The 68,871-nt window shown below is 45.5% G+C and overlaps 1 protein-coding gene and 1 pseudogene across 1 annotated transcript; one reads left to right on the top strand and one right to left on the bottom strand.

Moving 5' to 3' along the window:
* Window positions 1–6,337: 6,337 nt before the first annotated feature.
* cxcl13 (C-X-C motif chemokine ligand 13) lies at window positions 6,338–11,551 on the top strand. Its single transcript, XM_036981821.2, has 4 exons — window positions 6,338–6,433; window positions 8,068–8,203; window positions 10,986–11,066; window positions 11,215–11,551. Exons 1-4 carry the CDS (start codon window positions 6,370–6,372, stop codon window positions 11,264–11,266), a joined length of 333 nt encoding a protein of 110 aa, XP_036837716.2. The 5' UTR covers window positions 6,338–6,369; the 3' UTR covers window positions 11,267–11,551.
* Window positions 11,552–21,935: 10,384 nt separating this feature from the next.
* LOC110525066 (CCR4-NOT transcription complex subunit 6-like) lies at window positions 21,936–59,504 on the bottom strand (annotated as a pseudogene).
* Between the last annotated feature and the right edge of the window lie 9,367 nt (window positions 59,505–68,871).

The raw sequence follows: 68,871 nt of genomic DNA, 5'->3' as shown, positions 1-68,871 counted from the left end.
CCTTCACATTGCTTCCACATTCACCTTAATCATGTTCCCCTCGACACAAAGCATATATTTACACAATCTTCTCTTGCTGGGCCTGGCTACTCCACGCTGGCCTGCTGCTCGTGGCACCATCCTCTGCTCGATTTACCACAGTTCTTCTGTGGTGATTTACCACAGTTCTTCTGTGGTGATTTACCACAGTTCTTCTGTGGTGATTTACCACAGTTCTTCTGTGGTGATTTACCACAGTTCTTCTCTCTCCACTCAAGTGTTTGCTAGTGCTATCATGTTTCATCTTACCTCCTGAACCGGAATTGAGATCAGCCTCACCACTTCACCCTAATCTGCTACTGTGAGTCCCTCTGGATAAAATGTCTGCTAAATGACTAAGCTGTAACTACATCGGCCTAACAAACCAGGCAGAAGTATGTCTAACTTGTCCCACCTAGCTATCTTCAGATGAACACACTAAACTGTAAGTCTCTCTGGATAAGAGCGTCTGGTAACAGTCCTTTACTGTGGGAGCCTGCTAACAGTCCTTTAGTGTGGGAGCCTGCTAACAGTCCTTTAGTGTGGGAGTCTGCTAACAGTCCTTTAGTGTGGGAGCCTGCTAACAGTCCTTTAGTGTGGGAGCCTGCTAACAGTCCTTTAGTGTGGGAGTCTGCTAACAGTCCTTTAGTGTGGGAGCCTGCTAACAGTCCTTTAGTGTGGGAGCCTGCTAACAGTCCTTTAGTGTGGGAGCCTGCTAACGGTCCTTTAGTGTGGGAGTCTGCTAACAGTCCTTTAGTGTGGGAGCCTGCTAACAGTCCTTTAGTGTGGGAGCCCGCTAACAGTCCTTTACTGTGGGAGCCTGCTAACAGTCCTTTAGTGTGGGAGCCTGCTAACGGTCCTTTAGTGTGGGAGCCTGCTAACAGTCCTTTAGTGTGGGAGCCTGCTAACAGTCCTTTAGTGTGGGAGTCTGCTAACAGTCCTTTAGTGCGGGAGTCTGCTAACAGTCCTTCAGTGATGAGGTTAGGTGCACACTCATCATTTCCAATGGAAACTACTGGGACCAACATGCATGATAGTTACAGTATGAGCTGCAATAGTTTCCACTGAATGAAACAGTGTGATTCTCACAGTTAGTGTTATAATGTCTATATAACAGTGTTATAATGTCTATACAACAGTGTTATGAGGTCTATATAACAGTGTTATGAGGTCTATATAACAGTGTTATAATGTCTATATAACAGTGTTATAATGTCTATATAACAGTGTTATAATGTCTATATAGCAGTGTTATAATGTCTATATAACAGTGTTATAATGTCTATATAACAGTGTTATAATGTCTATATACCAGTGTTATAATGTCTATATAACAGTGTTATGTCTATATAACAGTGTTATAATGTCTATATAGCAGTGTTATAATGTCTATATAACAGTGTTATGAGGTCTATATAACAGTGTTATCAGGTCTATATAACAGTTAGTGTTATAATGTCTATATAACAGTGTTATAATGTCTATATAACAGTGTTATAATGTCTATATAACAGTGTTATAATGTATATATAACAGTGTTATAATGTCTATATAACAGTGTTATAATGTCTATATAACAGTGTTATCAGGTCTATATAACAGTTAGTGCTGTTTGCACGAGCACTCAGACTTGATTCAACTAATCAAGTCATCATCAAACCTTTGATTTGAATCAGGGTTGTGCGTGCTCCCCTTTGGGTTTCCAGAACCAGGATTGGGAGACACTGGTCTTAACACCCGGAGGTCTGTTCATTCAGAACAAAACCGTAACAAACAGTTTGTAACGGAAACCATTAACTTTGAACAAAAACATGCTTTTCAATAAAAATTCAAGTTTCTTTTGGACAAATTCATGTTGGTCCCTCCCCTTTTCCTTCAGTTTGCTTCTGCTGGTTTCCGTGTGGGTTTGAGGGGTCGTGAACACACCCCAGGTTTCCACTGACACACCATGCTCATCATACTCAGATCATAGAAGGTGGCACAGACATGGGCTGGCTGCATGTGGTTTACCCACACGGTGTTCAGGTTCATTATATTGCCTAACTTTCTATTCTAGTTCAGAGGGGAAAGTGAAATCCAGGAAGTGAAATGCTGTGCTTTCTTCCTCCTTTGGTTCGTTTGGAGTTTTTTGGTTCTGCAAAGCCATAAAAACTGTATTATAATGATGGTACTGATATAATAGGCCTCCTGTCTACTAGACTCACTGTCAGTCTGGGACTATTAAAGTACGGTAATATAGTAATACTAACACAGCTACTATTACATTATTACTTTGTTATAAACTTGTATTAGCCTTCATCTAATCCTATTTTATCTGACCATAATAGCCTTTATTATAAGACATATGTTATTATACCCATGTTATTCTACCCATGTTATTATACCCATGTTATTCTACCCATGTTAATCTACCCATGTTATTCTACCCATGTTATTATACCCATGTTGTTCAACCCATGTTATTCAACCCATGTTATCCTACCCATGTTATTCAACCCATGTTATTATACCCATGTTATTATACCCATGTTATTATACCCATGTTATTCAACCCATGCTATTCAACCCATGTTATTCTACCCATGTTATTATACCATTGATGACATGGCTAGTTGTCACACTAACAATGGGTGTATGTGTGGTGGTGTAGGCTGATTGGTGCTCCTGCTTCCTCTCACTCAGAAGTTAAGTAGCAAGCTAAGATGACGACAATGCCTGCCAGGGATGTTTCCCACATACTTTGAATGTTCAAAATCATAGTGTCAGAACAACTTTAAAGCCTCAAAGCACAAGATGATCCAACTTTCAAAACCAGTCCTTTTTCGGCCACAACAGTCAACTAGCTATCCACAACAGTCAACTAGCTAGCCACAACAGTCAACTAGCTAGTCACAGCAGTCAACTAGCTAGTCACAGCAGTCAACTGGCTATCCACAACAGTCAACTAGCTAGCCACAGCAGTCAACTAGCTAGTCACAGCAGTCAACTAGCTAGCCACAGCAGTCAACTGGCTAGCCACAACAGTCAGCTAGCTAGTCACAGCAGTCAACTAGCTAGCCACACCAGTCAATTAGCTAGCCACAGCAGTCAACTAGCTAGTCACCGCAGTCAATTAGCTAGCCACAGCAGACAATTAGCTAGCCACAGCAGTCAACTAGCTAGTCACACCAGTCAATTAGCTAGCCACAGCAGTCAGCTAGGTAGTCACACCAGTCAATTGGCTAGCCACAGCGTTGTTTAGCTAGCCACAGCAGTCAACTAGCTAGTCACACCAGTCAATTAGCTAGCCACAGCAGTCAGCTAGCTAGTCACACCAGTCAATTAGCTAGTCACACCAGTCAATTAGCTAGCCACAGCAGTCAACTAGCTAGTCACACCAGTCAATTAGCTAGCCACAGCAGTCAGCTAGCTAGCTGTTTACCTTTCTACCACAAGGGCAAACCACTTGAGGGCAAATAAATCAGATTTGACAGTTCAGACACAAGTCACATGGCCAGGAATCAGATTTGTATCTGACTTAAAATCACTTATGAAGGCGGTTTGAAATGTGACTTGAAATGTCCAATTCCATCTGCTTTTTGCTGTTCAGACTGCAGGAAAAATAACAGATTAGAATCGGATATGCAAAAAATGTGGATTTGAGTCATTTCAAACTGCCAATGGGAACAATCCTTATATGTAGGTCGCTCTGGATAAGAGCGTCTGATAAATGACCACAATGTAAAATTAGATGAGGTCATCACCGGGCAGTCCACGGCCAATAGAGAGCTCTTTCCATCAGTCTGCTAATAGAAAAAACATTGTCTGGCATCTTAATGCTTGTTGGAATTTTCAGTTCCTTATTCTGGGTTCCTTGCACCCGATCAAGTGAAATGAATCTATATTGAACACAAGTGATCTGAAGCTATCAGCCTTGATAAATGTGTGGCAGAGTGATTCTGATAGGGAAAAGAACACAAGTGATATGAAGCTATCAGCCTTGATAAATGTGTGGCAGAGTGATTCTGATAGGGAAAAGAGCACAAGTGATATGAAGCTATCAGCATTGATAAATGTGTGGCAGAGTGATTCTGATAGGGAAAAGAACACAAGTGATATGAAGCTATCAGCCTTGATAAATGTGTGGCAGAGTGATTCTGATAGGGAAAAGAACACAAGTGATATGAAGCTATCAGCCTTGATAAATGTGTGGCAGAGTGATTCTGATAGGGAAAAGAACACAAGTGATATGAAGCTATCAGCCTTGATAAATGTGTGGCAGAGTGATTCTGATAGGGAAAAGAACACAAGTGATATGAAGCTATCAGCCTTGATAAATGTGTGGCTGAGTGATTCTGATAGGGAAAAGAACACAAGTGATATGAAGCTATCAGCCTTGATAAATGTGTGGCAGAGTGATTCTGATAGGGAAAAGAACACAAGTGATATGAAGCTATCAGCCTTGATAAATGTGTGGCAGAGTGATTCTGATAGGGAAAAGAACACAAGTGATATGAAGCTATCAGCCTTGATAAATGTGTGGCAGAGTGATTCTGATAGGGAAAAGATACGACAGGGTAATAATAGTACTGTATTAATTCCCAAGGAGGAGATGTTGTTGCACATGCAGTGTATAATGTCAGGTCCACAATTACTGACACCCTTGATAAAGATGAGAAGAACCAAAGTAGCTTTATTTTCATGTCATCTGAACATAGTGCAGGTTCCCATGGCGCCCGTTTCCGTTTGTCAAACTGCAGGTGTTTACATTTGTTGGACGTCATTAAAAAGGAGCCTCATACCGACTGTAAAATATGGTGGAGGATATTTGATGTTATGGGACTATTTTGCTTGTTCTTTTTTTTGTCCACAAAGTCAAAAAACTCTGCCTTTTTCTACCATTTATCTTCTGAAAAATTTGATTTTTAAACCTAACCTTAACCCTAACCTTAAAAGAAGACCAAAAATATAATTTTTGTTTTGTCCTGGGACCGTTGTTACGGTCAAAGGCATCATCAAATTTGCCAAGTACCAGGCCATTTCAGCCAAAAACCTGGTTGCCTCTCCAGGGGTCTGAACCTTGGCCACAAGTGGATCTTCCAGTAAGACAATAACCCCAAGCACTAATCAAAATCAGCAAAGAAATTGTTAAATGACCACAAAATGAACAGTTTGTTAAGGTCCTCTCAGTCTCCAGACTTGAACCCCATTGAAAACCTTTGGTTTGAATTGAAGAGGGCAGTCCATCAGCGCAGACAAAAGATATCAAGGATCTGGAAAGACTCTGTTATAGAGGAAAGGTCAAAGATCCCTCCTGATGTGTTCTGCATTCTCATAACCTAATGTAGCAGGTCTAAGATCCCTCCTGATGTGTTCTGCATTCTCATAACCTAATGTAGCAGGTCTAAGATCCCTCCTGATGTGTTCTGCATTCTCATAACCTAATGTAGCAGGTCTAAGATCCCTCCTGATGTGTTCTTCATTCTCATAACCTAATGTAGCAGGTCTAAGATCCCTCCTGATGTGTTCTTCATTCTCATAACCTAACGTAGCAGGTCTAAGATCCCTCCTGATGTGTTCTTCATTCTCATAACCTAATGTAGCAGGTCTAAGATCCCTCCTGATGTGTTCTTCATTCTCATAACCTAACGTAGCAGGTCTAAGATCCCTCCTGATGTGTTCTTCATTCTCATAACCTAATGTTGGAGGCTTAAAAGAAGATCCTATAAAACATAGTAGAAAAAGACTCAGTGGCCATTATCCTCTCAAGGTGAGGTATTGAAAACAGAAGTGCCATTTTAACCCCTATCTTTTTGAGAGAGAAAAGAAATATGACTTGTGAAACAAAATCACTTTCACTGAGCAATTGTATTAGTATAAAATATAATTTCCCCTTTTTTTTGCATACAACAGTGTTTGTGTTGATTTTCTACAGTCTTTTATTGTTCATCTTTATCAAGGTCAATAATTATGGACCTGTCTGTATGTCTAGGAGAAATACAGTTTTTAAACGCTCTCCAATCTTGACCACTGAATCTCTACTTGTTCTACTCAGCATTTACCAGGTTTTGACTAGATTGCTGAAGTATTATTTGATTATATTATCATTAAAATCCTCTTTACAATGTAACAAGACAGATTCTCGATATGGCATGTTTCATTTCAATAGAATCACTAGGCTAGAAATGAAGGATAAAGTTAAAATAGTGAATATATATATAGACATTTTTATATCCTCCAAAAGTCTGATCTTCATTTTGCGTGAAGACGAGGGATTCCCCCACACTTCCTTTTTTGCAGCAATATAAACCCAGAGACAACATAATTCAGTTTCAGTAGACACCAGCCGACCACAGCCAACACAGACTCAAGATGCCTTTCAAGCCACACTACCTGTTGGTGTCCCTGATTCTCTGCTGGTTCGTGGCTCTTCAAGGTGAGATATTGCATCTTTATCTATATATCTACATATCTATGAATCTGTTCAACTTGACTCTTAAACAATCAACAAACCAAACCTATTATAATTTATTTTTTTAAACAATTTAATTCCAATTATCACAATCAATCCACTGCAATTTTAAGTGTCTCAGAGTAGGGTCTGTATTCAATCCGTATGGCAGAAGTTCTGCGTTGCAGCGTGAGTGAAATTTAAAGGTAATGTTCCTTAGTGGAAACTGCATTCACGGTAAACGCTGCATGTCGGCTCAATCAGATATTATCGTTACATTGCTGTCACGCAATCACTGTCTTTTAACTGGTGTTTTTATTTCTTTACTTACCTATTGTTCACCTAATACCTTTGTTACACTATTGGTTAGAGCCTGTAAGTAAGCATTTCACTGTAAGGTCTACTACACCTGTTGTATTCAGCATTTCACTGTAAGGTCTACTACACCTGTTGTATTCAGCATTTCACTGTAAGGTCTACTACACCTGTTGTATTCAGCATTTCACTGTGAGGTCTACTACACCTGTTGTATTCAGCATTTCACTGTAAGGTCTACTACACCTGTTGTATTCAGCATTTCACTGTAAGGTCTACTACACCTGTTGTATTCAGCATTTCACTGTAAGGTCTACTACACCTGTTGTATTCAGCATTTCACTGTAAGGTCTACAACTGTTGTATTCAGCATTTCACTGTAAGGTCTACTACACCTGTTGTATTCAGTATTTCACTGTAAGGTCTACTACACCTGTTGTATTCAGCATTTCACTGTGAGTTCTACTACACCTGTTGTATTCAGCATTTCACTGTGAGGTCTACTACACCTGTTGTATTCAGCATTTCACTTTAAGGTCTACTACACCTGTTGTATTCAGCATTTCACTGTAAGGTCTACTACACCTGTTGTATTCAGCATTTCACTGTAAGGTCTACTACACCTGTTGTATTCAGCATTTCACTGTAAGATCTACTACACCTGTTGTATTCAGCATTTCACTGTAAGGTCTACTACACCTGTTGTATTCAGCATTTCACTGTAAGGTCTACTACACCTGTTGTATTCAGCAATTCACTGTGAGGTCTACTACACCTGTTGTATTCAGCATTTCACTGTAAGGTCTACTACACCTGTTGTATTCAGCATTTCACTGTAAGGTCTACTACACCTGTTGTATTCAGCATTTTACTGTAAGGTCTACTACACCTGTTGTATTCAGCATTTCACTGTAAGGTCTACTACACCTGTTGTATTCAGCATTTCACTGTAAGGTCTACTACACCTGTTGTATTCAGCATTTCACTGTAAGGTCTACTACACCTGTTGTATTCAGCATTTCCCTGGAAGGTCTACTACACCTGTTGTATTCGGCGCACGAGACAAATAAACTTTGATTTGATTTAATCTGTAACACTTCAGCGATGATACAGACTGAATAGAGCCCTAAGAGTGCTGATCTAGAATCAGTTTTGTCTTTCTAACATTCACATGTTTCAAAGTGCAACTTTTAGTGATGATAAAAAGGTGTTAACTCTATCCCTTAAACCTTAACCTTTAACCCCAAATTCTAACAACACTATATTGTTATTGTATGTAATATTCCCGGTCTTCATCCCTGCAGCATTCCCCATGAACGGCTGTGCTGCATGTCAGAAGTGTCGCTGCATCCGGACGTCCTCTGCTTTCATCTCTCCTCGGCTGTTCCACAGGATAGAGATCCTACCTCCAGGTGCCCACTGTCGTCAAACAGAGATCATGTGAGTCAACTAACACCACCTAGCAACCAGTCAAGAACCCTTTCACAGTCAACAAGCAAACCAACATCTATTTCTGAAATATATATATTTTTTAAACATGACTTAAAAAGTTACATTACTGACTAGAGAGAGGTGAGACTGACTAGAGAGAGGTGAGACTGACCAGAGAGAGGTGAGACTGACCAGAGAAAGGTGAGACTGACCAGAGAGAGGTGAGACTGACCAGAGAGAGGTGAGACTGACCAGAGAGAGGTGAGATTGACCAGAGAGAGGTGAGACTGACCAGAGAGAGGTGAGACTGACTAGAGAGAGATGAGACTGACCAGAGAGAGGTGAGACTGACCAGAGAGAGATGAGACTGACCAGAGAGAGGTGAGACTGACTAGAGAGAGATGAGACTGACCAGAGAGAGGTGAGACTGACCAGAGAGAGATGAGACTGACCAGAGAGAGATGAGACTGACCAGAGAGAGGTGAGACTGACCAGAGAGAGGTGAGACTGACCAGAGAGAGGTGAGACTGACCAGAGAGAGGGGACAACGTCTTCCACCTGATGGCTAAAGTCGAGTCACACCACATCTGCTTTCAGACACAAATTCATGTTGTTCCTCTGACCAGAGAAAGTATAATATCCCTCCCTATTAAAATAGACAGGACGAGATGCTAATAATGATAGAAACACAGCGTTGTCCATACACTTGGCTACTCATTCATTACAGTGTGAGTGGAAGTAGAGAGAAACATGTTTTATATTATGTAATAGTGTTGAATGAAAACAGTGACAGAGCAGAATGAAAACTTAAACATGAACTCACTCATAAAAAACAGCAGCTGTATTCTTTGATCATTTCTCTCTGGTCCTGGTTTTAAAAGTTATGAAATCTTACATAGGCTGGTATCAAACTTTGTGTGGGGGTCGTGGAAGCTGTAGGCACAGTGATTTGAGATATACGATTGGCCAGCGCAGTGAGGCTCACTCGATTTATCCACAGATCTTCCTGTCCGCTGGTTAGGTGGAGTTGGTCTTTCCTGACAAACTAAATGGTTTAAACTGGGAACAGTTTGCCTACCCGGTGCGCAAGGCTTCTGAAGTGCACCTGCCGGTAACAGCGCAACACGAATTTAAAAAAGAAGACCCTCAATCCTTTTTCATATGATTTTCTACAGAAATGTTTGGTGATCGACTAGGAATGCCTTGAAGTCGATCGCGATCGATTGGTTGGTAACCACTGGCCCAGTGGAATCTCCATGCTTTTTGTTGTTGTTGTTGTTCAGGCTTCATCTGTGTCTTGGAAACCGCACCTAAAACCCATGGTGGCTGTCATTGTCTTCACACATAGATCATGTGAGTCAGTCAGCGAGGTCTTGAACGAAGCGCTAAACTGTGGTTTTCTAATGCATAGGGGGAAGAAGCGTGGGGGATCGGTCGTGGTGGAGGGGAAATTAATTAGTCAGTATAGTCACTTTACTGCATGCTATGCAAACCAATCATTAGTCACTGATGATGAGTTCAATGTTCCTATTCGTAACCAAGGCTAAGACATTGTAATAAATGTGGGCATTTGCAGTGGTAGCCTATAGCAATTCCCCCTCGAAACTCAGTATGTGGCAGGGACTCCAGACAATCACAGATTACAAATATGTTTTTCTAGTCAAGGCCATCCTATTCAACTATTGCTGTACATGTACTATTATATGCTCCCTATTCTACAGATGTACTATATATTCTATCCACATACTGTCCACAATGACTCTACATTCAATCACACATGTATACATATACATACAGTGTATTCAGAAAGTATTCAGACCCCTTGACTTTTCCCACATTTTATTATGTTTACAGCCTTTTTCTAAAATGGATTAAATAAAAAATTGTCCTCATCAATTTACACACAATACTCCATAATAACGAAGAGAAAACAGGTTTTTAGACATTTTAGCAAATGTATTAAATATAAGAAACAGAAACACCTTATTTACATAAGTATTCAGACGCTTTGCTATGAGACTCTACATTGAGTTTAGATGCATCCTGTTTCCATTGATCATCCTTGAGATGTTTCTACAACTTGATTGGAGTCCACCTGTGGTAAATTCAATTGATTAGACATGATTTGGAACATCTCACACCTGTCTATATAAAGGTCCTACAGTTGTCAGTGCCTGTCAGAGTAAAAACCAAGCCATGAGGTCAAAGGAATGCCAAGAGTGTGAAAAGCTGTCATCAAGGCAAAGGGTGGCTACTTTGAACAATCTCAAATATAAAATATATTTTGATTTGTTTAACACTTTCTGGGTTACTACATGATTCCATATGTTTTATTTCATAGTTTTGATGTCTTCACTATTATTCTACAATGTAGAAAATAGTAAAAATAAAGAAAAACCCTGAAATGAGTAGGTGTTCTAGAACCCTGGAATGAGTAGGTGTTCTAGAACCCTGGAATGAGTAGGTGTTCTAGAACCCTGGAATGAGTAGGTGTGTCCAAACTTTTGACTCGTACTGTATCTATACATACATTAACATATACAGGACTCTGACTTTGCTCATCCTAATACTTATAGATTTCTTAATTCCGTTCTTCTACTCAGATTTGTGTGTATTGTTAGATATTACTGCACTGTTGGAGCTGGGAACACAACCATTTCACTACAGCCATAATAACATCTGCTAAATATGTGTACGTTCATATTGACGTTTTCTGATAGGTTCAATTCTGCAGTGTATGATATGTAACCATGGCGACGCTGTAATATATATCCCTCCCTTCATTCATCAGCGTTACCAAGAAGGACAAAGCCACCGTCTGTGTGACTCCAGATGCACGATGGATCAACAAAGTCATTGTCAAGTTACAAAGGTAAATACAACACACACACACACACACGCACACACACACACACGCACACACACACACACACACACACACACACACACACACACACACACACACACACACACACACACACACTTCTGTTAACTTTAACACAGACCATCTCTTTCTACAGTACCAACAAGAGGAAGAGAAGTGTAGAACTTCCCCATCTCAACCAGCATTGAGTGAATTGGAACAGGAATGTATCAAGTTGGAGCTAAATGGAAATGTGATACCAATGTAATACCAATGTGATACCAATGTAATACCAATGTGATACCAATGTAATACCAATGTGATGCCAATGTGATACCAATGGATTCTATTCAAATATGATTCTAATACCAAGTGAATTAGTTTATTTTAAATGATTTCAGTATGTATTGAATGTGATTATTTCATGTTTTTTTTTAATCATATATTGGGTCTACCCTCGAAAAATAAACACAACCTATACAAAATGTACAAAACATGAGCATTTTATTGCCTGAGGAGGAGGAAGGGTGAAATGCCTTGTTTACCAACTTGTTGATGTGAGCATCATTATCCCATAAAGTCAGTCAGCACGTCTACCTCTGATGGGTTGACTTAATATTCCACTCCCAGCAGGGGCGGGACCGGGGCGGGACTGGGGCGTCCGTAGTTTGCCTGCTCTTTGGGGATCATAGGTCCTTTTCAAACTTCCTGGTGGTAGTTAAGGCCTTGTGTCTTACCCACAAAGATAGAGGAATGTAGATGGATATAACCTGGTTTTACCATGGACATTGCCATTGAGGACTTCCACCATTTTAAAGTAGTCAACTGGGAGGGAATTCCTATGGTTTGGGAGCGATCCGCCAATGAACAGAGCATTGTCTTCTTCTTCATATTGGGTTGGCGATGGTTAGTAAACGCTATATCACCGCCATCTAGTGGTTACAATAAATAAAGGACAAGATGTTGTTCTGGACTCCAGCACTGCAGGCAGCACTTAAATCACACATTTTTTTTTTTCAAACACAAAAGAAGAAAATTGACTACTTTTAAAATGGAGACAGCATCAATGGCACTGCTCATGCTCTCACAGACGCCATATAATGGCATTGATACAAAAGATGAGTCCTCTGTATAATGGTCTTACCCAAACACAGATGAAAGAACATGAATGAACCAATAAAAAACACAACTACTTTGAAATCAGATCAACATGACTTCTGACTTCCACATTCAGAAAACAGACCTGTGCAGTTGATTAAACATTAATTGTGTCCCAAATGGCATCCTATTCCCTATTTAGTGCTCTACTATTGAACAAAGAGCTCTACAGGGTAATAGCAAGGTCTCTGAGGAGGAGGAGCTATCTATCTATGACCACTCTCAATATGGCTGACGCAAGCCACTGAATGATTGTTCCAACTGTCATGACTGGCCTGTTCGGGTCAAGTTACCGTGGATCACAGTCCTACAGAGTCATCTCTCTCTTTTGACCCGAGAGTATAAAACATGCGAGTTAAGAATTTACATAACAGACTAAATTGACCTGCAGCCGAGGTCCATGACTAGTCGTGACCCCAAAATGCAACACGAGGTTGAAGAAGACAAATGAACCTCTTAACAATCAATGCTCCGGTCGAGTAGCTGTATCTAAGAAGGTGAATTGAAGAAGGACCACCCGGTTCTTCTCTCCAAGGAATCGTGTGTCTACACTGCTTTCATTCCCACGCTGGAACTATCTACACGGCTGATTAGCCGTCCTCAGAAGACGCCTCTTCCAGAACAAAAGCAAGGTAACAGACAACTAGAAAAGAGGACATTGTAACAGCTGGTGGACAATCAGAGACTTACACTCGCAAACAAAGTAGATGACCAGCCAGAGAACGGGACGTCGGCTGAACATCTCTCACTAAGCGGAGCTCGGCCCACGAAGCCCTGGGCCCAACAGAGATACCCAACAGAGATACCCGGCAGGGTAGCCTAGTGGTTAGAGCGTTGGACTAGTAACCAGAAGGTTGCAAGTTCAAATCCCTGAGCTGACAAGGTACAAATCTGTCGTTCTGCCTCTGAACAGGCAATTAAACCCACTGTTCCTAGGCTGTCATTGAAAATAAGAATTTGATCTTAACTGACTTGCCTAGTTAAATAAAGGTCAAATTAAAAAAATACCCAACAGAGATACCAAATGAAGACCTTCAACAAGTAATTACATCATTATAATTCTGACCCATAAGAGTGGCAGTTTAGGGCCAAACTAAGCATAGCTTACAAAATGTACCCAAGAGTGCTCGCTCTCTCTCAATCCCCATCTTATGTAACACGTGTCATATTGTGTTGGTCCACTAGGGACCTGTTTCATCGTACTAAGTTCTAATCAATAGCCTAGACTGTGTGTTTGAGGATGTGTATCTTATATTATCATTTAGCTTGTTAGTAAATAAATAATCAACTCAATTGGTGTGGTACGGCATGATTTAGTGAGACCTGGGTTTATGCAGATTTACGAATTATGCAACGTTCAGGATGAGACTGTAGAGGAAATGAATTAATTAGGGACTGCTGTAAAATCGATATTCTGATATTATTTGAGTTAATTAGGGAAACGGAAATTCATTAAACAAACTTTTCCCATGGTGCCCCAGGTTACTGGGTTAATGATTACCCGATTCATTTAAATCACGTAATTATAAACATAGTTAATATTCGATAAACAACAGTGGTCACATTAGTGATACCAACGTTACGACACTACATGTTAGCCTAGAAGCTGAACACTAATTGTTCCATCCTGATAACTGGTTTCCAATACTATCTGAAATCATTTCAAACACTTGATCCGGGCTTGATTGAGCTTTCCTGGTACAGTGGGACTACTCTGCCCACCTGACACTCCAAGCAAGCTAAAGCCAACACTGAAAGATTTGAACTCAAGTGGATGGATGGAAGGAAGGAAGGAAGGAAGGAAGGATGGATGGATGGATGGATGGATGGATGGATGGATAGAAGGATGGATACAAGGATGGAAGGATGGATGGATGGATAGAAGGATGGATACAAGGATGGAAGGAAGGAAGGATGGATGGATGGATGGATGGATGGATGGATGGATGGATGGATGGATGGATGGATGGATGGAAGGAAGGAAGGAAGGATGGATGGATGGATGGATGGATGGATGGATGGATGGATGGATGGATGGATGGATGGATGGATGGATGGATGGATGGATGGATGGATAGATAGATAGAAGGATGGATGGAAGGATGGATAGAAGGATGGATAGAAGGATGGATGGATGGATGGATGGATGGATGGATGGAAGGATGGATGGAAGGAAGGATGGATAGAAGGATGGATGGAAGGATGGAAGGAAGGAAGGATGGATGGAATTAGAGATAGTATCCTGTACAAACTAGATATGTTATCAAATGTAATTTGTTAAATGCGCTGAATACAACAAGTGTAGACCTTACTGTGAAATGCTTTACTTACAAGTCCTTAACCAACAATGCAGTTCAAGAAGAGTACAAATAAATAAATAATAAAAAGCAACACAGTAACGAGGCTATACAGGGGATACCAGTACCGAGTCAGTGTGGAGGCTATATACAGGGGATACCGGTACAGAGTCAATGTGGAGGCTATATACAGGGGGTACCAGTACCGAGTCAGTGTGGAGGCTATATACAGGGGATACCGGTACAGAGTCAATGTGGAGGCTATATACAGGGGGTACCGGTACAGAGTCAATGTGGAGACTATATACAGGGGGTACCGGTACAGAGTCAATGTGGAGGCTATATACAGGGGATACCGGTACAGAGTCAGTGTGGAGGCTATATACAGGGGATACCGGTACAGAGTCAATGTGGAGGCTATATACAGGGGGTACCGGTACAGAGTCAATGTGGAGACTATATACAGGGGGTACCGGTACAGAGTCAATGTGGAGGCTATATACAGGGGATACCGGTACAGAGTCAATGTGGAGGCTATATACAGGGGATACCAGTACCGAGTCAGTGTGGAGGCTATATACAGGGGATACCGGTACAGAGTCAATGTGGAGGCTATATACAGGGGGTACCGGTACAGAGTCAATGTGGAGACTATATACAGGGGGTACCGGTACAGAGTCAATGTGGAGGCTATACAGGGGATACCAGTACCGAGTCAATGTGGAGGCTATACAGGGGATACCGGTACCGAGTCAATGTGGAGGCTATATACAGGGGATACCAGTACCGAGTCAGTGTGGAGGCTATATACAGGAGGTATCGGTACAGAGTCAATGTGGAGGCTATATACAGGAGGTATCGGTACAGAGTCAATGTGGAGGCTATATACAGGGGATACCAGTACCGAGTCAGTGTGGAGGCTATATACAGGGGATACCAGTACCGAGTCAGTGTGGAGGCTATATACAGGGGATACCAGTACCGAGTCAGTGTGGAGGCTATATACAGGAGGTATCGGTACAGAGTCAATGTGGAGGCTATATACAGGAGGTATCGGTACAGAGTCAATGTGGAGGCTATATACAGGGGATACCAGTACCGAGTCAGTGTGGAGGCTATATACAGGGGATACCAGTACCGAGTCAGTGTGGAGGCTATATACAGGGGATACCAGTACCGAGTCAGTGTGGAGGCTATATACAGGGGATACCAGTACCGAGTCAGTGTGGAGGCTATATACAGGGGATACCAGTACCGAGTCAGTGTGGAGGCTATATACAGGGGGTACCGGTACCGAGTCAGTGTGGAGGCTATATACAGGGGATACCAGTACCGAGTCAGTGTGGAGGCTATATACAGGGGATACCAGTACCGAGTCAGTGTGGAGGTTATATACAGGGGGTACCGGTACCGAGTCAGTGTGGAGGTTATATACAGGGGATACCAGTACCGAGTCAGTGTGGAGGCTATATACAGGGGGTACCGGTACCGAGTCAATGTGGAGGCTATATACAGGGGGTACCGGTACAGAGTTAGTGTGGAGGCTATATACAGGGGATACCAGTACCGAGTCAGTGTGGAGGCTATATACAGGGGGTACCGGTACCGAGTCAGTGTGGAGGCTATATACAGGGGGTACCGGTACCGAGTCAGTGTGGAGGCTATATACAGGGGGTACCGGTACAGAGTCAATGTTGAGGCTATATACAGGGGGTACCGGTACCGAGTCAATGTGGAGGCTATATACAGGGGGTACCGAATCAGTGTGGAGGCTATATACAGGGGGTACCGGTACAGAGTCAATGTGGAGGCTATATACAGGGGGTACCGGTACAGAGTCAGTGTGGAGGCTATATACAGTGGGTACCGGTACAGAGTCAATGTGGAGGCTATATACAGGGGGTACCGGTACAGAGTCAATGTTGAGGCTATATACAGGGGGTACCGGTACCGAGTCAATGTGGAGGCTATATACAGGGGGTACCGAATCAGTGTGGAGGCTATATACAGGGGGTACCGGTACCGAGTTAGTGTGGAGGTTATATACAGGGGGTACCGGTACCGAGTCAGTGTGGAGGTTATATACAGGGGGTACCGGTACCGAGTCAGTGTGGAGGCTATATACAGGGGGTACCGGTACCGAGTCAATCTGGAGGCTATATACAGGGGGTACATGACAATGCCCCCGTGCACAAAGCAAGGTCCATACAGAAATGGTTTGTCGAGATCAGTGTGGATGAACTTGACTGGCCTGCACAGAGCCCTGACCTCAACCCCATCGAACACCTTTAGGATTAATTGAAACGCCGACTACGAGACAGACCTAATCGCTCAACATCAGTGCCCGACCTCACTAATGCTCTTATGGCTGAATGGAAACAAGTCTCCTCAGCAATGTTCTAACATCTAGAGGAAAGCCTTCCCAGAAGAGTGGAGGCTGTTATAGCAGCAAAAGGGGGACCAACTCCACATTAACGCCCATGATTTTGGAATGAGATGTCCGACGAGTAGGTGTCCACATACTCATGTAGTGTAATATCCTGTACAAATTAGAGAAGGTATCCTGTACAAACTAGAGAAGGTATCCTGTACAAACTAGAGAAGGTATCCTGTACAAACTAGAGAAGGTATCCTGTACAAACTAGAGAAGGTATCCTGTACAAACTAGAGAAGGTATCCTGTACAAACTAGAGAAGGCATCCTGTACAAACTAGAGAAGGCATCCTGTACAAACTAGAGATGGTATCCTGTACAAACTAGAGAAGGTATCCTGTACAAACTAGAGATGGTATCCTGTACAAACTAGAGAAGGCATCCTGTACAAACTAGAGAAGGTATCCTGTACAAATTAGGCATGTTGTTGTTGTTGGAAGAAAATGGAGGTGTGCTCTACAAAACAAATGTTGATACACACGTAGAAAGTGGATGTGTTCACGATTGACTGCGATATTTAATGAGACAATGTGGAGGGAAGATGCAGCTGAAGTTTAGCAAATTATTATGGTGTTTGGAAGTGGGAGTCTTAGTTAAAAAGAACAACAGTAAAAGTCCTAGGGAAGGCTAGGAGATCATCAGCTGAAAAAGGGATAAAAAAAACAAACATCTCATAACATTTGACCATTCAGATTAATTTCACATTAAAATTATTCACTCATAAATAAATAAAAGCCATTTAGACAATTGTTTAAAATATATATTTTTTTAAATCTAAAACATTTATCTCTTTTCAAAAGCTTGTAATACTGTATCGTACAAAGTATCAATTTGTACACTGCCTTTGGTTCAGAAATAGATAAAGGATGTAGTTTGGGTGTTTGGTCATTGGTTCTCATACCGCTGATCTCGGTACTTTGTTGAGGTGGCACAATGACTGGGCATACAGATCAGATTGACAAACTTTGGACTGGTGACAAAATCTAAAATTACCACCCTAGTTGGACAAATGGTAGCGTGGTCCCAGATCAGATTTCTTTTGCCACGGAACAAATGAACACAGGAACTAGCAAGACAGCATGATCATACACGGGACGAGGAACATATTATACCCCCCCCCCCCCCCCCCCCAAATCACCAGTTATAGTGTGATAAGACAGTCACCAAAGATGATACTATGTGGCTTTGATATAGAACTGATACAAATGTAGTTCTCTCTCTCTCTCTCTGGTTTCACAGAAGTCATTGAAAATCGGAGGCATAGCGTGTCAGTTTGATTCATGGGCAAATAAAAGCAAAGCCAACGTTGCCAAGGCATGTTATGTTGACAACAGATTCAGACACCACACACACACACACACACACACACACACACACGCACACACACACACACACACACACACACACACACACACACACACACAGTGTTGCCATGGTATTAGTGTATCCACATTAGGGCAATACCTGGGAATTTCTGTAACTTTGAAGTCATATAAACTTAGTGTTTGTTCCTTGAGGGGTATGAATGAAGACATATACTGTATTTATGGGTATGGGGATTAGGTTTGCAAAATTCTGTTAATTTTCTCAAAATTCCCAGGTGTTCCAGAAATACAGGTACTCCCCTGTTATTGGTAATGGTGAGAGGTTAGCATGTCTTGGGGGTATGATATTACATGCTAACCTCCCTTGTTATTGGTAATGGTGAGAGGTTAGCATGTCTTGGGGGTATGATATTACATGCTAACCTCCCTTGTTATTGGTAATGGTGAGAGGTTAGCATGTCTTGGGGGTATGATATTACATGCTAACCTCCCTGGTAGGCCCTAATGAGAGGTTAGCATATCTTGGGGGTATGATATTACATGCTAACCTCCCTGGTAGGCCCTAATGAGAGGTTAGCATATCTTGGGGGTATGATATTACATGCTAACCTCCCTGGTAGGACCTAATGAGAGGTTAGCATATCTTGGGGGTATGATATTACATGCTAACCTCCCTGGTAGGCCCTAATGAGAGGTTAGCATATCTTGGGGGTATGATATTACATGCTAACCTCCCTGGTAGGCCCTAATGAGAGGTTAGCATATCTTGGGGGTATGATCTTTGACCCTCTGTAAGTTTCTCACTATTCATTATTATTCACGATTCATTCAGGATTATCTGTAACCATGGTAACATCCATATTAATGTAGAAGTGTTTAGATACATATTCTATTATTATTTACTATAAAAGTGACTCCAAAATGACACAATACATTATTTACCATTAATTTCTATTGGGCACAAAATCATCTGAAATACAAAAACAAAAACGAATTGCAAATACATCAACAAGTTTATAGAGTCACAGGCTTGATGTAATCATTGCATGCTAGAAATATTGGACCAAATACTAAACTTTTGACCCCCTACCTTTTTGAGATATTTTTTTATATATTGTTAGACAAAATCTCTTTCTCTGAGCAATTGTATTCGTATAAAAAAATATAATTCCCCATTTTGTTGAGCGTACAATATAGCTCAGTATTTGAATTGTTGATTTTACACAGTCATTATTTCTCATCTTTGTCAAGGGTGTCAATAAATTTGGACTCCCCCCGTTCGACGTGATCCAAGTCATTGTAACGGACCCAGGGATTTGAAAGTTTTCACAAAGCAACAGGTTTTAATTTGGTTTTCACTCAAAAAGGAACTCTAGTCTAGGTGACAGAAGAGGTAGGCCTGTATCCTACCTCAATAAGGTGCTAACTGATGAACAGAAGAGGTTGGCCTGTGTCCTACCTCAATAAGGGGCTAACTGATGAACAGAAGAGGTAGCCCTGTATCCTACCTCAATAAGGGGCTAACACTGATGAACAGATGAGGTAGTCATGTATCCTACCTCAATAAGGGGCTAACTGATGAACAGAAGAGGTAGGCCTGGATCCTACCTCAATAAGGGGCTAACTGATGAACAGAAGAGGTAGGCCTGGATCCTACCTCAACATGGGGGCTAACTGATGAACGGAAGAGGTAGGCCTGGATCCTACCTCAACATGGGGGCTAACTGATGAACAGAAGAGGTAGGCCTGGATCCTACCTCAACATGGGGGCTAACTGATGAACAGAAGAGGTAGGCCTGGATCCTACCTCAATAAGGGGCTAACTGATGAACAGAAGAGGTTGGCCTGTATCCTACCTCAATAAGGGGCTAACTGATGAACGGAAGAGGTAGGCCTGGATCCTACCTCAACATGGGGGCTAACTGATGAACAGAAGAGGTAGGCCTGGATCCTACCTCAACATGGGGGCTAACTGATGAACAGAAGAGGTAGGCCTGGATCCTACCTCAACATGGGGGCTAACTGATGAACAGAAGAGGTAGGCATGGATCCTACCTCAACATGGGGGCTAACTGATGAACGGAAGAGGTAGGCCTGGATCCTACCTCAACATGGGGGCTAACTGATGAACAAAAGAGGTAGGCATGGATCCTACCTCAACATGGGGGTTAACTGATGAACGGAAGGGGTAGGCCTGGATCCTACCTCAACATGGGGGCTAACTGATGAACAGAAGAGGTAGGCCTGGATCCTACCTCAACATGGGGGCTAACAGATGAACGGAAGAGGTAGGCCTGGATCCTACCTCAACATGGGGGCTAACTAATGAACGGAAGAGGTAGGCCTGGATCCTACCTCAATAAGGTGCAATAAATTATTTATATTATTATTATTATTTTTTTTTAATCAGATAATTTTCACTGGGTCAGGAGCACACACACACACACACCACTCAAACAGACGAGGGAAAAATCAATGCATAGTGTCAATTTACATAGCAGAATGAGAAGCTGAGAGCAAATTATGTTAATACTGAAGCTGTGTTTGAGATACAATAGTAATGCTGGGATCCTGTTCACTGATTGACCCTTATAGGCTTCCATAGACGCATGTTTAAGAGATGACAACATTTCACATTTTGCTAAAAAAATAAATAAAATAAAAACCTTGTCTTACCGGGACTTAACTCCAAAATAGAGCAGTAGTGAAAAGTCCCAAACACCACCGTCATTTTGGAGAAGGAAGAAGAAGTCCTGTTTGGGTGTATGATGAAACGATGGCAACTTTAACATGATCATCAAACGCAATTCAGTAGAACTCTGGATGTCATAACGTGTCTTGAGGAGTGGATTTCTCAACCACAGAGAAACCCAGATGGCGGCTGTCGTCGTACTGTCATTAGATTATGGCAAAAAGCTTTTCTAACTCTCAGCCAGGCCACCCAGACAGGGCCCACCCAGACAGGGCCCACCCAGACCGTGCCCACCCAGACAGGGCCCACCCAGACAGGGCCCACCCAGACTGGGCCCACCCAGACAGGGCCCACCCAGACAGGGCCCACCCAGACCGTGCCCACCCAGACAGGGCCCACCCAGTCAGGGCCCACCCAGACCGGGCCCACCCAGACAGGGCTCACCCAGACAGGGCCCACCCAGACCTTTCCCACCCAGACCGTGCCCACCCAGACCGGGCCCACCCAGACCGGGCCAAGGCAAAAACACATCAGGTGGTCTGACATCAGACCAGGATGACCTGAACTTGGGGCTTCCTCCCAAATGGAAACCTATTTCCTATATCGCATTGGGTCCTGGTCAAAAGTAGTGCACTATATAGGGAACAGGGTGCTCTTTCTGACGCACCCTTGGAGTTTCCAAGGAGACGGGCAGCAGCAGTAGCATATGACCAGAAAACAACACAAAACATGATTTGGTATCAAGCCGTTCAAATGGACGGAAAAACAACAAGCAAAACAAACAGAAATAACATATGTGTGCAAAATGGAGGTTAAAAAAAAGGAGCAGTACGGTGAGAATACTTCACTCCTTTGGGGAATGGGTTGTCTGCGTCGGAGTTCCGTGGATGGTCTGAGATTAGGGACACGATAAGAAAATGTACAAAGTCCTTTTTTTTGGCAGAGGAGGCGGGGCATTAGGGGTTCAAAGGGGTCAGAGGGTGAGTAGTCGGGACAACCAATACCTGTGGACAGGCAGGTGCAGGCCGTTGAGGGAGGAGGAGGGGGAGGAGGAGGAGGTGGTGAGGGGCGGGTGGAGCTCCAGCTGGGCGAGCAGAGAGAAGTGGTCAGAGGGGATGTGGGGGTGGGGGGGGTGGGGACAGCCGGTGATGTTGTTGTCCGTTAACCACCGAGACTCCAGGGGACCGAGCAACCCGGCTACAGACATGTGAGTCTTGGAGAAGAAGATGTAGTCGATTACGCCCTGCACAGCGAGGAAGAAATAAAGAACGGAGAAAGATCTTGTTAGCATTGCTATACGTTCAAATATTCTAAAATATATTTTAGCATCATGGATGCTCTGTAATGTTGACACTTTGCTCTACAGTATGGGGTGATGGGGAGAGAGAGAGAGAGAGGGGAGGCAGAGAGAGAGAGAGATGGACAGAGAGGAGGGAGGGAGAGAGATGGAAGGAGAGAGAGAAGAGAGAAGGAGTACAGAAAGAGGGAGCGCGAGAGAGGAGGCAGAGTGTAACGGCTTTCGATTGTAGAAGGAGACCAAGGCACAGCGTGGCACATCGTAACTTTATTGACTTCACCAAACAAAATAACAAAGACAAAAAAAACAAAAGAGCACAGTTCTGTCAGGCTACAGCAACTAAACAGAAAACAAGATCCCACAAACTCAGGTGGAAAACAGGCTGCCTAAGTATGATTCCCAATCAGAGACAACGATAGACAGCTGCCTCTGATTGGGAACCACACTCGGCCAAAAACAAAGAAATAGAAAACATAGAAATTCCCACCCGAGTCACACCCTGACCTAACCAAACATAGAGAATAATAAGGATCTCAACAAAAGGAGAGAGAGAAGGGAGAGAAATAGAGAGAGCGACAGTACCCAGTCAGCTTTACCTTGAAGTCGTATGTGTATTTGGTGTAAGTCATGAGGCTCCCTATAGCCTGCCACTAAACCTACGAGGACAGTCCCTATAGTCTACCACTAACGCTATGAGGACAGTCCCTATATTCTACCACTAACCCTATGAGGACAGTCCCTATAGCCTACCACTAACCCTATGAGGACAGTCCCTATAGCCTACCACTAACCCTATGAGGACAGTCCCAATAGCCTACCACTAACCCTATGAGGACAGTCCCTATAGCCTACCACTAACCCTATGAGGACAGTCCCTATAGCCTACCACTAACCCTAGATGGACAGTCCCTATTGCCTACCACTAACCCTATGAGGACAATGAGGACAGTCCCTATAACCTACCACTAACCCTATGAGGACAGTCCCTATAGTCTACCATTAACCCTGTAAGGACAGTCCCTATAACCTACCACTAACCCTATGAGGACAGTCCCTATAGTCTACCACTAACCCTGTAAGGACAGTCCCTATAACCTACCACTAACCCTATGAGGACAGTCCCTATAACCTACCACTAACCCTATGAGGACAGTCCCTATAGTCTACCACTAACCCTATGAGGACAGTCCCTATAGCCTACCACTAACCCTATGAGGACAGTCCCTATACGACGACGCTAGGCTAATTGTGCATCGCCCCACGGACCTCCCGGTCGCGGCCGGTTACAACAGAACCTGGGCGCGAACCCAGGGATTCTGATGGCACAGCTGGCGCTGCAGTACAGCGCCCTTAACCACTGCGCCACCCGGGAGGCCCAATTCATGGCTTTTGGTTGGGGTATGTTCGTACGGTCACTATGGGGACGAGGTCGTGGATGCACTTATTAATGAAGCCGGTGACAGATGTGGTAAACTCCTCAATGCCATCAGATGAATCCCGGGACATATTCCAGTCGTTGCTAGGGAAACAGTCCTGTAGCTTAGCAACCGCTTCATCTGACCACTTCTGTATTGAGTGCGTCACAGGTACTTCCTGTTAAAGAGTTTATGCTTGAAAGCAAGACTTAAGAGGATGGAGTAATGGTCAGATTTGCCAAATGGAGGTCGAGGGCGAACTTCATATGTGTTTCTGTGTGTTGGGCAAAGGTGGTCTACAGTTGTGTCTCCTCTAGCTGTACAGGTGACATGCTGGTAGAAATAAGGTCAAACAGATTTCAGTTTCCCTGCATTAAACTCCCCGGCCACTAGGAGTCGACGCATCTGCGTGAGCATTTTCTTATTTGTCAGGTAGCGACATGAGGTCAGCACAGAGCATGATAGGGATAGGGGCTGGGTGTGAGTTAGTGTTAGGTTCTTACCAGAGTCGGGCAGGGAGTTGAGGTCAGCACAGAGCACGATAGGGATGGAGGCTGGGTCAGAGGTCGGGGAGCCTGTTCCCACGGAGCTCTGGTGCCTTTCAGCGATGCTCTTTAACTCAGACAGGAACATCATGGTCTGGATCAGCTTGACGTCACAGAACTCCGGGTCCCAGTGCATGTGGGCATTGGCCACCAGGATCAGCTGTTTCTCCTGCAGCGGCTTCAGGCCTGAGAAACAGACACAGTGAGTTAGGCTGAGGCTACACAGAAACGTATGAATTGAAAACCAATGAAACATTTTCTATTTTTGTCCATCAAGTTGAACTAATCTGAACTTTTTTTAGGACGAGTTGCACAAAGGCAGAATTTTTTTTGTGTGTGTGTTTTTTTCCCCCACGAACAATGGTGAGAGTTAACAACAAACTGTAGTCATTTCAGAACTTGTCACTTTGAAGAGCAGAGACTGCCATCTACTGGTTCAATCTGGTACTGGTACTTCAAATGGTACAGTATCTCCACAGGAAGAGAAGGCTTCACCAATAATTATTGTTGACTGACCACCAGGTTCCTCACCACCAGAGAACATGTCTGACCACCAGGCTCCTCACCACCAGAGAAGTTGTCTGTCTGACTGACTGACAGGCTCCTCACCACCAGAGAAGTTGTCTGACTGACTGACTGGTTCCTCACCACCAGAGGAGTTGTCTGTCTGATTGATTGATAGGCTCCTCACCACCAGATAAGTTATCTGACTGACTGACCACCAGGTTCCTCACCACCAGAGGAGTTGTCTGACTGACTGACTGGTTCCTCACCACCAGAGGAGTTGTCTGACTGACTGACTGGTTCCTCACCACCAGAGGAGTTGTCTGTCTGACTGACTGACTGGCTCCTCACCACCAGAGAAGTTGTCTGACTGACTGACAGGCTCCTCACCACCAGAGAACATGTCCTTGTTGACCTCCAGCAGGACAGCGACCCCGATGTGGTCCTTGGTCATGACCCTGTTCAACATGACCTCTGAACCCTCAGAGTTCGCCATGGCAACCTGTGGTGTTTCTGCACCAGAGTACATGTGAAACATAACCAGACCTGGGTTCAAGAGGCAAGCTCAATCGAACACAGATTTTTTAAAAACACTGATGTAATAAAAAAGGACGATATAAAAATTGTATTTGATTGATTCACTCACTTCTCTGTCTTGAAGAACACGGCACACCCGTCCACGTGTTTCCTCTCCTGTTCTGAGACCAGTTTGGCACGAGACTTTGGGCAGAAGTACCCGTGGTACCCACGCTCCTTCAGTGTCTCCAGAAACAGAGCGTGATACTGCTCCGTCTCCACCTCCTGAGGACACGCGACCAAGACGGTTGAATTAAGTTTCTGGGACAAAGTTCGCATTTAAGATGTTAATGGAATAATTCAACGAGCCAACGTTCCTCACAGAGAGTGTGTGAACCGTGGTTGGTTCTCATCTTGCTTAGGCTACTTTGCACAGGAAATACATTTGTGATACTTTGCAAGTTCAGTTAAGCCGGAGCTTTCCGTTTTCCACAACAATATTCAACATCTTCAACGCATGGCCAACCTAACTACCTCTAGGCGTGCCAGACCCTACAGTAAGTTCCCCTAGACTGATGATGTCAGACTCTACCCGTAGACTGATGATGTCAGACCCTACCCGTAGACTGATGATGTCAGACCCTACCTGTAGACTGATGATTTCAGACCCTACCAGTAGACTGATGATGTCAGACTCTACCTTTAGACTGATGATGTCAGACCCTACCAGTAGACTGATGATGTCAGACCCTACAGTAAGTTCCCCTAGACTGATGATGTCAGACCCTACCTGTAGACTGATGATGCCAGACCCTACCTGTAGACTGATGATGCCAGACCCTACTTGTAGACTGATGATGTCAGACCCTACCCGTAGACTGATGATGTCAGACCCTACCAGTAGACTGATGATGTCAGACCCTACCCGTAGACTGATGATGTCAGACCCTACCCGTAGACTCATGATGTCAGACCCTACCAGTAGACTGATGATGTCAGACCCTACCTGTAGACTGATGATGTCAGACCCTACCTGTAGACTGATGATGTCAGACCCTACCCGTAGACTGATGATGTCAGACCCTACCTGTAGACTGATGATGTCAGACCCTAACCATAGACTGATGATGTCAGACCCTACCTGTATACTGATGTCAGACCCTACCAGTAGACTGATGATGTCAGACTCTACCTTTAGACTGATGATGTCAGACCCTACCAGTAGACTGATGATGTCAGACCCTACAGTAAGTTCCCCTAGACTGATGATGTCAGACCCTACCTGTAGACTGATGATGCCAGACCCTACCTGTAGACTGATGATGCCAGACCCTACTTGTAGACTGATGATGTCAGACCCTACCCGTAGACTGATGATGTCAGACCCTACCTGTAGACTGATGATGTCAGACCCTAACCATAGACTGATGATGTCAGACCCTACCTGTATACTGATGTCAGACCCTACCAGTAGACTGATGATGTCAGACCCTACCAGTAGACTGATGATGTCAGACCCTACCCGTAGACTGATGATGTCAGACCCTACCCGTAGACTCATGATGTCAGACCCTACCAGTAGACTGATGATGTCAGACCCTACCTGTAGACTGATGATGTCAGACCCTACCTGTAGACTGATGATGTCAGACCCTACCCGTAGACTGATGATGTCAGACCCTACCTGTAGACTGATGATGTCAGACCCTAACCATAGACTGATGATGTCAGACCCTACCTGTATACTGATGTCAGACCCTACCAGTAGACTGATGATGTCAGACCCTACCTGTAGACTGATGATGTCAGACCCTACCCGTAGACTGATGATGTCAGACCCTACCTGTAGACTGATGATGTCAGACCCTAACCATAGACTGATGATGTCAGACCCTACCTGTATACTGATGTCAGACCCTACCAGTAGACTGATGATGTCAGACCCTACCCGTAGACTGATGATGTCAGACCCTACCCGTAGACTGATGATGTCAGACCCTACCCGTAGACTGATGATGTCAGACCCTACCTGTAGACTGATGATGTCAGACCCTACCAGTAGACTGATGATGTCAGACCCTACCTGTAGACTGATGATGTCAGACTCTACCTGTAGACTGATGATGTCAGACTCTACCTTTAGACTGATGATGTCAGACCCTACCAGTAGACTGATGATGTCAGACCCTACAGTAAGTTCCCCTAGACTGATGATGTCAGACCCTACCTGTAGACTGATGATGCCAGACCCTACCTGTAGACTGATGATGCCAGACCCTACTTGTAGACTGATGATGTCAGACCCTACCCGTAGACTGATGATGTCAGACCCTACCTGTAGACTGATGATGTCAGACCCTAACCATAGACTGATGATGTCAGACCCTCCCTGTATACTGATGTCAGACCCTACCAGTAGACTGATGATGTCAGACCCTACCAGTAGACTGATGATGTCAGACCCTACCCGTAGACTGATGATGTCAGACCCTACCCGTAGACTGATGATGTCAGACCCTACCAGTAGACTGATGATGTCAGACCCTACCTGTAGACTGATGATGTCAGACCCTAACCATAGACTGATGATGTCAGACCCTACCTGTAGACTGATGATGTCAGACCCTAACCATAGACTGATGACGTCAGACCCTACAGTAAGTTCCCCTAGACTGATGATGTCAGACCCTACCTGTAGACTGATGATGCCAGACCCTACCTGTAGACTGATGATGCCAGACCCTACTTGTAGACTGATGATGTCAGACCCTACCCATAGACTGATGATGTCAGACCCTACCCGTAGACTGATGATGTCAGACCCTACCAGTAGACTGATGATGTCAGACCCTACCTGTAGACTGATGATGTCAGACCCTACCTGTAGACTGATGATGTCAGACCCTACCCGTAGACTGATGATGTCAGACCCTACCTGTAGACTGATGATGTCAGACCCTACCTGTAGACTGATGATGTCAGACTACCTGTAGACTGATGATGTCAGACTCTACCTTTAGACTGATGATGTCAGACCCTACCAGTAGACTGATGATGTCAGACCCTACAGTAAGTTCCCCTAGACTGATGATGTCATACCCTACCTGTAGACTGATGATGCCAGACCCTACCTGTAGACTGATGATGCCAGACCCTACTTGTAGACTGATGATGTCAGACCCTACCCGTAGACTGATGATGTCAGACCCTACCTGTAGACTGATGATGTCAGACCCTAACCATAGACTGATGATGTCAGACCCTACCTGTATACTGATGTCAGACCCTACCAGTAGACTGATGATGTCAGACCCTACCCGTAGACTGATGATGTCAGACCCTACCCGTAGACTGATGATGTCAGACCCTACCAGTAGACTGATGATGTCAGACCCTACCTGTAGACTGATGATGTCAGACCCTACCTGTAGACTGATGATGTCAGACCCTACCAGTAGACTGATGATGTCAGACCCTACCTGTAGACTGATGATGTCAGACTCTACCTGTAGACTGATGATGTCAGACTCTACCTTTAGACTGATGATGTCAGACCCTACCAGTAGACTGATGATGTCAGACCCTACAGTAAGTTCCCCTAGACTGATGATGTCAGACTCTACCTGTAGACTGATGATGTCAGACCCTACCCGTAGACTGATGATGCCAGACCCTACCCGTAGACTGATGATGTCAGACTCTACAGTAAGTTCCCCTAGACTGATGATGTCAGATCCTACCTGTAGACTGATGATGTCAGACCCTACAGTAAGTTCCCCTAGACTGATGATGTCAGACTCTACCCGTAGACTGATGATGTCAGACCCTACCCGTAGACTGATGATGTCAGACCCTACCTGTAGACTGATGATTTCAGACCCTACCTGTAGACTGATGATGTCAGACTCTACCTGTAGACTGATGATGTCAGACTCTACCTTTAGACTGATGATGTCAAACCCTACCAGTAGACTGATGATGTCAGACCCTACAGTAAGTTCCCCTAGACTGATGATGTCAGACCCTACCTGTAGACTGATGATGCCAGACCCTACCTGTAGACTGATGATGCCAGACCCTACTTGTAGACTGATGATGTCAGACCCTACCCGTAGACTGATGATGTCAGACCCTACCTGTAGACTGATGATGTCAGACCCTAACCATAGACTGATGATGTCAGACCCTACCTGTATACTGATGTCAGACCCTACCAGTAGACTGATGATGTCAGACCCTACCAGTAGACTGATGATGTCAGACCCTACCCGTAGACTGATGATGTCAGACCCTACCCGTAGACTGATGATGTCAGACCCTACCAGTAGACTGATGATGTCAGACCCTACCTGTAGACTGATGATGTCAGACCCTACCTGTAGACTGATGATGTCAGACCCTACCTGTAGACTGATGATGTCAGACTCTACCTGTAGACTGATGATGTCAGACTCTACCTTTAGACTGATGATGTCAGACCCTACCAGTAGACTGATGATGTCAGACCCTACAGTAAGTTCCCCTAGACTGATGATGTCAGACCTTACCTGTAGACTGATGATGCCAGACCCTACCTGTAGACTGATGATGCCAGACCCTACTTGTAGACTGATGATGTCAGACCCTACCCGTAGACTGATGATGTCAGACCCTACCTGTAGACTGATGATGTCCGACCCTAACCATAGACTGATGATGTCAGACCCTACCTGTATACTGATATCAGACCCTACCAGTAGACTGATGATGTCAGACCCTACCAGTAGACTGATGATGTCAGACCCTACCCGTAGACTGATGATATCAGACCCTACCCGTAGACTCATGATGTCAGACCCTACCAGTAGACTGATGATGTCAGACCCTACCTGTAGACTGATGATGTCAGACCCTACCTGTAGACTGATGATGTCAGACCCTACCCGTAGACTGATGATGTCAGACCCTACCTGTAGACTGATGATGTCAGACCCTAACCATAGACTGATGATGTCAGACCCTACCTGTATACTGATGTCAGACCCTACCAGTAGACTGATGATGTCAGACCCTACCAGTAGACTGATGATGTCAGACCCTACCCGTAGACTGATGATGTCAGACCCTACCCGTAGACTGATGATGTCAGACCCTACCAGTAGACTGATGATGTCAGACCCTACCTGTAGACTGATGATGTCAGACCCTACCAGTAGACTGATGATGTCAGACCCTACCTGTAGACTGATGATGTCAGACTCTACCTGTAGACTGATGATGTCAGACTCTACCTTTAGACTGATGATGTCAGACCCTACCAGTAGACTGATGATGTCAGACCCTACAGTAAGTTCCCCTAGACTGATGATGTCAGACCCTACCTGTAGACTGATGATGCCAGACCCTACCTGTAGACTGATGATGCCAGACCCTACTTGTAGACTGATGATGTCAGACCCTACCCGTAGACTGATGATGTCAGACCCTACCTGTAGACTGATGATGTCAGACCCTAACCATAGACTGATGATGTCAGACCCTCCCTGTATACTGATGTCAGACCCTACCAGTAGACTGATGATGTCAGACCCTACCAGTAGACTGATGATGTCAGACCCTACCCGTAGACTGATGATGTCAGACCCTACCCGTAGACTGATGATGTCAGACCCTACCAGTAGACTGATGATGTCAGACCCTACCTGTAGACTGATGATGTCAGACCCTAACCATAGACTGATGATGTCAGACCCTACCTGTATACTGATGTCAGACCCTACCAGTAGACTGATGATGTCAGACCCTACCAGTAGACTGATGATGTCAGACCCTACCCGTAGACTGATGATGTCAGACCCTACCAGTAGACTGATGACGTCAGACCCTACAGTAAGTTCCCCTAGACTGATGATGTCAGACCCTACCTGTAGACTGATGATGCCAGACCCTACCTGTAGACTGATGATGCCAGACCCTACTTGTAGACTGATGATGTCAGACCCTACCCGTAGACTGATGATGTCAGACCCTACCCGTAGACTGATGATGTCAGACCCTACCAGTAGACTGATGATGTCAGACCCTACCTGTAGACTGATGATGTCAGACCCTACATGTAGACTGATGATGTCAGACCCTACCCGTAGACTGATGATGTCAGACCCTACCTGTAGACTGATGATGTCAGACCCTACCTGTAGACTGATGATGTCAGACTACCTGTAGACTGATGATGTCAGACTCTACCTTTAGACTGATGATGTCAGACCCTACAGTAAGTTCCCCTAGACTGATGATGTCAGACCCTACCTGTAGACTGATGATGCCAGACCCTACCTGTAGACTGATGATGCCAGACCCTACTTGTAGACTGGTGATGTCAGACCCTACCTGTAGACTGATGATGTCAGACCCTACCTGTAGACTGATGATGTCAGACCCTAACCATAGACTGATGATGTCAGACCCTACCTGTATACTGATGTCAGACCCTACCAGTAGACTGATGATGTCAGACCCTACCAGTAGACTGATGATGTCAGACCCTACCCGTAGACTGATGATGTCAGACCCTACCCGTAGACTGATGATGTCAGACCCTACCAGTAGACTGATGATGTCAGACCCTACCCGTAGACTGATGATGTCAGACCCTACCTGTAGACTGATGATGTCAGACCCTACCTGTAGACTGATGATGTCAGACTCTACCTTTAGACTGATGATGTCAGACCCTACCAGTAGACTGATGATGTCAGACCCTACAGTAAGTTCCCCTAGACTGATGATGTCAGACCCTACCTGTAGACTGATGATGCCAGACCCTACCTGTAGACTGATGATGCCAGACCCTACTTGTAGACTGATGATGTCAGACCCTACCTGTAGACTGATGATGTCAGACCCTACCTGTAGACTGATGATGTCAGACCCTAACCATAGACTGATGATGTCAGACCCTACCTGTATACTGATGTCAGACCCTACCAGTAGACTGATGATGTCAGACCCTACCAGTAGACTGATGATGTCAGACCCTACCCGTAGACTGATGATGTCAGACCCTACCAGTAGACTGACGATGTCAGACCCTACCTGTAGACTGATGATGTCAGACCCTACCTGTAGACTGATGATGTCAGACCCTACCAGTAGACTGATGATGTCAGACCCTAGCTGTAGACTGATGATCTCAGACCCTACCTGTAGACTGATGATGTCAGACTCTACCTTTAGACTGATGATGTCAGACCCTACCAGTAGACTGATGATGTCAGACCCTACAGTAAGTTCCCCTAGACTGATGATGTCAGACCCTACCTGTAGACTGATGATGCCAGACCCTACCTGTAGACTGATGATGCCAGACCCTACTTGTAGACTGATGATGTCAGACCCTACCCGTAGACTGATGATGTCAGACCCTACCTGTAGACTGATGATGTCAAACCCTAACCATAGACTGATGATGTCAGACCCTACCTGTATACTGATGTCAGACCCTACCAGTAGACTGATGATGTCAGACCCTACCAGTAGACTGATGATGTCAGACCCTACCCGTAGACTGATGATGTCAGACCCTACCCGTAGACTGATGATGTCAGACCCTACCAGTAGACTGATGATGTCAGACCCTACCTGTAGACTGATGATGTCAGACCCTACCTGTAGACTGATGATGTCAGACCCTACCCGTAGACTGATGATGTCAGACCCTACCTGTAGACTGATGATGTCAGACCCTACCTGTAGACTGATGATGTCAGACCCTACCTGTAGACTGATGATGTCAGCGTCACTGTGTGTTATCTCCTCCATGATGCCCTTCTTCCTGTACTCCCAGTTGAGGGCCCAGGAGGGACAGTAGCCGTACAGCTGACGCGTTGTGTACTTATCGCACAGCACGTTGTAACACATCACTGTGAACATGGCTGGGAGAGGGAGGGAGGAGCAGGGAAGTGAGGGGGGGGGGGGGGATCTTTAAAACACCATCAACAACTCAATGGCATGCATCATGACGCATGTAGTACTGGCCCAGGAGTGATGAGTATCATTTCTGTCTTTATCTGTTGTGGTCTAGTCCTGTCTTTATCTGGTGTGGTCTAGTCCTGTCTCTCTGTCTTTATCTGTTGTGGTCTAGTCCTGTCTTTATCTGTTGTGGTCTAGTACTGTCTTTATCTGTTGTGGTCTAGTACTGTCTTTATCTGTTGTGGTCTAGTACTGTCTCTCTGTCTTTATCTGTTGTGGTCTAGTACTGTCTTTATCTGTTGTGGTCTAGTCCTGTCTCTCTGTCTTTATCTGGTGTGGTCTAGTGCTGTCTTTATCTGTTGTGGTCTAGTACTGTCTTTATCTGTTGTGGTCTAGTACTGTCTTTATCTGGTGTGGTCTAGTACTGTCTTTATCTGTTGTGGTCTAGTACTGTCTTTATCTGGTGTGGTCTAGTACTGTCTTTATCTGGTGTGGTCTAGTGCTGTCTTTATCTGTTGTGGTCTAGTACTGTCTTTATCTGTTGTGGTCTAGTACTGTCTTTATCTGGTGTGGTCTAGTACTGTCTTTATCTGTTGTGGTCTAGTACTGTCTTTATCTGGTGTGGTCTAGTACTGTCTTTATCTGTTGTGGTCTAGTACTGTCTTTATCTGTTGTGGTCTAGTACTGTCTTTATCTGTTGTGGTCTAGTACTGTCTCTCTGTCTATCTGTTGTTGATCTGTTGTGGTCTAGTACTGCCTTTTGTCTATGTCTGTTTTGGTGACTGTTTTCAATAGTAGACTAGTTGCTGTGTGAACTGCTGACTGCTATTAACTTGCAGATGATTGTTAACACATCAACCAGGATCAAGGGGCCGGGGAATGTGTGACTGCATTGGAGAGGGAATGGTTTCTCCTCTCCTAGGCAATTCGTCCCGGGAGGTGTGCGCTTCACCTTTTCAAGGCAATTAGCAATTAGTATTAGTACTTCAGTCTCCCCTGTTTTGTCAGCTGCGGTCGTGTCGCAGAACTAAGACCATCGCCAAAACAAAGACGTTTCTGCCGAGCTGTTCGACGAAGGACAGAGGAAGGCTCCACACCATTCTCTCACTTGAGTATCTTAACCTAGTGATTTTCAGAGGATCAATTGTTGCTCTTTTGTAGCTTTGTCAACTGTGTGTGTGTGTTTTCTAGACTTGTTTGCTACTCTCCCTGCAGGCTGTACAGACGCTCACCACCCACGTGGGATTCCTGGTCTCTGGTAGCAGTTGGAACTGCTGATCTGAGGTCCAGAACGCTGAGTTCATCTCAGCCTACGCTGCCCTTCAGTCCCTTGTATGTTTGTCCCTGATGGAGACATGGATCACCCCAGAGAACACTGCTAATCCAGCTGCTCTCTCGTCATCTGACTATGTTTTCTCTCATAGTCTGAGGATGGAGAGGATCTGCGTCTGCACCACGTACTCTCACTCCTGGTGTCCCCCAGGGCTCGGTTCTAGGCCCTCTCCTCTTTTCTACTATACACCAAGTCACTCAGCTCCATCATATCCTCACATGGTCTCTCCTATCATTGCTATGCAGATGACACTCAACTACTTTTCTCCATCCACCTTCTGACACCCAGGAGGCGACACACATCTCTTTGTGCCTGGCAGATATCTTAGGTTGGATGTCGGCCCATCACCTCAAAATCGACAAGAAGGTGATGCTCTTACTCCCGAGAAAGGCCTGCCTGCATCAAGACCTCTCATTCATGGTTGACAACTGCACGGTATCCCCCTCCCAGAGTGCAACTAACCTTGGCATGACCCTGGACAACAACCTACTCCTGCTGCTACTACTCCTGCTGCTACTGCTACTACTACTGATACTGCTGCTGATACTGATACTACTGCTGATACTACTACTACTGATCCTGCTGCTACTACTACTGCTACTACTACTGCTACTACTACTACTACTACTACTGCTACTACTGATACTACTACTACTGATACTGCTGCTGATACTGATACTACTGCTGATACTACTACTACTGATCCTGCTGCTACTACTGATACTACTGCTACTACTACTGATACTGATACTGATACTACTGCTGATACTACTACTACTGATACTGCTGCTACTACTGATACTACTGCTGATACTACTGCTACTACTACTGATGATACTACTGCTGATACTACTACTACTGCTGATACTACTACTACTGCTGATACAGCTGCTACTACTACTATTGATACTGCTACTACTACTGATACTGATACTGCTAATGCTGATACAGCTGCTAATACTACTACTGATACTGCTACTACTACTGATACTGATACTACTAATGCTGATACAGCTGCTACTACTACTGATACTGCTGCTACTACTACGGATACTGCTGCTACTACTACTACTACTACTACTGCTACTTCTACTGCTGCTACTACTACTGCTGATACTACTGCTGATACTACTGCTACTACTACTACTGATACTGCTGCTACTACTGATACTACTGTTGATACTACTGCTACTACTACTGCTGATACTACTGCTACTACTACTACTGATACTGCTGCTACTACTGATACTACTGCTGATACTACTACTACTGATACTGCTGCTACTACTTATACTACTACGACTGCTACTATTACTACTACTGCTGATACTGCTGCGACTACCGATACTACTGCTGATACTACTACTATAACTACTACTACTGATACGGCTGCTACTACTGATACTGCTGCTACTACTGATACTACTACTACAACTACTACTACTGATACTGCTGCTACTACTGATACTACTACTACAACTACTACTACCGATACTACTGCTGATACTACTACTACTACTATAACTACTACTACTGATACGGCTGCTACTACTGATACTGCTGCTACTATTGCTACTACTACTACAACTACTACTACTGATACTGCTGCTACTACCAATACTACTGCTGATACTACTACTATAACTACTACTACTGATACGGCTGCTACTACTACTGATACTGCTACTACTACTGGTACTGCTACTACTGCTACTACTGATGCTGCTACTACTACTGATGCTGCTACTACTACTACTGATACTGCTACTACTACTGATACTGCTACTACTACTGATACTGCTACTACTGCTACTACTGATACTGCTACTACTACTGATGCTGCTACTACTACTGATACTGCTACTACTGCTACTACTACTGATACTGCTACTACTACTGATACTGCTACTACTACTGATACTACTGCTGATACTACTATTACTACTGATACTGCTGCTACTACTGATACTACTGCTGATACTACTATTACTACTGATACTGCTGCTACTACTGATACTACTGCTGATACTACTATTACTACTGATACTGCTGCTACTACTGATACTACTGCTGATACTACTATTACTACTGATACTGCTGCTACTACTGATACTACTGCTGATACTACTATTACTACTGATACTGCTACTACTACAACAACAACAATAACACTACTAGTTCTAATAACAATAGTAGATCAATCATTGCTATTCAGTGACAATAATAACTATTGAAGCTACCATTGGGACCAGTGGGTAGTAATGTCACAGCTACCATTGGGACCAGTGGGTAGTAATGTCACAGCTACCATTGGGACCAGTGGGTAGTAATGTTGTAGCTAGGAGGTAGTAATGTCGTAGCTACCATTGGGACCAGTGGGTAGTAATGTTGTAGCTACCATTAGGACCAGGGGGTAGTAATGTTGTAGCTACCTTTGGGACCAGTGGGTAGTAATGTTGTAGCTACCATTGGGACCAGGGGGTAGTAATGTTGTAGCTACCATTGGGACCAGTGGGTAGTAATGTCACAGCGACCATTGGGACCAGTGAGTAAGAATGTCGTAGCTACCATTGGGACCAGGGGGTAGTAATGTTGTAGCTACCATTGGGACCAGTGGGTAGTAATGTCACAGCTACCATTGGGACCAGTGGGTAGTAATGTTGTAGCCACCATTAGGACCAGTGGGTAGTAATGCCGTAGCTACCATTGGGACCAGGGGTAGTAATGTTGTAGCTACCATTGGGACCAGGGGATAGTAATGTTGTAGCTATCATTAGGACCAGTGGGTAGTAATGCCGTAGCTACCATTGGGACCAGGGGGTAGTAATGTTGTAGCTACCATTGGGACCAGTGGGTAGTAATGTCACAGCTACCATTGGGACCAGTGGGTAGTAATGTTGTAGCTACCATTGGGACCAGGGGGTAGTAATGTTGTAGCTGCCATTGGGACCAGTGGGTAGGGAGTTATCTTGAAGTACCTGTTGGGGTCATTGGGTCTCGCTCCTTCAAGGTGATCCAAGGTCTCTGGGGGAGTTGTTCTGGGTGCACTAAATAAATAAAGGACACAATTAACAAATTAACCTATTAATTAATTAACCAATTAACAAATTAACCAATTAACCAATTAACCAATTAACCGACTAACCAATTAACTAATTAACCAATTAACTAATTAACCACTTAACTAATTAACCAATTAACTAATTAACCAATTAACTACATGATTAATTAGAAGGAGACATTGGCGTTTAATGCTCTCTGGTTCAGGAGAAGACAATAAGACAATTCAGGTGTGGTGCTCCTATCAGGTTTATACCTAATGACTGCTTAAATTGGTATGAGCCGCGTCGATGGTTTTCCTGTGACGTGAATCGGTGGAAGCATTTACCATAGATGTAGTTCAACAGCCAATCTACCCGCTGGATTGTGGCATGTAGTCGTTCAACATTTTACCTGCTAGATTGTCGAGCATGTAGTTCAACAGGTTTCTGGTTCCATCTGATTCCTGGTACAGGTTGAGAATGTCTTGGGACAAAGGGTTACCTGCACAGAGATAACCTATTATTAATGCTTATGATATTGTATCTATCTAATACTGTGGTTACCTGCACAACAGATAGACTAGGATTACCTGCAGAGGCAATTTATCCAAACCATAAGCTTTCTTTTATTTTTTACATTATTATTAGCTTTTGTTACTCGCCATTAAAATCAATGATGTTGATAATCAATATGAATTGTGATTAACCTTTAAAACAAATACATACCTTTCAACCCCAGTGATTGTAACTGGAAAAGCCGCCCGAGTTCGTAAGGTAAAACTCGTAAAAGATTGTTGTTTAAAAGCAATTCCCTGGAGAATAAGTGATAGGAGAAACAGTTGAACATTTTTTAAATTTTAAAATAAATCTGAGGGTAGAATTGACTGAATAGAGAACGGGACTAAAACCAGCCATCCCTGCCTCGCATCATCATGGTGATCCCAGTGGGAACTGAACCCACAACCTTAGCATTACCAGCACCACTTCAGGACCACCACATGGGAGCTCTTACCTGAGACACACCATGTTTCCGAGTTCGGCGGGCAGGCTCCGGAGCTTATTGGAGGACAGGTTCAAGTAGATGAGGTGTGGCAGCTTGCCGATGTCAGGCGGGATGCGACTCAGATTGTTGTCGTTGATATGTAGAGCCGTCAAGTGAGTGAGGGTCCAGAGAGAGCAGCTCAGACTCCTGACCCGACCTGAAGAGGAGATCAACGAGATACTTGTTAGAGCTAAATGCTACAAATAAGGCTTACAATACTGCATTCTTCAGAGGACAGATAATTTGTTTTCATTAGCTTTTTTCAAACTGTCTGTCTTTTTCTGATTGACAGACTGATTGACTGACTTAAGGCGCAGCCAAACTGATCAGTGGAGAACTGACATCAAATGAGAATGGATGAATTATGGTCTGTGGACCCTACACGTGTCCTCTTTTGTAATTGGCTAACTTCTAAATAGACCTATCAAAAAAAGCTCAACTCATTTTAACATTTTGTCTGTGAAAACTGAGGGACATTTTCTGGATAGGGACGTGTAATCTCCGCTGACCATCAACGTACAAGTCCCATTGAGAAAGCAATGGAAATCACAGATACGGATGAAATCAAAGTGTCAGTTTGGACTGACCAGGGAAGGTAACTGACCTGATATCTCCAGCTGACTGACTGACTGACCAGGGAAGGTAACTGACCTGATATCTCCAGCTGACTGACTGACTGACCAGGGAAGGTAACTGACCTGATATCTCCAGCTGACTGACTGACTGACCAGGGAAGGTAACTGACCTGATATCTCCAGCAGACTGACTGACTGACCAGGGAAGGTAACTGACCTGATATCTCCAGCTGACTGACTGACTGACCAGGGAAGGTAACTGACCTGATATCTCCAGCTGACTGACTGACTGACTGACCAGGGAAGGTAACTGACCTGATATCTCCAGCTGACTAGGGAAGGTAACTGACCTGATATCTCCAGCTGACTAGGGAAGGTAACTGACCTGATATCTCCAGCTGACTAGGGAAGGTAACTGACCTGATATCTCCAGCTGACTAGGGAAGGTAACTGACCTGATATCTCCAGCTGACTAGGGAAGGTAACTGACCTGATATCTCCAGCTGACTAGGGAAGGTAACTGACCTGATATCTCCAGCTGACTGACTGACCAGGGAAGGTAACTGACTTGATATCTCCAGCTGACTGACTGACCAGGGAAGGTAACTGACCTAATATCTCCAGGTGACTGACTGACCAGGGAAGGTAACTGACCTGATATCTCCAGCTGACTGACTGACCAGGGAAGGTAACTGAACTGATATTTCCAGCTGACTGCTGACTAGGGAAGGTAACTGAACTGATATCTCCAGCTGACTAGGGAAGGTAACTGACCTGATATCTCCAGCAGACTGCTGACCAGGGAAGGTAACTGACCTGATATCTCCAGCTGACTGGGGAAGGTAACTGACCTGATATCTCCAGCTGACCGGGGAAGGTAACTGACCTGATATCTCCAGCTGACCGGGAAGGTAACTGACCTGATATCTACAGCTGACTAGGGAAGGTAACTGACCTGATATCTCCAGCTGACCGGGAAAGGTAACTGACCTGATATCTCCAGCTGACCGGGGAAGGTAACTGACCTGATATCTCCAGCTGACCGGGGAAGGTAACTGACCTGATATCTCCAGCTGACCGGGGAGGGTAACTGACCTGATATCTCCAGCTGACCGGGGAAGGTAACTGACCTGATATCTCCAGCTGACTAGGGAAGGTAACTGACCTAATATCTCCAGCTGACTAGGGAAGGTAACTGACCTGATATCTCCAGCTGACCGGGGAAGGTAACTGACCTGATATCTCCAGCTGACCGGGGAAGGTAACTGACCTGATCTCTCCAACTAACTGGTTGACTGACTACCTGACTGACTGACCAGGGAAGGTAAGTGACCTGATATCTCCAGCTGACTGACTGACCAGGAAAGGTAACTGACCTGATATCTCCAGCTGACTGCTGACCAGGGAAGGTAACTGACCTGATATCTCCAGCTGACTAGGGAAGGTAGCTGACCTGATATCTCCAGCTGACTAGGGAAGGTAACTGACCTGATATCTCCAGCTGACTGGTTGACTGACTCCCTGACTGACTGACCAGGGAAGGTAACTGACCTGATATCTCCAACTAACCAGGGAAGGTAACTGACCTGATATCTCCAGCTGACCAGGGAAGGTAACTGACCTGATATCTCCAACTGACCAGGGAAGGTAACTGATCTGATATCTCCAACTGACCAGGGAAGGTAACTGACCTGATATCTCCAGCTGACTGACTGACTAGGGAAGGTAACTGACCTGATATCTCCAGCTGACTAGGGAAGGTAACTGACCTGATATCTCCAGCTGACTGACCAGGGAAGGTAACTGACCTAATATCTCCAGCTGACTGACTGACCAGGGAAGGTAACTGACCTGATATCTCCAGCAGACTGACTGACCAGGGAAGGTAACTGAACTGATATCTCCAGCTGACTGCTGACCAGGGAAGGTAACTGACCCGATATCTCCAGCTGACTAGGGAAGGTAACTGAACTGATATCTCCAGCTGACTAGGGAAGGTAACTGACCTGATATCTCCAGCAGACTTCTGACCAGGGAAGGTAACTGACCTGATATCTCCAGCTGACTGACGGACCAGGGAAGGTAACTGACCTGATATCTCCAGCTGACTAGGGAAGGTAACTGACCTGATATCTCCAGCTGACCGGGGAAGGTAACTGACCTGATATCTCCAGCTGACCGGGGAAGGTAACTGACCTGATATCTCCAGCTGACTAGGGAAGGTAACTGACCTGATATCTCCAGCTGACCGGGAAAGGTAACTGACCTGATATCTCCAGCTGACCGGGGAAGGTAACTGACCTTATATCTCCAGCTGACCGGGGAAGGTAACTGACCTGATATCTCCAGCTGACTAGGGAAGGTAACTGACCTGATATCTCCAGCTGACCGGGGAAGGTAACTGACCTGATATCTCCAGCTGACCGGGGAAGGTAACTGACCTGATATCTCCAGCTGACCCGGGAAGGTAACTGACCTGATATCTCCAGCTGACCGGGGAAGGTAACTGACCTGATATCTCCAGCTGACCGGGGAAGGTAACTGACCTGATATCTCCAGCTGACTAGGGAAGGTAACTGACCTGATATCTCCAGCTGACCGGGAAAGGTAACTGACCTGATATCTCCAGCTGACCGGGGAAGGTAACTGACCTGATATCTCCAGCTGACCGGGGAAGGTAACTGACCTGATATCTCCAGCTGACTAGGGAAGGTAACTGACCTGATATCTCCAGCTGACCGGGGAAGGTAACTGACCTGATATCTCCAGCTGACCGGGGAAGGTAACTGACCTGATATCTCCAGCTGACCGGGGAAGGTAACTGACCTGATCTCTCCAACTAACTGGTTGACTGACTACCTGACTGACTTACCAGGGAAGGTAACTGACCTGATATCTCCAGCTGACCGGGGAAGGTAACTGACCTGATATCTCCAGCTGACCGGGGAAGGTAACTGACCTGATATCTCCATCTGACTAGGGAAGGTAACTGACCTGATATCTCCAGCTGACCGGGAAAGGTAACTGAGCTGATATCTCCAGCTGACCGGGGAAGGTAACTGACCTGATATCTCCAGCTGACCGGGGAAGGTAACTGACCTGATATCTCCAGCTGACCGGGGAAGGTAACTGACCTGATATCTCCAGCTGACTAGGGAATGTAACTGACCTGATATCTCCAGCTGACCGGGGAAGGTAACTGACCTGATATCTCCAGCTGACCGGGGAAGGTAACTGACCTGATCTCTCCAACTAACTGGTTGACTGACTACCTGACTGACTGACCAGGGAAGGTAACTGACCTGATATCTCCAGCTGACTAGGGAAGGTAACTGACCTGATATCTCCAGCTGACTAGGGAAGGTAACTGACCTGATATCTCCAGCTGACTGACTGACCAGGGAAGGTAACTGACCTGATATCTCCAGCTGACTGACTGACCAGGGAAGGTAACTGACCTGATATCTCCAGCTGACTAGGGAAGGTAACTGACCTGATATCTCCAGCTGACTAGGGAAGGTAACTGACCTGATATCTCCAGCTGACTAGGGGAGGTAACTGACCTGATATCTCCAGCTGACTGACTGACCAGGGAAGGTAACTGACCTGATATCTCCAGCTGACCAGGGAAGGTAACTGACCTGATATCTCCAGCTGACTAGGGAAGGTAACTGACCTGATATCTCCAGCTGACTAGGGAAGGTAACTGACCTGATATCTCCAGCTGACTGACTGACCAGGGAAGGTAACTGACTTGATATCTCCAGCTGACTGACTGACCAGGGAAGGTAACTGACCTAATATCTCCAGCTGACTGACTGACCAGGGAAGGTAACTGACCTGATATCTCCAGCAGACTGACTGACCAGGGAAGGTAACTGAACTGATATCTCCAGCTGACTGCTGACCAGGGAAGGTAACTGACCTGATATCTCCAGCTGACTAGGGAAGGTAACTGAACTGATATCTCCAGCTGACTAGGGAAGGTAACTGACCTGATTTCTCCAGCAGACTGCTGACCAGGGAAGGTAACTGACCTGATATCTCCAGCTGACTGACTGACCAGGGAAGGTAACTGACCTGATATCTCCAGCTGACTAGGGAAGGTAACTGACCTGATACATCCAGCTGACCGGGGAAGGTAACTGACCTGATATCTCCAGCTGACCGGGGAAGGTAACTGACCTGATATCTCCAGCTGACCGGGGAAGGTAACTGACCTGATATCTCCAGCTGACTAGGGAAGATAACTGACCTGATATCTCCAGCTGACCGGGAAAGGTAACTGACCTGATATCTCCAGCTGACCGGGGAAGGTAACTGACCTGATATCTCCAGATGACCGGGGAAGGTAACTGACCTGATATCTCCAGCTGACCAGGGAAGGTAACAGACCTGATATCTCCAGCTGACTAGGGAAGGTAACTGACCTGATATCTCCAGCTGACTAGGGAAGGTAACTGACCTGATATCTCCAGCTGACCGGGGAAGGTAACTGACCTGATATCTCCAGCTGACCGGGGAAGGTAACTGACCTGATCTCTCCAACTAACTGGTTGACTGACTACCTGACTGACTGACCAGGGAAGGTAACTGACCTGATATCTCCAGCTGACTAGGGAAGGTAACTGACCTGATATCTCCAGCTGACTAGGGAAGGTAACTGACCTGATATCTCCAGCTGACTGACTGACCAGGGAAGGTAACTGACCTGATATCTCCAGCTGACTGACTGACCAGGGAAGGTAACTGACCTGATATCTCCAGCTGACTAGGGAAGGTAACTGACCTGATATCTCCAGCTGACTAGGGAAGGTAACTGACCTGATATCTCCAGCTGACTAGGGGAGGTAACTGACCTGATATCTCCAGCTGACTGACTGACCAGGGAAGGTAACTGACCTGATATCTCCAGCTGACCAGGGAAGGTAACTGACCTGATATCTCCAGCTGACTAGGGAAGGTAACTGACCTGATATCTCCAGCTGACTAGGGAAGGTAACTGACCTGATATCTCCAGCTGACTGACTGACCAGGGAAGGTAACTGACTTGATATCTCCAGCTGACTGACTGACCAGGGAAGGTAACTGACCTAATATCTCCAGCTGACTGACTGACCAGGGAAGGTAACTGACCTGATATCTCCAGCAGACTGACCAGGGAAGGTAACTGAACTGATATCTCCAGCTGACTGCTGACCAGGGAAGGTAACTGACCTGATATCTCCAGCTGACTAGGGAAGGTAACTGAACTGATATCTCCAGCTGACTAGGGAAGGTAACTGACCTGATATCTCCAGCAGACTGCTGACCAGGGAAGGTAACTGACCTGATATCTCCAGCTGACTGACTGACCAGGGAAGGTAACTGACCTGATATCTCCAGCTGACTAGGGAAGATAACTGACCTGATATATCCAGCTGACCGGGGAAGGTAACTGACCTGATATCTCCAGCTGACCGGGGAAGGTAACTGACATGATATCTCCAGCTGCCCGGGGAAGGTAACTGACCTGATATCTCCAGCTGACTAGGGAAGGTAACTGACCTGATATCTCCAGCTGACCGGGAAAGGTAACTGACCTGATATCTCCAGCTGACCGGGGAAGGTAACTGACCTGATATCTCCAGCTGACCGGGGAAGGTAACTGACCTGATATCTCCAGCTGACCGGGGAAGGTAACTGACCTGATATCTCCAGCTGACTAGGTAAGGTAACTGACCTGATATCTCCAGCTGACCGGGGAAGGTAACTGACCAGATTTCTCGAGCTGACCGGGGAAGGTAACTGACCTGATCTCTCCAACTAACTGGTTGACTGACTACCTGACTGACTGACCAGGGAAGATAACTGACCTAATATCTCCAGCTGACTAGGGAAGGTAACTGACCTGATATCTCCAGCTGACTAGGGAAGGTAACTGACCTGATATCTCCAGCTGACTGACTGACCAGGGAAGGTAACTGACCTGATATCTCCAGCTGACTGACTGACCAGGAAAGGTAACTGACCTGATATCTCCAGCTGACTGCTGACCAGGGAAGGTAACTGACCTGATATCTCCAGCTGACTAGGGAAGGTAGCTGACCTGATATCTCCAGCTGACTAGGGAAGGTAACTGACCTGATATCTCCAGCTGACTGGTTGACTGACTCCCTGACTGACTGACCAGGGAAGGTAACTGACCTGATATCTCCAACTAACCAGGGAAGGTAACTGACCTGATATCTCCAGCTGACCAGGGAAGGTAACTGACCTGATATCTCCAACTGACCAGGGAAGGTAACTGACCTGATATCTCCAACTGACCAGGGAAGGTAACTGACCTGATATCTCCAGCTGACCAGGGAAGGTAAATTACCTGATATCTCCAACTGACCAGGGAAGGTAACTGACCTGATATCTCCAACTGACCAGGGAAGGTAACTGACCTGATATCTCCAGCTGACTGACTGACTAGGGAAGGTAACTGACCTGATATCTCCAGCTGACTGACTGACTAGGGAAGGTAACTGACCTGATATCTCCAGCTGACTAGGGAAGGTAACTGACCTGATATCTCCAGATGACTGACTGACTGACCAGGGAAGGTAACTGACCTGATATCTCCAGCTGACTGACTGACTGACCAGGGAAGGTAACTGACCTGATATCTCCAGCTGACTGACTGACTGACCAGGGAAGGTAACTGACCTGATATCTCCAGCTGACTAGGGAAGGTAACTGACCTGATATCTCCAGCTGACTAGGGAAGGTAACTGACCTGATATCTCCAGCTGACTAGGGAAGGTAACTGACCTGATATCTCCAGCTGACTAGGGAAGGTAACTGACCTGATATCTCCAGCTGACTAGGGAAGGTAACTGACCTCATATCTCCAGCTGACTAGGGAAGGTTACTGACCTGATATCTCCAGCTGACTAGGGAAGGTAACTGACCTGATATCTCCAGCTGACTGACTGACTGACCAGGGAAGGTAACTGACCTGATATCTCCAGCTGACTGACAGACCAGGGAAGGTAACTGACCTGATATCTCCAACTGACTGACTGACCAGGGAAGGTAACTGACCTGATATCTCCAGCTGACTGACTGACCAGGGAAGGTAACTGACCTGATATCTCCAACTGACTGACTGACCAGGGAAGGTAACTGACCTGATATCTCCAGCTGACTGACTGACCAGGGAAGGTAACTGACCTGACATCTCCAGCTGACTGACTGACCAGGGAAGGTAACTGACCTGATATCTCCAGCTGACTAGGGAAGGTAACTGACCTGATATCTCCAGCTGACTAGGGAAGGTAACTGACCTGATATCTCCAGCTGACTAGGGGAGGTAACTGACCTGATTTCTCCAGCTGACTGACTGACCAGGGAAGGTAACTGACCTGATATCTACAGCTGACCGGTTGACTGACTACCTGACTGACTGACCAGGGAAGGTAACTGACCTGATATCTCCAACTGACTGACTGACCAGGGAAGGTAACTGACCTGATATCTCCAGCTGACTGACTGACCAGGGAAGGTAACTGACCTGATATCTCCAGCTGACTGACTGACCAGGGAAGGTAACTGACCTGATATCTCCAGCTGACTAGGGAAGGTAACTGACCTGATATCTCCAGCTGACTAGGGAAGGTAACTGACCTGATATCTCCAGCTGACTAGGGGAGGTAACTGACCTGATATCTCCAGCTGACTAGGGAAGGTAACTGACCTGATATCTCCAGCTGACTAGGGAAGGTAACTGACCTGATATCTCCAGCTGACTGACTGACCAGGGAAGGTAACTGACTTGATATCTCCAGCTGACTGACTGACCAGGGAAGGTAACTGACCTAATATCTCCAGCTGACTGACTGACCCGGGAAGGTAACTGACCTGATATCGCCAGCTGACTAGGGAAGGTAACTGACCTGATATCTCCAGCTGACTAGGGAAGGTAACTGACCTGATATCTCCAGCTGACTAGGGGAGGTAACTGACCTGATATCTACAGCTGACTGACTGACCAGGGAAGGTAACTGACCTGATATCTACAGCTGACCGGTTGACTGACTACCTGACTGACTGACCAGGGAAGGTAACTGACCTGATATCTCCAACTGACTGACTGACCAGGGAAGGTAACTGACCTGATATCTCCAGCTGACTGACTGACCAGGGAAGGTAACTGACCTGATATCTCCAGCTGACTGACTGACCAGGGAAGGTAACTGACCTGATATCTCCAGCTGACTAGGGAAGGTAACTGACCTGATATCTCCAGCTGACTGACTGACTGACCAGGGAAGGTAACTGACCTGATATCTCCAGCTGACTGACTGACTAGGGAAGGTAACTGACCTGATATCTCCAGCTGACTGACTGACTAGGGAAGGTAACTGACCTGATATCTCCAGCTGACTAGGGAAGGTAACTGACCTGATATCTCCAGATGACTGACTGACTGACCAGGGAAGGTAACTGACCTGATATCTCCAGCTGACTGACTGACTGACCATGGAAGGTAACTGACCTGATATCTCCAACTGACTGACTGACCAGGGAAGGTAACTGACCTGATATCTCCAGCTGACTGACTGACCAGGGAAGGTAACTGACCTGATATCTCCAACTGACTGACTGACCAGGGAAGGTAACTGACCTGATATCTCCAGCTGACTGACTGACCAGGGAAGGTAACTGACCTGACATCTCCAGCTGACTGACTGACCAGGGAAGGTAACTGACCTGATATCTCCAGCTGACTAGGGAAGGTAACTGACCTGATATCTCCAGCTGACTAGGGAAGGTAACTGACCTGATATCTCCAGCTGACTAGGGGAAGTAACTGACCTGATATCTCCAGCTGACTGACTGACCAGGGAAGGTAACTGACCTGATATCTACAGCTGACTGACTGACCAGGGAAGGTAACTGACCTGATATCTCCAGCTGACTGACTGACCAGGGAAGGTAACTGACCTGATATCTCCAGCTGACTAGGGAAGGTAACTGACCTGATATCTCCAGCTGACTGACTGACCAGGGAAGGTAACTGACCTGATATCTCCAGCTGACCAGCGAAGGTAACTGACCTGATATCTCCAGCTGACTGACTGACCAGGGAAGGTAACTGACCTGATATCTCCAGCTGACTGACTGACTGACCAGGGAAGGTAACTGACCTGATATCTCCAGCTGACTGACTGACTGACCAGGGAAGGTAACTGACCTGATATTTCCAGCTGACTGACTGACTGACCAGGGAAGGTAACTGACCTGATATCGCCAGCTGACTGACTGACTGACTAGGGAAGGTAACTGACCTGATATCTCCAGCTGACTGACTGACCAGGAAAGGTAACTGACCTGATATCTCCAGCTGACTGACTGACTGACCAGGGAAGGTAACTGACCTGATATCTCCAGCTGACTAGGGAAGGTAACTGACCTGATATCTCCAGCTGACTAGGGAAGGTAACTGACCTGATATCTCCAGCTGACTAGGGAAGGTAACTGACCTGATATCTCCAGCTGACTAGGGAAGGTAACTGACCTGATATCTCCAGCTGACTAGGGAAGGTAACTGACCTCATATCTCCAGCTGACTAGGGAAGGTTACTGACCTGATATCTCCAGCTGACTAGGGAAGGTAACTGACCTGATATCGCCAGCTGACTAGGGGAGGTAACTGACCTGATATCTCCAGCTGACTGACTGACCAGGGAAGGTAACTGACCTGATATCTACAGCTGACCGGTTGACTGACTACCTGACTGACTGACCAGGGAAGGTAACTGACCTGATATCTCCAACTGACTGACTGACCAGGGAAGGTAACTGACCTGATATCTCCAGCTGACTGACTGACCAGGGAAGGTAACTGACCTGATATCTCCAGCTGACTGACTGACCAGGGAAGGTAACTGACCTGATATCTCCAGCTGACTAGGGAAGGTAACTGACCTGATATCTCCAGCTGACTAGGGAAGGTAACTGACCTGATATCTCCAGCTGACTAGGGGAGGTAACTGACCTGATATCTCCAGCTGACTAGGGAAGGTAACTGACCTGATATCTCCAGCTGACTAGGGAAGGTAACTGACCTGATATCTCCAGCTGACTGACTGACCAGGGAAGGTAACTGACTTGATATCTCCAGCAGACTGACTGACCAGGGAAGGTAACTGAACTGATATCTCCAGCTGACTGCTGACCAGGGAAGGTAACTGACCTGATATCTCCAGCTGACTAGGGAAGGTAACTGAACTGATATCTCCAGCTGACTAGGGAAGGTAACTGACCTGATATCTCCAGCAGACTGCTGACCAGGGAAGGTAACTGACCTGATATCTCCAGCTGACTGACTGACCAGGGAAGGTAACTGACCTGATATCTCCAGCTGACTAGGGAAGGTAACTGACCTGATATATCCAGCTGACCGGGGAAGGTAACTGACCTGATATCTCCAGCTGACCGGGGAAGGTAACTGACCTGATATCTCCAGCTGACCGGGGAAGGTAACTGACCTGATATCTCCACCTGACTAGGGAAGGTAACTGACCTGATATCTCCAGCTGACCGGGAAAGGTAACTGACCTGATATCTCCAGCTGACCGGGGAAGGTAACTGACCTGATATCTCCAGCTGACCGGGGAAGGTAACTGACCTGATATCTCCAGCTGACCGGGGAAGGTAACTGACCTGATATCTCCAGCTGACTAGGGAAGGTAACTGACCTGATATCTCCAGCTGACCGGGGAAGGTAACTGACCTGATATCTCCAGCTGACCGGGGAAGGTAACTGACCTGATATCTCCAGCTGACCGGGGAAGGTAACTGACCTGATCTCTCCAACTAACTGGTTGACTGACTTCCTGATGACTGACCAGGGAAGGTAACTGACCTGATATCTCCAGCTGACTGACTGACTGACCAGGGAAGGTAACTGACCTGATATCTCCAGCTGACTGACTGACTGACCAGGGAAGGTAACTGACCTGATATCTCCAGCTGACTGACTGACCAGGAAAGGTAACTGACCTGATATCTCCAGCTGACTGACTGACTGACCAGGGAAGGTAACTGACCTGATATCTCCAGCTGACTAGGGAAGGTAACTGACCTGATATCTCCAGCTGACTAGGGAAGGTAACTGACCTGATATCTCCAGCTGACTAGGGAAGGTAACTGACCTGATATCTCCAGCTGACTAGGGAAGGTAACTGACCTGATATCTCCAGCTGACTAGGGAAGGTAACTGACCTCATATCTCCAGCTGACTAGGGAAGGTTACTGACCTGATATCTCCAGCTGACTAGGGAAGGTAACTGACCTGATATCTCCAGCTGACTGACTGACTGACCAGGGAAGGTAACTGACCTGATATCTCCAGCTGACTGACAGACCAGGGAAGGTAACTGACCTGATATCTCCAACTGACTGACTGACCAGGGAAGGTAACTGACCTGATATCTCCAGCTGACTGACTGACCAGGGAAGGTAACTGACCTGATATCTCCAACTGACTGACTGACCAGGGAAGGTAACTGACCTGATATCTCCAGCTGACTGACTGACCAGGGAAGGTAACTGACCTGACATCTCCAGCTTACTGACTGACCAGGGAAGGTAACTGACCTGATATCTCCAGCTGACTAGGGAAGGTAACTGACCTGATATCTCCAGCTGACTAGGGAAGGTAACTGACCTGATATCTCCAGCTGACTAGGGGAGGTAACTGACCTGATATCTCCAGCTGACTGACTGACCAGGGAAGGTAACTGACCTGATATCTACAGCTGACCGGTTGACTGACTACCTGACTGACTGACCAGGGAAGGTAACTGACCTGATATCTCCAACTGACTGACTGACCAGGGAAGGTAACTGACCTGATATCTCCAGCTGACTGACTGACCAGGGAAGGTAACTGACCTGATATCTCCAGCTGACTAGGGAAGGTAACTGACCTGATATCTCCAACTGACTAGGGAAGGTAACTGACCTGATATCTCCAGCTGACTAGGGGAGGTAACTGACCTGATATCTCCAGCTGACTAGGGAAGGTAACTGACCTGATATCTCCAGCTGACTAGGGAAGGTAACTGACCTGATATCTCCAGCTGACTGACTGACCAGGGAAGGTAACTGACTTGATATCTCCAGCTGACTGACTGACCAGGGAAGGTAACTGACCTAATATCTCCAGCTGACTGACTGACCAGGGAAGGTAACTGACCTGATATCTCCTGCAGACTGACTGACCAGGGAAGGTAACTGACCTGATATCTCCAGCTGACTGCTGGCCAGGGAAGGTAACTGACCTGATATCTCCAGCTGACTAGGGAAGGTAACTGAACTGATATCTCCAGCTGACTAGGGAAGGTAACTGACCTGATATCTCCAGCAGACTGCTGACCAGGGAAGGTAACTGACCTGATATCTCCAGCTGACTGACTGACCAGGGAAGGTAACTGACCTGATATCTCCAGCTGACTAGGGAAGGTAACTGACCTGATATATCCAGCTGACCGGGGAAGGTAACTGACCTGATATCTCCAGCTGACCGGGGAAGGTAACTGACCTGATATCTCCAGCTGACCGGGGAAGGTAACTGACCTGATATCTCCACCTGACTAGGGAAGGTAACTGACCTGATATCTCCAGCTGACCGGGAAAGGTAACTGACCTGATATCTCCAGCTGACCGGGGAAGGTAACTGACCTGATATCTCCAGCTGACCGGGGAAGGTAACTGACCTGATATCTCCAGCTGACCGGGGAAGGTAACTGACCTGATATCTCCAGCTGACTAGGGAAGGTAACTGACCTGATATCTCCAGCTGACCGGGGAAGGTAACTGACCTGATATCTCCAGCTGACTAGGGAAGGTAACTGACCTGATATCTCCAGCTGACTAGGGAAGGTAACTGACCTGATATCTCCAGCTGACTGACTGACCAGGGAAGGTAACTGACTTGATATCTCCAGCTGACTGACTGACCAGGGAAGGTAACTGACCTAATATCTCCAGCTGACTGACTGACCAGGGATGGTAACTGACCTGATATCTCCTGCAGACTGACTGACCAGGGAAGGTAACTGACCTGATATCTCCAGCTGACTGCTGACCAGGGAAGGTAACTGACCTGATATCTCCAGCTGACTAGGGAAGGTAACTGAACTGATATCTCCAGCTGACTAGTAAAGGTAACTGACCTGATATCTCCAGCAGACTGCTGACCAGGGAAGGTAACTGACCTGATATCTCCAGCTGACTGACTGACCAGGGAAGGTAACTGACCTGATATCTCCAGCTGACTAGGGAAGGTAACTGACCTGATATATCCAGCTGACCGGGGAAGGTAACTGACCTGATATCTCCAGCTGACCGGGGAAGGTAACTGACCTGATATCTCCAGCTGACCGGGGAAGGTAACTGACCTGATATCTCCACCTGACTAGGGAAGGTAACTGACCTGATATCTCCAGCTGACCGGGAAAGGTAACTGACCTGATATCTCCAGCTGACCGGGGAAGGTAACTGACCTGATATCTCCAGCTGACCGGGGAAGGTAACTGACCTGATATCTCCAGCTGACCGGGGAAGGTAACTGACCTGATATCTCCAGCTGACTAGGGAAGGTAACTGACCTGATATCTCCAGCTGACCGGGGAAGGTAACTGACCTGATATCTCCAGCTGACCGGGGAAGGTAACTGACCTGATATCTCCAGCTGACCGGGGAAGGTAACTGACCTGATCTCTCCAACTAACTGGTTGACTGACTTCCTGATGACTGACCAGGGAAGGTAACTGACCTGATATCTCCAGCTGACTAGGGAAGGTAACTGACCTGATATCTCCAGCTGACTAGGGAAGGTAACTGACCTGATATCTCCAGCTGACTGGGGAAGGTAACTGACCTGATCTCTCCAACTAACTGGTTGACTGACTACCTGACTGACTGACCAGGGAAGGTAACTGACCTGATATCTCCAGCTGACTAGGGAAGGTAACTGACCTGATATCTCCAGCTGACTAGGGAAGGTAACTGACCTGATATCTCCAGCTGACTGACTGACCAGGGAAGGTAACTGACCTGATATCTCCAGCTGACTGACTGACCAGGGAAGGTAACTGACCTGATATCTCCAGCTGACTAGGGAAGGTAGCTGACCTGATATCTCCAGCTGACTAGGGAAGGTAACTGACCTGATATCTCCAGCTGACTGGTTGACTGACTCCCTGACTGACTGACCAGGGAAGGTAACTGACCTGATATCTCCAACTAACCAGGGAAGGTAACTGACCTGATATCTCCAGCTGACCAGGGAAGGTAACTGACCTGATATCTCCAACTGACCAGGGAAGGTAACTGACCTGATATCTCCAACTGACCAGGGAAGGTAACTGACCTGATATCTCCAGCTGACTAGGGAAGGTAACTGACCTGATATCTCCAGCTGACTAGGGAAGGTAACTGACCTGATATCTCCAGCTGACTGGGGAAGGTAACTGACCTGATATCTCCAGCTGACTGAATGACTAGGGAAGGTAACTGACCTGATATCTCCAGCTGACTGGCTGACTAGGGAAGGTAACTGACCTGATATCTCCAGCTGACTAGGGAAGGTAACTGACCTGATATCTCCAGCTGACTGACTGACCAGGGAAGGTAACTGACCTGATATCTCCAACTGACCAGGGAAGGTAACTGACCTGATAACTCCAGCTGACTAGGGAAGGTAACTGAACTGATATCTCCAGCTGACTAGGGAAGGTAACTGACCTGATATCTCCAGCAGACTGCTGACCAGGGAAGGTAACTGACCTGATATCTCCAGCTGACCGGGGAATGTAACTGACCTGATATCTCCAGCTGACCGGGGAAGGTAACTGACCTGATCTCTCCAACTAACTGGTTGACTGACTTCCTGACGACTGACCAGGGAAGGTAACTGACCTGATATCTCCAGCTGACTAGGGAAGGTAACTGACCTGATATCTCCAGCTGACTAGGGAAGGTAACTGACCTGATATCTCCAGCTGACTGACTGACCAGGGAAGGTAACTGACCTGATATCTCCAGCTGACTGACTGACCAGGGAAGGTAACTGACCTGATATCTCCAGCTGACTAGGGAAGGTAGCTGACCTGATATCTCCAGCTGACTAGGGAAGGTAACTGACCTGATATCTCCAGCTGACTGGTTGACTGACTCCCTGACTGACTGACCAGGGAAGGTAACTGACCTGATATCTCCAGCTGACCAGGGAAGGTAACTGACCTGATATCTCCAACTGACCAGGGAAGGTAACTGACCTGATATCTCAAACTGACCAGGGAAGGTAACTGACCTGATATCTACAGCTGACTAGGGAAGGTAACTGACCTGATATCTCCAGCTGACTAGGGAAGGTAACTGACCTGATATCTCCAGCTGACTGGGGAAAGTAACTGACCTGATCTCTCCAACTAGCTGGTTGACTGACTACCTGACTGACTGACCAGGGAAGGTAACTGACCTGATATCTCCAGCTGACTACGGAAGGTAACTGACCTGATATCTCCAGCTGACTAGGGAAGGTAACTGACCTGATATCTCCAGCTGACTGACTGACCAGGGAAGGTAACTGACCTGATATCTCCAGCTGACTGACTGACCAGGGAAGGTAACTGACCTGATATCTCCAGCTGACTAGGGAAGGTAGCTGACCTGATATCTCCAGCTGACTAGGGAAGGTAACTGACCTGATATCTCCAGCTGACTGGTTGACTGACTCCCTGACTGACTGACCAGGGAAGGTAACTGACCTGATATCTCCAACTAACCAGGGAAGGTAACTGACCTGATATCTCCAGCTGACCAGGGAAGGTAACTGACCTGATATCTCCAACTGACCAGGGAAGGTAACTGACCTGATATCTCCAACTGACCAGGGAAGGTAACTGACCTGATATCTCCAGCTGACTGACTGACTAGGGAAGGAAACTGACCTGATATCTCCAGCTGACTGACTGACTAGGGAAGGTAACTGACCTGATATCTCCAGCTGACCAGGGAAGATAACTGACCTGATATCTCCAACTGACCAGGGAAGGTAACTGACCTGATATCTCCAACTGACCAGGGAAGGTAACTGACCTGATATCTCCAGCTGACCAGGGAAGGTAAATTACCTGATATCTCCAACTGACCAGGGAAGGTAACTGACCTGATATCTCCAACTGACCAGGGAAGGTAACTGACCTGATATCTCCAGCTGACTGAATGACTAGGGAAGGTAACTGACCTGATATCTCCAGCTGACTGACTGACTAGGGAAGGTAACTGACCTGATATCTCCAGCTGACTAGGGAAGGTAACTGACCTGATATCTCCAGCTGCCTGACTGACCAGGGAAGGTAACTGACCTGATATCTCCAACTGACCAGGGAAGGTAACTGACCTGATATCTCCAGCTGACTGACTGACTAGGGAAGGTAACTGACCTGATATCTCCAGCTGACTGACTGACTAGGGAAGGTAACTGACCTGATATCTCCAGCTGACCAGGGAAGATAACTGACCTGATATCTCCAACTGACCAGGGAAGGTAACTGACCTGATATCTCCAACTGACCAGGGAAGGTAACTGACCTGATATCTCCAGCTGACCAGGGAAGGTAAATTACCTGATATCTCCAACTGACCAGGGAAGGTAACTGACCTGATATCTCCAACTGACCAGGGAAGGTAACTGACCTGATATCTCCAGCTGACTGACTGACTAGGGAAGGTAACTGACCTGATATCTCCAGCTGACTGACTGACTAGGGAAGGTAACTGACCTGATATCTCCAGCTGACTAGGGAAGGTAACTGACCTGATATCTCCAGCTGACTGACTGACCAGGGAAGGTAACTGAACTGATATCTCCAGCTGACCAGGGAAGGTAACTGACCTGATATCTCCAGCTGACTGACTGACCAGGGAAGGTAACTGACCTGATATCTCCAGCTGACTGACTGACCAGGGAAGGTAACTGACCTGATATCTCCAGCTGACTAGGGAAGGTAACTGACCTGATATCTCCAGCTGACTAGGGAAGGTAACTGACCTGATATCTCCAGCTGACTAGGGAAGGTAACTGACCTGATATCTCCAGCTGACTGACTGACCAGGGAAGGTAACTGACCTGATATCTCCAGCTGACTGACTGACCAGGGAAGGTAACTGACCTGATATCTCCAGCTGACTAGGGAAGGTAGCTGACCTGATATCTCCAGCTGACTAGGGAAGGTAACTGACCTGATATCTCCAGCTGACTGGTTGACTGACTCCCTGACTGACTGACCAGGGAAGGTAACTGACCTGATATCTCCAGCTGACCAGGGAAGGTAACTGACCTGATATCTCCAACTGACCAGGGAAGGTAACTGACCTGATATCTCAAACTGACCAGGGAAGGTAACTGACCTGATATCTACAGCTGACTAGGGAAGGTAACTGACCTGATATCTCCAGCTGACTAGGGAAGGTAACTGACCTGATATCTCCAGCTGACTGGGGAAAGTAACTGACCTGATCTCTCCAACTAGCTGGTTGACTGACTACCTGACTGACTGACCAGGGAAGGTAACTGACCTGATATCTCCAGCTGACTACGGAAGGTAACTGACCTGATATCTCCAGCTGACTAGGGAAGGTAACTGACCTGATATCTCCAGCTGACTGACTGACCAGGGAAGGTAACTGACCTGATATCTCCAGCTGACTGACTGACCAGGGAAGGTAACTGACCTGATATCTCCAGCTGACTAGGGAAGGTAGCTGACCTGATATCTCCAGCTGACTAGGGAAGGTAACTGACCTGATATCTCCAGCTGACTGGTTGACTGACTCCCTGACTGACTGACCAGGGAAGGTAACTGACCTGATATCTCCAACTAACCAGGGAAGGTAACTGACCTGATATCTCCAGCTGACCAGGGAAGGTAACTGACCTGATATCTCCAACTGACCAGGGAAGGTAACTGACCTGATATCTCCAACTGACCAGGGAAGGTAACTGACCTGATATCTCCAGCTGACTGACTGACTAGGGAAGGAAACTGACCTGATATCTCCAGCTGACTGACTGACTAGGGAAGGTAACTGACCTGATATCTCCAGCTGACCAGGGAAGATAACTGACCTGATATCTCCAACTGACCAGGGAAGGTAACTGACCTGATATCTCCAACTGACCAGGGAAGGTAACTGACCTGATATCTCCAGCTGACCAGGGAAGGTAAATTACCTGATATCTCCAACTGACCAGGGAAGGTAACTGACCTGATATCTCCAACTGACCAGGGAAGGTAACTGACCTGATATCTCCAGCTGACTGAATGACTAGGGAAGGTAACTGACCTGATATCTCCAGCTGACTGACTGACTAGGGAAGGTAACTGACCTGATATCTCCAGCTGACTAGGGAAGGTAACTGACCTGATATCTCCAGCTGCCTGACTGACCAGGGAAGGTAACTGACCTGATATCTCCAACTGACCAGGGAAGGTAACTGACCTGATATCTCCAGCTGACTGACTGACTAGGGAAGGTAACTGACCTGATATCTCCAGCTGACTGACTGACTAGGGAAGGTAACTGACCTGATATCTCCAGCTGACCAGGGAAGATAACTGACCTGATATCTCCAACTGACCAGGGAAGGTAACTGACCTGATATCTCCAACTGACCAGGGAAGGTAACTGACCTGATATCTCCAGCTGACCAGGGAAGGTAAATTACCTGATATCTCCAACTGACCAGGGAAGGTAACTGACCTGATATCTCCAACTGACCAGGGAAGGTAACTGACCTGATATCTCCAGCTGACTGACTGACTAGGGAAGGTAACTGACCTGATATCTCCAGCTGACTGACTGACTAGGGAAGGTAACTGACCTGATATCTCCAGCTGACTAGGGAAGGTAACTGACCTGATATCTCCAGCTGACTGACTGACCAGGGAAGGTAACTGAACTGATATCTCCAGCTGACCAGGGAAGGTAACTGACCTGATATCTCCAGCTGACTGACTGACCAGGGAAGGTAACTGACCTGATATCTCCAGCTGACTGACTGACCAGGGAAGGTAACTGACCTGATATCTCCAGCTGACTAGGGAAGGTAACTGACCTGATATCTCCAGCTGACTAGGGAAGGTAACTGACCTGATATCTCCAGCTGACTAGGGAAGGTAACTGACCTGATATCTCCAGCTGACTGACTGACCAGGGAAGGTAACTGACCTGATATCTCCAGCTGACTAGGGAAGGTAACTGACCTGATATCTCCAGCTGACTAGGGAAGGTAACTGACCTGATATCTCCAGCTGACTAGGGAAGGTAACTGACCTGATATCTCCAGCTGACTAGGGAAGGTAACTGACCTGTTATCTACAGCTGACCAGGAAAGGTAACTGACCTGATATCTCCAGCTGACTGACTGACCAGGGAAGGTAACTGACCTGATATCTCCAACTGACCAGGGAAGGTAACTGACCTGATATCTCCAACTGACCAGGGAAGGTAACTGACCTGATATCTCCAGCTGACTGACTGACTAGGGAAGGTAACTGACCTGATATCTCCAGCTGACCAGGGAAGATAACTGACCTGATATCTCCAACTGACCAGGGAAGGTAACTGACCTGATATCTCCAACTGACCAGGGAAGGTAACTGACCTGATATCTCCAGCTGACCAGGGAAGGTAATCTACCTGATATCTCCAACTGACCAGGGAAGGTAACTGACCTGATATCTCCAACTGACCAGGGAAGGTAACTGACCTGATATCTCCAGCTGACTGACTGACTAGGGAAGGTAACTGACCTGATATCTCCAGCTGACTGACTGACTAGGGAAGGTAACTGACCTGATATCTCCAGCTGACTGACTGACCAGGGAAGGTAACTGACCTGATATCTCCAGCTGACCAGGGAAGGTATCTGACCTGATATCTCCAGCTGACTGACTGACCAGGGAAGGTAACTGACCTGATATCTCCAGCTGACCAGGGAAGGTAACTGACCTGATATCTCCAACTGACCAGGGAAGGTAACTGACCTGATATCTCCAGCTGACTGACTGACCAGGGAAGGTAACTGACCTGATATCTCCAGCTGACTGACTGACTGGGGAAGGTAACTGACCTGATATCTCCAACTGACTGACTGACCAGGGAAGGTAACTGACCTCGGCCCAGTGTGACTTTTTCCCGTTGGCTACCTCCTCGGCTGACATGATGGTGTATAGTCGACGAGGATCCGGGGGATCATAGTTTTCCTTTGGCATACCTGTTAATCTGAGGAACACGGACACCACCAGATCAGGTTAAAAGGCCTGGTAACACTAACACACCAGGTTAAAAGGCCTGGTAACACTAACAAACCAGGTGAAAAGGCCTGGTAACACTAACAAACCAGGTTAAAAGGCCTGGTAACACTAACAAACTAGGTTAAATGCCTAGTAGACAAACACCAAAGATTGAATTACACATGGTCTCTTGAGGTACCTGCTTTCTCTAGGGGATTTCATTCTAGGGGGGGATACTTGAAATTTCAGTTTGAGTGTGCAGAGCTGATTGTCAGTGAAACAGTTATGGGGAAAAGTTATTGAAAGCTATAGGAAAGTACCAGTCAGTAGCACTGTTGTAACCTTGACTGTGCCAGGTAGCCTAGTGGTTAGAGGAGGGAGGCAGGTTGCCTAGTGGTTAGAGGAGGGAGGCAGGTAGCCTAGTGGTTAGAAGAGGGAGGCAGGTAGCCTAGTGGTTAGAGGAGGGAGGCAGGTAGCCTAGTGGTTAGAGGAGGGAGGCAGGTAGCCTAGTGGTTAGAGGAGGGAGGCAGGTTGCCTAGTGGTTAGAGGAGGGAGGCAGGTTGCCTAGTGGTTAGAGGAGGGAGGCAGGTTGCCTAGTGGTTAGAGGAGGGAGGCAGGTTGCCTAGTGGTTAGAGCGTTGGACTAGTAACCGGAAGGTTGCAAGATCAAATCCCCGAGCTGACAAGGTACAAATCTGTCGTTCTGCCCCCTGAACAGGCAGTTAACCCACTGTTCCTAGGCCGCCATTGAAAATAAGAATTTGTTCTTAACTGACTTGCCTAGTTAAATAAAAGGTAAAATAAATAAAACATTTAAAAATAAACACGCAATGCTAAAGGCACTTTATTTCCATCAAGGTAGATTATAGAACGACGAAAGAAGGTATGTGCTCTGCTCATACTGAGATAAAATTAGGTTCAGTTATGAGACTGACTCATTTGGACGCCTGAATGTCATTCAAAGTTGATTTTATGGACCTGATTCAATGCAGTGGGAGTTCTGGGAACAAATAACCCAACAAATAACAAAGTAGAGTTTTACCATATGAATAAAAATGTGTCTCTAAATACTGTAATAATACTATAGTATTTACTGGAGTGATGCGGGCATAAATGTAGTATACTATAGTAACGTTTATTTCAGTATAAATACTGTAGTATTACTATTGATATACTATAGTATTTACTGGAGTGATGTGGGCATAACTGTAGTATACTATAGTAACGTTTATTTTAGTATAAATACTGTAGTATTACTATTGATATACTATAGAATTCACAGTAGTGTTGTTGCGCAAAAACACAACCGTGATGACTGTAGTATACTATAGTATTCAGTTCACTGTAGTATTTTTGCGGACATGACTGTAGTATACTGTAGTAAGGTTTATTATAGTATAAATACTGTAGTATTGCTATTGTAAAAACGGTAATAGACACTGTAATGAAACAGGCAGGGAGCAGTATACTCGAACCCTCGACCTTCTAGCCCGAAGTCCAGCGTGCTATCGACTGTGTCCCAAAAGCATGCTCGACCGGTAGAGTCGATATCCGCGATTATAAACGCAGGGTCGTTACAATACTATTTACTGTAGTGTCTTTTTTACATAGATTTGGGGGGCTTTCTCCTTATTAAGCCATTTGCAATAGTAGCTATCGTTGATTGTAAACGTAGTGACAATTGCTTGTTGTTGATTTGTTAGCTGACAGTAGTGGGTATCGCTAAATGTCAAACGTAGCAACAGCTATGCAACTGCATCGGGCCTGATTTGCAAGAGAAGTTTAGTTTCCAGCTGTGAGCTGTCAAAACCCTCCATTCATGACATCTGCAAACATCAGTCAGAAATGCATATCAGCAGTTCTGACAACTTGAACACACAGCGGAACGTGTTGTCCGATTAGTGTCTAAATGTAAACCTTTTGAATTCCAACTTCAATGTGGGGTATGGACGTCCCAAATATCCCAGATTGCACGGGCCATGTATGTGCCCCTCGGAACCAAGTTACCTTCCGTTGTTTCTAAACGAGACGAATTGAATGAAGGACACCCGTAGAAACCAAATATGGCAACCTGCACGAGGATTGTAAAAGGTCAGTTCCACGAACTGTTTTTTTGTTGTTGTCTGTTCTCATGCAATTCAACTATTACAATAAAATATCGACATATATCAGAACTTGCCAATACATTGTCGGGTTAGTTCTTAGCTGCCGACTTGGGCCAGTAGCTAATTAGCGAGGTTAGATTTTTAGCAAGTTCTAGTGTCTTAGCTACTATCGCCAGTATATGACTAACTAACCAGTTGTGTTGTTTTTACGCTTAAATCGCGTCCATAAATGTACCACTGTGCGCTAACTCATTTTCTAGTGTGGTTAACTGATCTGCCCAGCAGTGTCTATGCTGGTGAGCGTGATGACACAATCAATGTCTGACATTGTATCTACGAGTACGACTTGTTTTGAATACGATTCCTGTATTTTTTTTTCGTCACCTAACGTTACTATGCAAACCTTTTGGATATGTTGATTTCATGTTTCTAAGTTGGCTAAACTTCACAGATTGTCGGGTGAAATGCGTCTTTACTTTAAACAATCAATCAGCAATCAAGGCTGAATCACAACCGGCCGTGATTTGGGGTCTCATAGGGCGGCGTCTTCCTGGTTTGGCCAGGGAATGTCGTCATTGTACATAAGAGTTTGTTCTTAACTAATTGCCTGGTTAGAAAAACATACAATTAACTGGACAGCTGAAACGTCCAGTGGTGGAAAAGGTACCAAATGTTCATATTTGAGTAAAAGTAAAGATGGTGATAACTGACCTGATATCTCCAGCTGACTGGTTGACCAGGGAAGGTAACTGACCTGATATCTCCAGCTGACTGGTTGACCAGGGAAGGTAACTGACCTGATATCTCCAGCTGACTGGTTGACCAGGGAAGGTAACTGACCTGATATCTCCAGCTGACCAGGGAAGGTAACTGACCTGATATCTCCAGCTGACTGACTGACCAGGGAAGGTAACTGACCTGATATCTCCAGCTGACTGACTGACCAGGGAAGGTAACTGACCTGATATCTCCAGCTGACTAGGGAAGGTAACTGACCTGATATCTCCAGCTCGGGGCAGTGTGACTTTTTCCCGTTGAAAAGTATTCAGACCCCTTGACTTTTTCCACATTTTGTTACTTTACATCCTTATTCTAATATTGATGAGGAAACATTTTTATTTCATCAATCTACACACTATACCCAATAATGACAAAGGGAAAACAGGTTTTTAGAAAATGTTGCACATTTATAAAAAAATAGAAAAAACACATCTTATTTACATGAGTATTCAGACCCTTTGCTATGAGACTTGAAATTGAGCTCAGGGCATCCTGTTTCCATTGATCATCCTTGAGACATTTCTATAACTTGATTGTAGCCCAGCTGTGCTAAATTCAATTCATTGGACATGACTTGGAAAGGCATACAGCTGTCTATTTAAGGTCCCACAGTTGACAGTAGAGGTCGACCGATTAATCGGAATGGTCGATTTCATGTTTTCATAACAATCGGAAATCTGTATTTTTGGACACCGATTTGGCCAGTTTTCTTTTTACAACTTTATTTAACCAGGCAAGTCAGTTAAGAACACATTCTTATTTTCAATGACGGCCTAGGAACGGTGGGTTAACTGCCTGTTCAGGGGCAGAATGACAGATTTGTACCTTGTCAGCTAGTGGATTCGATCTTGCAACCTTACGGTTAACTAGTCCAACACTCTGACCACCTGCCTTACATTGCACTCCACGAGGAGCCTGCCTGTTATGCGAATGCAGCAGAATCCATGGTAAGTTGCTAGCTAGCATTAAACTTATCTTATAAAAAACAACCAATCAATCATAATCACTAGTTAACTACACATGGTTGATAATATTACTAGTTTATCTAGCGTGTCCTGCGTTGCATATAATCGATGCGCATTCACGAAAAAGGACTGTCGTTGCTCCAACGTGTACCTAACTATAAATATCAATGCCTTTCTTAAAATCAATACACAAGTATGCATATTTAGTTAATATTGCCTGCTAACATGAATTTATTTTAACTAGGGAAATTGTGTCACTTCTCTTGCAACAGAGTCATGGTATATGCAGCAGTTTGGGCCGCCTGGCTCGTTGCGAACTGTGTAAAGACTATTTCTTCCTAACAAAGACAGCCTACTTCGCCAAACGGGATGATTTAACAAAAGCGCATTTGCGAAAAAAGCATAATCGTTGCACGACTGTACCTAACCATAAACATCAATGCCTTTCTTAAAATCACTACACAGAAGTATATATTTTTAAACCTGCATATTTAGCTAAAATAAATCCAGGTTAGCAGGCAATGTTAACCAGGTGAAATGGTGTCACTTCTCTTGCGTTCATTGCACGCAGAGTCAGGGTATATGCAACAGTTTGGGCCGCCTGACTCGTTACGAACTAATTTGCCAGAATTTTACATAATTATGACATAACATTGAAGGTTGTGCAATGTAACAGGAATATTTAGACTTAGGGATGCCACCCGTTAGATAAAATACGGAACGGTTCCGTATTTCACGGAAAGAATAAACGTCTTGTTTTCGAGATGATAGTTTCCGGATTCGACCATATTAATGACCCGAAGGCTCGTATTTCTGTGTGTTGTTATGTTATAACTAAGTCTATGATTTGGTGGAGCAGTCTGACTGAGCAATGGTAGGCACCAGCAGGCTCGTAATCATTCATTCAAACAGCACTTTCGTGCGTTTTGCCAGCAGCTCTTCGTTGTGCCTCAAGCATTGCGCTGTTTATGACTTCAACTTCGGTGTAACCGATGTGAAATGGCTAGCTAGTTAGCAGGTTGCGCGCTAATAGCGTTCCAAACGTCACTCACTCTGAGACTTGGAGTAGTTGTTCCCCTTGCTCTGCATGGGTAACGCTGCTTCGAGGGTGTCTGTTGTCGACGTGTTCCTGGTTCGAGCCCAGGTAGGAGCGAGGAGAGGGACGGAAGCTATACTGTTACACTGGCAATAGTTAATACTTAAGAACATCCAATAGTCAAAGGTATATGAAATATAGATCGGATACAGAGAAATAGTCCTATAATTCCTATAATAACTACAACCTAAAACTTCTTACCTGGGAATATTGAAGACTCATGTTAAAAGGAACCACCAGCTTTCATATGTTCTCATGTTCTGAGCAAGGAACTGAAACGTTAGCTTTCTTACATAGCACATATTGCACTCTTACTTTCTTCTCCAACACTTTGTTTTTGCATTATTTAAACCAAATTGAACATGTTTCATTATTTATTTGAGGCTAAATAGATTTTATTGATGTATTATATTAAGTTAAAATAAGTGTTCATTCAGTATTGTTGTAATTGTCATTATTACAAATAGATAAATAAAAACCGTCTGATTAATCGATATCGCCTTTTTTTGGTCCTCCAATAATCGGTATCGGCATTGAAAAATCATAATTGGTTGACATCTAGTTGACAGTGTAACTGACCTGATATCTCCAGCTGACTGACTGACCAGGGAAGGTAACTGACCTGATATCTCCAGCTGACCAGGGAAGGTAACTGACCTGATATCTCCAACTGACCAGGGAAGGTAACTGACCTGATATCTCCAGCTGACTGACTGACCAGGGAAGGTAACTGACCTGATATCTCCAGCTGACTGACTGACTGGGGAAGGTAACTGACCTGATATCTCCAACTGACTGACTGACCAGGGAAGGTAACTGACCTCGGCCCAGTGTGACTTTTTCCCGTTGGCTACCTCCTCGGCTGACATGATGGTGTATAGTCGACGAGGATCCGGGGGATCATAGTTTTCCTTTGGCATACCTGTTAATCTGAGGAACACGGACACCACCAGATCAGGTTAAAAGGCCTGGTAACACTAACACACCAGGTTAAAAGGCCTGGTAACACTAACAAACCAGGTGAAAAGGCCTGGTAACACTAACAAACCAGGTTAAAAGGCCTGGTAACACTAACAAACTAGGTTAAATGCCTAGTAGACAAACACCAAAGATTGAATTACACATGGTCTCTTGAGGTACCTGCTTTCTCTAGGGGATTTCATTCTAGGGGAGGATACTTGAAATTTCAGTTTGAGTGTGCAGAGCTGATTGTCAGTGAAACAGTTATGGGGAAAAGTTATTGAAAGCTATAGGAAAGTACCAGTCAGTAGCACTGTTGTAACCTTGACTGTGCCAGGTAGCCTAGTGGTTAGAGGAGGGAGGCAGGTTGCCTAGTGGTTAGAGGAGGGAGGCAGGTAGCCTAGTGGTTAGAAGAGGGAGGCAGGTAGCCTAGTGGTTAGAGGAGGGAGGCAGGTAGCCTAGTGGTTAGAGGAGGGAGGCAGGTAGCCTAGTGGTTAGAGGAGGGAGGCAGGTTGCCTAGTGGTTAGAGGAGGGAGGCAGGTTGCCTAGTGGTTAGAGGAGGGAGGCAGGTTGCCTAGTGGTTAGAGGAGGGAGGCAGGTTGCCTAGTGGTTAGAGCGTTGGACTAGTAACCGGAAGGTTGCAAGATCAAATCCCCGAGCTGACAAGGTACAAATCTGTCGTTCTGCCCCCTGAACAGGCAGTTAACCCACTGTTCCTAGGCCGCCATTGAAAATAAGAATTTGTTCTTAACTGACTTGCCTAGTTAAATAAAAGGTAAAATAAATAAAACATTTAAAAATAAACACGCAATGCTAAAGGCACTTTATTTCCATCAAGGTAGATTATAGAACGACGAAAGAAGGTATGTGCTCTGCTCATACTGAGATAAAATTAGGTTCAGTTATGAGACTGACTCATTTGGACGCCTGAATGTCATTCAAAGTTGATTTTATGGACCTGATTCAATGCAGTGGGAGTTCTGGGAACAAATAACCCAACAAATAACAAAGTAGAGTTTTACCATATGAATAAAAATGTGTCTCTAAATACTGTAATAATACTATAGTATTTACTGGAGTGATGCGGGCATAAATGTAGTATACTATAGTAACGTTTATTTCAGTATAAATACTGTAGTATTACTATTGATATACTATAGTATTTACTGGAGTGATGTGGGCATAACTGTAGTATACTATAGTAACGTTTATTTTAGTATAAATACTGTAGTATTACTATTGATATACTATAGAATTCACAGTAGTGTTGTTGCGCAAAAACACAACCGTGATGACTGTAGTATACTATAGTATTCAGTTCACTGTAGTATTTTTGCGGACATGACTGTAGTATACTGTAGTAAGGTTTATTATAGTATAAATACTGTAGTATTGCTATTGTAAAAACGGTAATAGACACTGTAATGAAACAGGCAGGGAGCAGTATACTCGAACCCTCGACCTTCTAGCCCGAAGTCCAGCGTGCTATCGACTGTGTCCCAAAAGCATGCTCGACCGGTAGAGTCGATATCCGCGATTATAAACGCAGGGTCGTTACAATACTATTTACTGTAGTGTCTTTTTTACATAGATTTGGGGGGCTTTCTCCTTATTAAGGAAATGTTCCATAACCTGTAGGTAGGTAGGACTGGAATCTGAACTGAGCTTCTGCTCTTTTCAACAACCTGCAGGGAACACAAGATATGGTCTATACTTGGCATGTAGGTTCCTCCCTCATGGGTGGCTAGAAGAAGTTTGGATCGCGCTTAGTAGTTACATAAGCGTTTTTTCTGTTTAAACACAAGACGGTCACATGTCCTGTTGCGGTGACAGCGGTGCCAGCATCCGGTCACGTGTCCTGTTGCGGTGACAGTGGCGCCAGCATCCGGTCACGTGTCCTGTTGCGGTGACAGTGGCACCAGCATCACAGTATCAATAACGCTTTAACAGGGCTTGTTCCTAGGCTGCTGAGTGGCTGCAGACCCCATGTTATGAAATAAACACTGGGGTTGTCATCCAATGATATATTTTCGAAGTATATTGGCAACTGCAGACACGGTTTATTTATGTCTGATAACTAACTTAAAACACTATTGTAAATGCTTTACCAACCAACCAACCTAGCTATCTACTGTACATTTCAATGAAGTTAACTAGCCATTTGCAATAGTAGCTATCGTTGATTGTAAACATAGTGACAATTGCTTGTTGTTGATTTGTTAGCTGACAGTAGTGGGTATCGCTAAATGTCAAACGTAGCAACAGCTATGCAACTGCATCGGGCCTGATTTGCAAGAGAAGTTTAGTTTCCAGCTGTGAGCTGTCAAAACCCTCCATTCATGACATCTGCAAACATCAGTCAGAAATGCATATCAGCAGTTCTGACAACTTGAACACACAGCGGAACGTGTTGTCCGATTAGTGTCTAAATGTAAACCTTTTGAATTCCAACTTCAATGTGGGGTATGGACGTCCCAAATATCCCAGATTGCACGGGCCATGTATGTGCCCCTCGGAACCAAGTTACCTTCCGTTGTTTCTAAACGAGACGAATTGAATGAAGGACACCCGTAGAAACCAAATATGGCAACCTGCACGAGGATTGTAAAAGGTCAGTTCCACGAACTGTTTTTTTGTTGTTGTCTGTTCTCATGCAATTCAACTATTACAATAAAATATCGACATATATCAGAACTTGCCAATACATTGTCGGGTTAGTTCTTAGCTGCCGACTTGGGCCAGTAGCTAATTAGCGAGGTTAGATTTTTAGCAAGTTCTAGTGTCTTAGCTACTATCGCCAGTATATGACTAACTAACCAGTTGTTGTTTTTACGCTTAAATCGCGTCCATAAATGTACCACTGTGCGCTAACTCATTTTCTAGTGTGGTTAACTGATCTGCCCAGCAGTGTCTATGCTGGTGAGCGTGATGACACAATCAATGTCTGACATTGTATCTACGAGTACGACTTGTTTTGAATACGATTCCTGTATTTTTTTTTCGTCACCTAACGTTACTATGCAAACCTTTTGGATATGTTGATTTCATGTTTCTAAGTTGGCTAAACTTCACAGATTGTCGGGTGAAATGCGTCTTTACTTTAAACAATCAATCAGCAATCAAGGCTGAATCACAACCGGCCGTGATTTGGGGTCTCATAGGGCGGCGTCTTCCTGGTTTGGCCAGGGAATGTCGTCATTGTACATAAGAGTTTGTTCTTAACTAATTGCCTGGTTAGAAAAACATACAATTAACTGGACAGCTGAAACGTCCAGTGGTGGAAAAGGTACCAAATGTTCATATTTGAGTAAAAGTAAAGATGGTGATAACTGACCTGATATCTCCAGCTGACTGGTTGACCAGGGAAGGTAACTGACCTGATATCTCCAGCTGACTGGTTGACCAGGGAAGGTAACTGACCTGATATCTCCAGCTGACTGGTTG

The sequence above is a fragment of the Oncorhynchus mykiss genome, chromosome 6, assembly GCF_057628025.1.
Source record: "Oncorhynchus mykiss isolate SJ-2025 chromosome 6, ASM5762802v1, whole genome shotgun sequence".
NCBI lineage: Eukaryota > Metazoa > Chordata > Actinopteri > Salmoniformes > Salmonidae > Oncorhynchus > Oncorhynchus mykiss.
Note: the sequence above shows the minus strand (reverse complement) of the source record. Positions and strands in the feature narration are given on the sequence as shown.

Bases quoted from the DNA above. Each gene is read 5' to 3' on its own strand.
- cxcl13 (XM_036981821.2), top strand. From the start codon at position 6,370: ATGCCTTTCAAGCCACACTACCTGTTGGTGTCCCTGATTCTCTGCTGG. The intron at 6,434-8,067 runs GTGAGATATTGC...TCATCCCTGCAG, and splicing joins CTGGTTCGTGGCTCTTCAAG to CATTCCCCATGAACGGCTGT. The intron at 8,204-10,985 runs GTGAGTCAACTA...TTCATTCATCAG, and splicing joins TGTCGTCAAACAGAGATCAT to CGTTACCAAGAAGGACAAAG.